Below are 72,089 nucleotides of genomic sequence, written 5' to 3'. Positions count from 1 at the left end.
CCTCATACCAATACAATCCAAACTATTCCACAAAGTTGAAACAGATGGTGAGCTACCAGATTCCTTCTAGGTAGCCACAATTACTCTTATACCTAAACCACACAAAGACTCAAATAAGAAAGAGAACTTCAGACCAGTTTCCCTTATGAATATTGACGCAAAAATACTCAATAAAATTCTTGCAAACTGAATCCAAGAACACATCAAAACAATCATCCATCATGATCAAGTAGGCTTCCTTCCTGATATGCATGGATGGTTTAATATATGGAAAACCATCAACGTAATGCACTATATAAAGAAACTGAAAGAACAAAATCACATGATCACTTCGTTAGATGATGAGAAAGCATTTGACAAAATTTAACATCCCTTCATAATAAAAGTCCTAGAAAGAACAGGAATTCAAGGCCCATACCTAAACATAGTAAAAGCCATATACAGCAAACCAGTGGCCAATATTAAACTAAATGGAGAGAAACTTGAAGCAATCCCACTAAAATAAGGGACTAGACAGGGCTGCCCAATTTTTCCCTATGTATTCAATATATTTCTCAAAGTCCTAGCCAGAGCAATCAGACAACAAAAGGAGATAAAGGGATACAGATTGGAAAGGAAGAAGTCAAAATATCACTATTTGCAGATGATATGATAGTATATTTAAGTATCCCAAAAGTTCCACCAGAGAACTACTAAAGCTGATAAACACCTTCAGCAAAGTGGCAGGGTATAAAATTAACTCAAACAAATCAGTAGCCTATCTTTACACAAAAGAGAAACAAGCCGAGAAATAAATTAGAGAAATGACACCTTTCATAATAGTCCCAAATAATATAAAATATCTCGGTGTGACTTTAACCAAGGAAGTAAAAGATCTGTATGATAAGAACTTCAAGCCTCTGAAGAAAGAAATTGAAGATCTCAGAAGATGGAAAGATCTCTTGTGCTCACTGATTGGCAGGATTAATATGGTAAAAATGGCCATTTTACCAAAAGCGATCTACAGATTCAATGCAGTCCCCAGCAAAATACCAATCCAATTCTTCAGAGAGTTAGACAGAACAATTTGCAAATTCATCTGGAATAACAAAAAACCCAGGATAGCTAAAACTATCCTCAACAATAAAATGACTTCCAGAGGAATCACTAGCCCTGAACTCAAGCAGTATTACAGAGCAATAGTGATAAAAACTGCATGGTATTGGTAAAGACACAGGCAGATAGAGCAGTGGAATAGAATTGAAGACCCAGAAATGAACCCACATACCTATGGTCACCTGATTTTTGACAAAGGAGCCAAAACCATCCAATGGAAAAAAGATAGCATTTTCAGCAAATGGTGCTGGTTCAACTGGAGGTCAGCATGTAGAAGAATGCAGATCGATCCATGCTTATCACCTTGTACAAAGCTTAAGTCCAAGTGTATCAAGGATCTCCACAAAATCCAGATACACTCAAACTAATAGAAGAAAAAGTGGGAAGCATCTCGAACACATGGGCACTGGAAAAAAATTCCTGAACAAAACACCAATGGCTTATGCTGTAAGATCAAGAATCTACAAATGGGATCTCATAAAACTGCAAAGCTTCTGTAAGGCAAAGGACACTGTTGTTAGGACAAAATGACAACCAACAGATTGGAAAAAGATCTTTACCAATCCTACAACAGATAGAGGCCTTATATCCAAAATATCAAAATGCTCAAGAAGTTAGACCACAGGGAGACAAATAGCCCTATTAAAAATGGGGTTCAGAGCTAAACAAAGAATTCACAGCTGAGGAATGCCGAATGGCTGAGAAACACCTAAAGAAATGTTCAACATCTTTAGTCATAAGGGAAATGCAAATCAAAACAACCCTGAGATTTCACCTCACACCAGTGAGATTATCTAAGATCAAAAACTGAGGTGACAGCAAATGCTGGCGAGGATGTGGAGAAAGAGGAACACTCCTCCATTTTTGGTGGGATTGCAGACTGGTACAACCATTCTGGAAATCAGTCTGGAGGTTCCTCAGAAAATTGGACATTGAACTACCTGAGGACCCAGCTATACCTCTCTTGGGCATATACCCAAAAGATGCCCCAACATATAACAAAGACACATGCTCCACTATGTTCATAACAGCCTTATTTATAATAACCAGAAGCTGGAAAGAACCCAGATGCCCTTCAACAGAGGAATGGATACAGAAAATGTGGTACATCTACACAATGGAACATTACCCAGCTATCAAAAACAATGACTTTATGAAATTTATAGGCAAATGGATGGAACTGGAAAATATCATCCTGTGTGAGGTAACCCAATCACAGAAAAACACACATGGTATGCACTCATTGATAAGTTGATATTAGCCCAAATGCTCGAATTACCCTAGATGCACAGAAGACATGAAACTCAAGAAGGATGACCAAAATGCGGATGCTTCACTCCGTTAAAAGAGGAACACAAGTACCCTTGGGAGGGGATAGGAAGGCAAAGTTTAGAACAGAGGCTGAAGGAACACCCATTCAGAGCCTGCCCCACATGTGGCCCATACTCATACAGCCACCAAACTATTTAAGATGGATGAAGCAAAGTGCAGGTTCACAGGGACTGGATGTAGATCTCTCCTGAGAGACACAACCAGAATACGGCAAATACATAGTTGAATGCCAGCAGCAACAACTAAACTGAGAACAGGACCCCCGTTGAAGGATTCAGAGAAAGGACTTAAAGAGCTTGAATGGGTTTTGGACCCCATATGATCAACAATGCCTACCTACCTGAGCTTCCCGGTACTAAGCCACTACCCAAAGACTATCCATGGACTGACCCTGGGCTCCGACTGCATAGGTAGCAATGAATAGCCTAGTAAGAGCACCAGTGAAAGGGGAAGCCATTGGTCCTGCCAAGGCTGAACCCTTAGTGAACAGGTTTCTTTGGAGGAGGGTGGTAATGGGAGGAGTTTTGGGAGGGAAACACCCACATAGAAGGGGAGGGTGAGGGGTTAGGGGATGTTGGCCTGGAAACTGGGAAAAGGAATAAGATTTGAAATGCAAATGAGAAATACCCAATTTAATAAAGATGGAAAAAACCCCCAAACCATCAATTGAAAAAAGGTGAGCCAGAAGTGGGGTGGGGGAAAGCTGCGAGGGATGGGAGTGAGACATTACGGTATAGGAGGAGAGTGTATCCAGCTTGCATTATATACACATATAGAATCATGAAAGGACTAAATTACTAAAAAGATCAAAAAATAAGATGACAGCAACAATATCTAAATTAATATGTGACCAAGTATAAACTGCATGTCTCTCTCTTATAATCCATGCCAAGGATACACTCATTCCTATGGTCAAAACAAATTGCAGACAGTGCTGTTATTGTTCACCAGACCAGTGAAGGAAAGGGTTAATTTCTCGAGAAATCTTAGAAGTGACATCTAAGACAATACCATTCTGGGATCTATGTTAGTTATGTAGAGGTACCCAAAAAGTAGCAATGATGGGAACCTTCATGTGCAAAGCCATACCATAGAGAGAAACATAATTAAAGAGCAGAGTTGGAGAATATAATCTGAGATTTGACTTCTATGAGTTAGTGTTTTGTTCAGCATTCTGCCATAGTCATCAGACTTTCACAAGAGTCTTTGCTTTCATTATACCACACTTCTGCATGGTGTGAGTCATGAGCACCACATCATTCAAGGACCAATGTTACTAGAGGCTTGGCCATGTTGGGATGGAGTCCAACACTTCTGCAGTCAGTACAAGGAGGGATAGATTGAAGATCTAATTAGGTACTGGGCCGTTTCACATCTAAAGTGATGTAATATTTGTGTTCATATGTGGGGCACGTAGTCTGTGCTACCAGAGGAACTGGCACAGAATTGGTAAGGTGGAGTATGTTTAAACTCTGGAGATCTCAAAACAGAAACTGGTAAAGTGCAACTAGCTCTCTCCCTGTTTCCATGCCTGCCTCACAGCACTTAACCTGAGACCTTAAACAAGGTGGTAACAGATAGTCAAGCAATCCAGCACCTGGAATTCTTCTCCATACAAATAGAGCATCACCAGAATCTCAATAGAATTCACTTACTTCTAAAATCCAATTCTATTCCTCAAGGTTCATATAATCCTTGGCCACATGGAATAAAGCACACAGGTTATTTCACCAAAGATTGAGACAAACTTTCTTCACAGAGCTGTAACACTTGGGGGAAGACTATCTCCAATGCACTCATCATTGGATCTTTGAACCCACCTTTCTGGCCAGGCTCCTGTCCCATGTAGAAGCTCACATCAGAGCAGCCTCCAACATATTCCCTCCACTGCAGCCACCAGGGATCCTTGCCCCACACAGCTGGAAACTTCATTCTTTTGCTAAGTTGCAACCCCATAAGAAGAAAACCAATATCAACCAACCAGACCCCCCACCCAAAGCTCCCAGGGACTAAACCACCAACCAAAGAGTACACATGGAGGGATATGCATATGTATCAGAGGATGGCCTTGTAGGGCATCAATGGGAGGAGAGGCCCTTGGCCCTGTGAAGGCTCCATGCCCCAGTGTAGGGGAATGCCAGGGCGGGGAGATGGAAAGCAGTGGGTGGATGGGTGGGGGAGCAACCTCATAGAAGCAGGGGGAGGGAGGGATGGCATAGGGGGTTTCCAGAGGAAAAAAACCGGGAAGGGGGATAACGTTTGAAATGTAAATAAAAAAATCCAATAAAAAGTTTGAAAAAAAAAAAGACATTTGACACTATTCTGGCATTTCCAGCTGGTCCCAAGTTCTGTGGACCCCATTTGCACAGAACTTCGCTTCAAACCCCTCAGCCTGTCATACCGTGGTGTTTGACACTCCAGAGGGAAGAGGTGGATTACAGGCCGCCCATTCCAGACTTCGCCCTGTCTTCTCTGAGTCAGTGTTTCAGTGGTGTGCAAACACTCTGAGAGGAAAGGTAAAGCTCAGAACCACACACATAGTCTCAGCCTAAGTTCACAGAAAGCCGAGTAATATGGCAATGGATCTCCCACAGTTTCTCTAATTGCAAGTAGTAATGAACTAGCTCACTTAATGAAAATAATAAAAATATATTACAAAGTAACGAGGGAGATCACAGCACCAAAGTGAAGACTAGAGAGCCAGCTGTGAGCAGAGGGGACTCAGCACCAGCACTGTAATGGATGGCCTATAGCTTTGCTGTGGTCCTCTGTGCTTCCAGTCAGGAGTCAAAGCTCCAGGGAGTACACGGGGGAGGAAAGGATGTGATGGCATGCATCAGTCTTTCTTCAGTTTGACATACTAAAAAGACAAGGCACCGGGATTTACAACCCTAAAACCACATCATGTACACTGAGTGGAGGAAGTAGTTACCTGGGAAGGAAATAAAGAAATTGAGGAAGTACATTGAGTGATCATTATGTCAATAATCTTTTTTTTTTTACCTTAGATAAGCCAAGAACTTCAGGAACCTTCTTATTTCTTAGTTTAATGCAAGGATATTAGGAGCCTGGGGAACCTTTCAGTAGACAATATACAATAAGAAGCTTCTCAAAGTTGGAAAACACTCCAGGACATTATGACTGTGTTCTGCGAGAGCTTGGAAACAACCACAGGAGAGATGTGAGACCTCTTCATGGCTTTTGTAAAATGCTCCCTCTGATGCTAGTTACGAATGTGTGATTGACTATCCAAACGCATGCCATTATGGAGTCAGGGTTTTTCCAAACTGCACTAGTTACTGTCTTCATCACTCTGTGACAAGACCCTTGATGAGGAGCAACCTGAGGAAGGGAGGTTTTTACCCTGATTTACAGTTGGAAGAGATACCATCTCTGCCAGGATGGCAGGTAGCTGGTCACATTACACCTTCAATCAAGAAGCAGAGACAACAAAAGGAGGTCAAGGGGATACAGATTGGAAAGGCAGAAGTCAAAATATCACTATTTGCAGATGATATGATGGTATATTTAAGTGTTCCCAAAAGTTCCACCAGAGAACTACTAAACCTGATAAACACTTTTAGCGATGTGGCTGGGTATAAAATTAACTCAAACAAATCAGTAGCCTTTCTCTACACTTAGAGAAAGAAATTAGGGAAATGACACCCTTCATAATAGTCCCAAACAACATAAAATATCTGGGTGTGACTTTAACCAAGGAAGTGAAAGATCTGTATGATAAGAACTTCAAGCATCTGAAGAAAGAAATTGAAGATCTCAGAAGATGGAAAAATTTCCCATGCTCATGGATTGGCAGGATTAATATAGTAAAAATGGCCATTTTACCAAAAGGGATCTACAGATTCAATGCAATCCCCAGCAAAATACCAATCCAATTCTTCAGAGAGTTAGACAGAACAATTTGCAAATTCATCTGGAATAACAAAAAACCCAGGATAGCTAAAACTATCCTCAACAATAAAAGGACTTCTGGTTGAATAACTATCCCTAAACTCAAGCATTATTACAGAGCAAACTGCATGGTATTGGTACAGAGACAGACAGATAGACCAATGGAACAGAATTGAAGACCCAGAAATGAACCCACACACCTATGGGCACTTGATTTTTGACAAAGGAGTCAAAACCATCCAATGGAAAAAAAGATAGCATTTTCAGCAAATGGTGCTGGTTCAACTGGAGGTCAGCATGTAGAAGAATGCAGATCGATCCATGCTTATCACCCTGTACAAAGCTTAAGTCCAAGTGTATCAAGGATCTCCACATCAAACCAGACACACTCAAACTAATAAGAAGAAAAACTAGGGAAGCATCTGGAACACATGGGCACTGGAAAAAATTTCCTGAACAAAACACCAATGGCTTATGCTGTAAGATCAAGAATCGACAAATGGGATCTCATAAAACTGCAAAGCTTCTGTAAGGCAAAGGACACTGTGGTTAGGACAAAACAGCAACCAACAGATTGGGAAAAGATCTTTACCAATCCTACAACAGATAGAGGCCTTATATCCAAACTATACAAAGAACTCAAGAAATTAGACCACAGGGAGACAAATAACCCTATTAAAAAATGGGGTTCAGAGCTAAACAAAGAATTCACAGCTGAGGAATGCCGAATGGCTGAGACATACCTAAGGAAATGTTCAACATCTTTAGTCATAAGGGAAACTCAAATCAAAACAACCCTGAGATTTCACCTCACACCAGTGAGAATGGCTAAGATCAAAGACTCAGGTGACAGCAAATGCTGGCGAGGATGTGGAGAAAGAGGAACACTCCTCCATTGCTGGTGGGATTGCAGACTGGTACAACCATTCTGGAAATCAGTCTGGAGGTTCCTCAGAAAATTGGACATTGAACTGCCTGAGGATCCAGCTATACCTCTCTTGGGCATATACCCAAAAGATGCCCCAACATATAAAAAAGACACGTGCTCCACTATGTTCATCGCAGCCTTATTTATAATAGCCAGAAAATGGAAAGAACCCAGATGCCCTTCAACAGAGGAATGGATACAGAAAATGTGGTATATCTACACAATGGAATATTACTCAACTATCAAAAACAATGCCCTTATGGATTCGTAGGCAAATGGATGGAACTGGAAAATATCATCCCGAGTGAGGTAACCCAATCACAGAAAACCACACATGGTATGCACTCATTGATAAGTGGCTATTAGCCCAAATGCATGAATTACCCTAGATCCCTAGAACACATGAAACTCAAGACGGATGATCAGAATGTGAATGCTTCACTCCTTCTTTAAAAGGGGGAACAAGAATACCCTTGGCAGGGAATAGAGAAGCAAAGATTAAAACAGAGACAAAAGGAACACCCATTCAGAGCCTACCCCACATATGGCCCATACATATACAGCCACCCAATTAGACAAGATGGATGAAGCAAAGAAGTGCAGGCTGACAGGAGCCAGATGTAGGTCTCTCCTGAGAGACACAGCCAGAATACAGCAAATACAGAGGCGAATGCCAGCAGCCAACCACAGAACTGAGAATAGGACCCTGTTGAAGGAATCAGAGAAAGAACTGGAAAGCTTGAAGGGGCTCGAGACCCCATATGAACAACAATGCCAACCAACCAGAGCTTCCAGGGACTAAGCCACTACCCAAAGACTATACATGGACTGACCCTGAACTCTGACCTCATGGTTAGCAATGAATATCCTAGTACGAGCACCAGTGGAAGGGGAAGCCCTGGGTCCTGCTAAGACTGAACCCCCAGTGAACGTGATTGTTAGGGGGAGGGTGGCAATGGGGGAGGATGGGGAGGGGAACACCCATAAAGAAGGGGAGGGGGAGGGGTTAGGGAGATGTTGGCCTGGAAACTGGGAAAGGGAATAACACTAGAAATGTAAATAAGAAATACTCAAGTTAATTAAGAAAAAAAGAAGCAGAGAGAGATGGATGCTAGCATTAAGCTTCATTTCATCCTTTCGATCAGTGAATTATCTCAGACCATGGCATGATACCTCGCACTTTCATCTTGGGTCTTCTCTCCTCCATCAAACTTGTTACAGAGACACCCTGAAATGTGTTTCCATAGTGATTATAAATCCTGCAAGGTTAAATTACGGAGGTTTAGCCATCACCCATCTGCTTTTTGTTGTTGCCTGTTTATTTGTCTTTCTGTCGGTCTCTCACAGAAACAGAGACACACAGACAGACACAGACACAGACACATACAGACAGGTCTCTCACAGAAACAGAGACACACAGACAGACACACAGACACAGACAGATACAGACAGGTCTCTCACAGAAATAGAGACACACAGACAGACACACAGACACAGACACATACAGACAGATACAGACACACAGACACAGACAGATACAGATACAGGCAGACAGACATGCATGCACACAAGCACGCATGCACGCATGCACACGCACACACACACCCTAAAACAGACACAGCAGACCACTGAAAGCCTATGAGGAAATGTAATTTATTTCTGTTGTAAGCTTTGCCATCCCAGGTCAAAGACAGAAACCAGTTCAGCTGAACCACTGTGGTTTGTCTTTTCTGTGGTTGGTCCTTCCAGAGGCCTCGAGTATAGTGCTTTTACTGTATTATGGTTTGAGTATGAAACGTCCACTATACGCTCATGTATTTGAATCCCTGGTCCCTCAGTTTTGGATTGTGAGACATTTCTGTCCTGAGATAATTGGCTTGCATAGGGCTGTTCAGTTGGAATCTCTAGGTAGGATTTTTTTCTAAAATTGCAACTTTTCTTTCCTATACTTTCAGTATTATTTCAGACATGTACTTTTTTAATGAGATCTAGCCAAAATAGAACACAGAAGACTTCTTCATCCTCAAATTATTTCACTCTATCCCAATTAACATACTAAATCTCCTTTCTAGTTCTAAAATTTAATTAAAATTTTATATAGTATAGTTTGATCATATTATTTTCATTCCTGCATGCTATAATCCTTTATAGTTTAATTTTAGGTGGTGTCAGTTCTTTTAAAAATTAATAATTATATTATTATTATTACTATCAGCATTGGCATGTTTCCTGAATATACATCTGTGTGAAGATGTAAGAATTCCTATAACTGGAATGACAGACAGTGGTGAGCTGCCATGTAGTTGCTGGGAAATGAACTCGGGTCCTCTGAAAACGCAGCCAGAGCTCTTAACCACAGAGCCATCTCTCCAGTCCCAAGTGTGGGTTCTTAAAATAAGAATTAACCCTACCTATTTATTTTTTCTTATTGTGTCTCTTTGAGAGGACTCCCATATTTTCAAATATTTTGATTAACAACACCGCTAATAGTTTACACGCATTAAGAGCATTCTCACACTTTTGATGAATTGATATTATGGTGTGGTGTAGAAACAGAACAGCCTCAGAGAATAAGGTAACTTATTCAAAGAACAGTGCTGGCAAAACTGGATATGCACATGCAGAAGAATAAACTTAAATTTATTAACTTTCCCCTTATACAAAAATAAATCCAAAATGCATCAAACATGTACATCACTCCCCCCAAACTGAAAGATGTAGTGGAGAACACAGGAAATACTCCCTAAGACATGGAGGTGCCAAGCACTTTCTGAATAGAAATCAATAACCGGGAGTCAGACCCAAGTCTCAACACACAGGACTACACGAAACTAAAATGTTTCTGCACAGCAAGACAAACTGACAGCAGAGGAACAGCAGCCCACAGGATGGGAGTAAATTGTCACTTGTTACATTTCAGATAAGGGGCTAACTGACAAACTACAAATTTACAAAGAATTGTGGAAATTAAATATCAGCAAAATAAAACTGCTAGTCAACAATAGCAGTAACAAAAAATGAAATTAAGAGAAATGAAGAGAAGAATACAAATGGTTGCAATTAGTACCAGGCGAAATGTGAATTGAAATCACCTTCATCAGAGTCACTTTCCTTAAGAAATCTGACAGTAAGTGTTGGAAAGAATTTCGGGGTGGGGTGGGATGGAGGAGAACTCTTATTCACTGCTGGTGAGAGTGTAAATAAATAGAGTCATCGCAGACGTCTGTTTGGATGTTTCTCAAAAACTCTGAAATAGACCTATCACGTGACCAAGTTATTCCACTCCTGGGCCTATATCCAGTGAACGCCATATCCTACAGTAGAGAAATCTGCACATTTATGTTTACCACTGCTCTTTTACAATAGCAAATGGAACCAGCCTAGATGCCTTTCAGCAGATGAATAAATAATAAAAAATTGGTGCATTCATAAGATGGAACATTTCTCAACTATAAAGAGTATAAAAATTTGCACTACAGTGATGGATTTAGAAAGTATAATATTAAGCAGGTGACCCAAACTCAGGAAGAAAAGAAGCCACATTTTCCCTTTATATGTAGAGATCCTCTAGCTTATAATGTTATTTCTTCATGGCCATCTAGTAAGAAGCTTGGACTGTTTCATAATTATATATATATATGTATATATATGTGTATATATATATATATATATATGTGTGTGTGTGTGTGTGTGTGTGTGTGTGTGTGTAACTACTATGCCTGCTATTATGCTTTATGATGTTAGCTTCAGAGCTCTCGAATGTGCATTCCCCACTGTATAGTCATGGGTGTCTCTTACACAACAGTGTATTCTAGGAAACAGATTTACACAGCTTAAAATGTTGGCTTTAACACTTTCATCATCTGCATTAGAAGACCTGAAGATCACCCCAGAAAAGGATGTGACGTTCATGCAGAACTTTGTACAAAAGTTTTATTTACAGAGCTCTCAAAACTTTAAACCATAATGTATCTTTATTATGTTTTCAGGACACTTTTATATTTTTCATAACAAATGATGTTCTTAATTCAGTAACGCACTGCAGCGTAAAACACAGCACTCCTGTGCCAATGTTATAAAAAAAAAACTTCTATCATAGGAAATTAATCAAAGTCTTGACCTAACTCCAGGAAATCATATTTCTCTCTTATATATGAACTCCTTAGAACATGAAAAGCCCTTAAAATTTTCCAATGAAAATGTAACTAGAGTTCTCAGCTCCTGGAGGCATTGTCTAGTTGTGTGGGAAGCCTTGACTTTCCTTGTTCTTCCACAAGAAAATGGTTTGATCATTGCTATTACCAAAAGATCTACCCAAGCCTTGCATCTCTGGTCATTTATAAATATGACTAATGATTTCAATATCTTTATGTTAAAAGAGAAAGCCATGCAAACTTACGTGATTTTCTTTTCTACAAAGTAGTAATACTAATGACTGTCTATGGAGTATAATTTCTAGCTTTTGTACTTTAGAAGGAAATATCTAAACAATTATCTGGGACTGAAAAGATGGCTTAATGGTTAAGTGCACTACCAAAGGGCTTAGATTCAATTCCAAGCACCCGGATGGTGGCTCACAGGCATCTCCGAACCTCTAGTTCCAAGGGTTAGGATGCCCTCTTCTGGCCGTTGAAGGCACTTCATGCACAAAATAAAGTGCACATAAAATACACTGTAGAAATAAAAAACAAAGACAGATGAATGCTAGAGAATAAAAGAAAAGCAATTATCCCAAGGATTTGATTTATTACACAGTAAAATGCCTTTTGAAATCTATCCATGAGTCAATTCAAACTGATTTTAATTTCAAGATATTTGTTCAAGAATTTTAACTATTCTGATATGAAATAGAACTTACTTTCAATAGTTGATATTGAAAAAAATGTGGACATTAAATGTCTTTTCTATAGTTTGCTAAGTTTTCAGGAGCAAGTTCCAACACAGCCCCAGATCCTGACTCAGAGTTGACTGTACTGTCCAGAAGCCAGGTTGCTGAAGCCATGTGAGCACGGATATAACCTTACATTATCCCAAAGATCACATGGAATAGAAACACAGTTTTGTTTTCCAAATTCCACAAGTCAAGAAAAGAATACTGAATGCTTTGAGACACTGCCGCAGCCGTGAGGAGGCACTTTCAATAGTTGCTTGTAGTAGTTAGTGAATGTTTACTGATGGGTTCTTGTTTGCATCTGTGTGACTTGGGCAAACCGTCACCTGTTTTTTCCCCTTAGTAAATGACTTTGATTCAACATTTTTAGACTTATTTTAAAGTAAATTTAAATAGAATTTAACTGTGTCTTGTCTACCTGCGAGAAGTAAAGGAATATAGGTATTTTGTACAATCAGTTTTAGTAGATAAGACATGAATTGAGTTAAAGTCCAGTAATTGTGTTTTGAAGTTGCATTTTGTTTTGTGTTTTAGAGTTAAACTTTATGTCAATCTAACACCATATGTACTTTTTTTTAAGGAGTAAAATACAAAAACAAAGCAACCACTTGACCCATATTTCTCCAACACTGATTCCTAAGTAATTAGTGTAATCATTCTTGATTCTTAGGGTTATTTCTTTTGGTGTTCATATTCTATTTCTGAAAGAATGGGCTTATGACTTTTGCATTGTATTATTTCTTCTCTTCATTCTTTGGATATAAGCTAGCATTCATAACCGTTTAGTTATATGCTCTTCAAGCCATATACATATCTCCTTCCCTCTGTTTTCTCTTTAAAAAGTTTAAATTGTCACATAAAGTAGTGTTTCCTGATGGCATTTTTATAGATTGGTTTTTTTGGAACCTCCTTTTCCCACCCACTCCTCTCTGCCTTATCCACAGATGAGACAATATAGAAACACAACAGACTCTTCAACTTCACTGAAATTAGGGACAGAATAATGTCAGACTGTCACAAAAGTGAACTTTGAAACTTCTCATATCAGAAACGTGTACTAGCAGAGTTTTCCCCTTAGAAGCTCCTATATCTTGTTCATAGACTGTGTTCTTATATACCTCCCACGTGCCCAAACCTTCTGTCCTTTTTTAAAAAGTTGTGTGTGTGTGTGTGTGTGTGTGTGTGTGTGTGTGTGAGAGAGAGAGAGAGAGAGAGAGAGAGAGAGAGAGAGAGAGAGATGGGGGGGAGGAGGGGGAGGGAAGGAGGGACGGGGAGGGAAGGAGGGAGGGGGAGGGAGGGAGGGAGAGAGAGAGAGAGAGAGAGAGAGAGAGAGAGAGAGAGAGAGAGAGAGAGAGAGACTATGCAGGTGTTTACAGAGGCCAGAGGCTTTGAACAGAGGCTTTTCATTTCTCTGTAGATGAATTTCCAAGTTGTTGTGAACCACCCAGCATGGATGCTGGGAATTTAACTCAGATTGTTGGCAAGAGTTTCAAATGCTTTTAAATCACTAACCAACTCTTCAATCTCCCTTTGTGGTTTTTAAAATATTGTTACTTTTGAGAATTTTGTAGATGAGTCTATGTGTATATTGTCCCATCTCTCTCTCTCTTTCCTCTAGCTCTTCCCATGTCCTCTTCTCACACGTAGGACCTCTTATTCTTTAGTTATTATTGTTACACTACTGTACACACACACACACACACACACACACACACACACGAGTTCCTTTGGTTTTGCTCAGTAGTGGTACTTGTATCCTGAAGGTGAACAAAATCATTTAATTAAATTTAAGGTTCATTCAATAGGAATGAAATCTTGCCTGGTATTGTGAACCCAGTCCACTACTCATGGCTGGTGAGTGTGTGAACCCTAGAAGGCAACCAACTACAGCCATTTCACCAAACCAATGAAACTTCTAATTGCATTCCATATACTATCTTTATACCTACAAATTAAGCGTAGTTCTCACTCCTGATCAAAGAATTATCTTTTTAAAGCAGAGACCATTCCAGTACCCTTCAAAATACCACAGTTTTATATATTTAAAATCTTCCCATTCTTCTGCTTGACTTAAAACCTTCTTTCTCTTAGATGTGGCCCCTCAGCATTCAAGACAGAAGTGCTACTTCTGTTCTAACTCCCTAGGATTCTTGCTGCCCAGCATTGTAGCCAAATGTGCCTAAGCCCTCTCTTTCCAAACTGAATGCTAATGTGAAGACCACATGTTCACAATTTTCCACTTTCAAGCATCAAGAGGTCATCTTTTCTCTCTTTTCAATTTTCCAACGAGGACACTAAGACCACAGGGGAGAGATGATTTTCCCAGGGTCAAAGCAGCTGTGCATTAAATGTCTCACTTATTCCCATATTTCTGTGAACTCCTGGGATATCAGTAGGTCATCTCTCATGGACACTGAATATGTGTCAAATGAATGAGAACATATTGGATAAACTCACAGGTAGGATGTGACTATTAGTTTCAGATACAGCTAGGTAAACAGACAGGCAGACAGACAGACAGACAAGGCAGAGAATGTCCTCAGGAGACATTGAGCTACTGGGAAATCATGTCCTCCAGATCCAGAAGGGCTCTTTGGCGAGGCAAGCGAGGAGCTCAGGATACTCAGCAGGCTTTGGAAGGAGGAGCTGAGACAATTTTGTTCTTGTGTTGGCTCCAGCAGGACAAAGTTCTGATACTAGCATTTCCAGTGTCACTGCGGAGTGAGAGGACTGCAAAGCTAAAGCTCATGATAAACAGCTTCACCCAGAACATAGAGATTCACTGCTCTGACATAGATTCTGCTGCCTTGGGAACTCTGCCTGGAGCTCCAGCCTCTCCTTCATCCATATTCTACCTCTAGGTGAGGCAGGACCACAGTGGTGGAGGTGGTGGGTCTTGGGAAATACTTCTAATCCTGTACTAAGAGACTGGCTCCTAGGTGGTCTCTCAGGAGCACTGACCTGCTCTCCTCACAACAGGGTCAGGAGAGTCTCCTCCCCAGGCAAGGTCACAGGCAAGTTTGCAGATTTAGAGATGTTGGGAAAATTCAGGAAGAGGAGGTCAGTGTCTCTTGTCTGTTGATCTTTACCCAGTCCTGTCCCTCTTAGGCCTTCTCTTTGAGGAGGAGGCAGGAAGGGATATCATAAGGCATTGAGCATGGGACCGGCACAGCCATTATCATGTCAAGGGGCATATATCTCAATTCTGGGCTCTCAGAAACCCTGATCACTTTTCCATTTCCATAGCAGTATAGGAGAGGGGACCATAAGCTGACTGAAGTCCAGAGTCCTGTTGGGAAAAAAGATTACAGAGGCTATAGTGCTCCCATAGTGTTTCCTAGATAATTAGTCAATTGGTGGTCCCCTTATCACTATCCAGCACATCATTCCTTCCACCTTTAGTTGTGGAAACAAAGCTGCCTCTCCAGGGCATACCTTCTGCAACAGCTCTGCTGCAAGCAAGCCAGTCTGTACTTTGCAGAGCTGAGCCCAGGCACACTCATGGGTGAACTGTTGGATAGGAAGGACTATGGTAGAAAGGTAAGGTGGATAAATTAAGCACCAGTGGGAGAAGAATACATAACTACATGAAAATGAATGGCAGACTGCATGTGAGTGACTGCAGGATTCAGAGTTTGTGTTTGGAATTTTGGCTGGTCCCTGGATTGCTGAATGACTTCAGGTGTATTGGAGCCCAGGCTTGGAGCATGGTATTGGGTAAGAAACCTAAAACACATTGCCCCTTGCCTAGTAACAAAACAGGAACAAACAACACACTTAGACTATGTCATGTTCAATTGTGAATATACTCCTTGCTTAGTGCACAAGTACCTGCCTGGCACAGAGTAGATACAATAGTTGAGACTGTTGAACAAAGCGTTGAGAAGAAATGAGTGAGGTATTGACAGAGCAAAAAGAAGAGAGACAGTTGTCCTTGGAATAGAAAGGTCTTATCTTTGAATAGAACTTAAAATTGCCATTAAAGAGAAAGCTTTCTAGTCTCTGCTGAAAGAACAGGATCTTCTCAGGAAGAAATTAGATTCAAGGAAGTAGACAGAAACACTCAAGCTGAGAGTTCTGGAGACACCATTTCTCCTCCTTGTGCTGATGTGGCAGACAGACTTGCAGACATAGAGAGCAAGGACAGAGTTGACAGGTCATGTGTGTCTAGTCATGGGCTGGGTCACACTGTGTGTGGAGAGCCCATTGAGATCTTCATGCTTCTGTCATTTCTTCCTGTGTTCAGATGCATGTGACACATATGACTATTTTCTGTAGTGCAAGGACTATGTCTATGTTTCTGTGTGAGTAGTTAATGCTTGTATCTCTGTGAGTGTGTCTGGTAGGTCTGTGTGTCTGGACATGTCAGGACATACCTGTGTCCTGTATGGGTATATGTTATCAAGCTCTGGGGCTTTGTGTAACTGAGGTGCTGGTGCATAGTTGATTCTACATGAGGTTTAGGGCAGCAAGTGCCTAGGAGAAAAAGTTACTGGTCCTATATCTATGTATCTCTGCTTCATTCTGATCTCTTAAATAAGTCCTTTCTATGTAGTATTGACATTACTCTGGGTACTGAAGGAGTCTCCAGTATCCTAGAACTCAGTCCCATGTCAGGTGTTTCAGGAGCAGACAGCATATCTCATTATCAAAAATAGCTATGAGCTGAGGGTGACATTTATTAAGCACCTGCTATTTGCTAAGTGTTTATGAGGTAGAATATATATATATATATATATATATATATATATATATATATATATATATATTGGTAGATGGAGTCTTACTGTGTTGCACAAGCTGGTTTCAATCTCCTGGACTCAGCGTGGTCCACCATTTCCAGCTCTTATTCATTTCACTTTAACAGAGAAGAAAAAAGCATTTCTAAGAGATCAAGTAATTTCCCCTTATAATTTCATATTAACAAAAATCTCTTCTACCCATGTCTATTTGGTTGAATGATTTCAAGTTGGCCCTGGTCAAATGCCACTACCTCTGTGGAGCCTTCTAAGACTTCCAAGAGATTTGGGTCAAAGTCCTGGCAAATTCAGATATGAAAAAAATCGAATGTGTTTAGAATGTTCATCTTCTAGGGGAAGAGAAACAGCACAGCAGAAAATATCACCAGCAACCGAGCTAGAAGAGAAGGAAGAGAGGAATCGAAGGGCACTCCAGAGGTCCAGAGAGGGTGTGGGCTTCTGGGAGAGAAGGGAAGGAAGCTAGGTTAGGGGTTGGAGTAGGGAAGGGATAGCATCTTAGGTAGGAAACAGGATGTTGGGAAAGCTTGTGAAAAAGATGTAAGAAGCAGTGAAAAGGCCAACCAGACTGCCTCCAGGAAAGGAGAAACTTCTGGAAGAAGCTGATGTGAAGCCTGGATCCGAATTCTGGGAGTTCTTTGGAAGGCTTTAGGCAGCATCCTGAGCTATCCACAACTATCTCCAGCCAGACTTGAGCTGGCTAGGCCGGAAAGCTGGGTGGAAGGGAGATCCAGGTCTCTTACTGCTGTGGGTTTTCCTCTCTCTACTCCACAGGAAACTCACTGACATCTTTGCAACTTCATCTCAGGATGGAAGGCAATGCATCTACCTCCATGACTGGGGACTTCTGGCCAAGAGGGAGACCATGTTCCATTAGTTTTGGACATTGTTGAGACTGGCGAGCAGCCTGCAGGTGAGAAAACCCAGCACGTTCCTGCTGCATTTTACCATCTGTCTTCCCTTCCTCCCACCTTACTGCTTCCCACTCTGCACAGTGTTTGTGAAAGGGGGCATGTCTGAGCTTCTACCCTCCCACAAATCATCTTTCTGTGCCTTTACATTCTACTTCCCTTCTTGGCAATGTTCTTCCCACTCCTGTGAGCCTGTGCTTGTAGTGGCTTATGCTTCCAAACTCAATCCCAACCTCAAATCTCCACTGGAATCTCCCTTAAATAAGCTGGGTAGAGGGGTGGCTCTCTTCTTGATACACCTATTTAAGGAGGGGTTAACTACATTTTGCATTGCTTGAGGTTAGGCCACTGGTTAACTCAGCTCTGTAGTCTCCTTGCTCAATCCAGTGCTTGACAAAGACAAATCACTAAGAAGTGGACGTGAACCATATGGTTGATCCATTACATTGCTCAGGCAAGTCCACACAGCCCCAGCTGCAACATTATCTGCTTCTGTTAAGAAAACGCCTCTCTTGAAAAAGAGTGTCTGGAATGAAAAGGTCATGGAACTTAGATTCTTTAAGACTGGATCTCAGGCACATGGGTTGAAGAAAGATGACTTAGCAGACATAGAACAGATTGCTTTCACTGCCAGGTAAAAAGCCAAAAAGAAAGCCAGTTTGGCATACACTAACCCCAGAGGCTAAATTGAGATTATTTTTAGTAGTTACATGAGAACCAGGTTCAATTCAATTGAAGAAACTAAATAACTGAGTAGGTATAGACCTCCATTGTCAGACTGATCTATCTCAAAAAGCCACCAGAAATCAGAGAGAAGCTATCAGGTAACCGGGAAAAAGGAGTGACCACCAGTTAGCATCTGCTCCTAGCTTAATCCTTGAAGTACACTGTCTCACTTAATGTTGACATCAAGCATCTAAGAGAGGAGTCAATATGCTCACGTTACAGGCCAGGAGAGTAGGAACTAAATGAAAGGGGTTCTGTGATTACAGACAACCAGGATAAAACTCCGGCATCTTTGACTTCAAAGTCATGCTTTTTCTGCAGCACCATATACACATCTAAGGGGGCAGTTAGGAAGAAAGGCCTGGCACAAACATAAAGGACAGAGTGTGGGGGTGCTAAGGTACAAAGTTGGTTTTCCTGTTCTTAGCAAGCAAGTTCCCCAGGATGGCTCATGGGTGATACTGACAGAGGAAGAAAAATGATCAGGAAATGCCTGAAACATTGTCCTGGCAGTTGATTGACTGGTCATCATTCAGTCTCCTCCACTGTCCTTCTCCCGGATATACTCACTGGTCTACAGAAAGCTTCACTCAAGACATCCTTATTGTGCACAGATCTCTGGATAGGGCAGTGTGGTGTGGCGTTTGCTCTGACAGTCACTTGCCCCATTGTCTTCTAGGACAACACAGAAACATGATCCCCTTTTCTTGGCAGATGGTGAGCAGGTCACCACAGCCATAGAAAGGTCTAGTAGCCTTAGAGCAATGTGGAAAGGGTATGGGGCTTTCAGGAAGATGTTGAATGGGGAAAATGAGAGCATTATTTCTGAGATCACAGAAATTTGGAAGTTTTCTTCCAACTGATTTTATGAACTGAGTTCAGAGCAAGCACAGGCTTTGTCTCAGTGTTATCTGTGGGCATTTCAGTTTTTTCTTTCTACACCAACAACACCACACATTCCCTCCTTATAGGGAGGCAGTCATTTTGTTTAATAAACTTCTACCCACTCCCAAGGACCCAATTCAGATAATTTCCCTTTGAACTCTTTCCAATCTCTTCAGGAAAAATGATATCCTACTCAGTTCATATGAGTAGGCTACGCAGGCATGCATGTGGTACAGAAAAATACGCAGACAAATAGATTTAAAATATTGCCTTAAAGATTGAAAGAGCTGAAGGAGCTTACAACCCCATAAGAACAACAATGCCAACAAACCAGAGATTCCAGGGACTAAACCACTACCCAAAGACTATACATGGACTGACCCACGGCTCCAAATGCATATGTAGCAGAGGATAGCTTTGTTGGGCACCAGTGGAAGGGGAAACCCTTGTTCCTGCTAAGGTTGGACCCCCAGTGCAGGAGAAAGTGGGGGAGTGGTAAGGGGGATGGATGGGGGGGGTAACACCCTTATGGGGGAGGGGAGGGGGGAGGGGGCTTATGGACAGGAAACTGGGAAAGGGAATAACATTTGAAATGTAAATAAAGAAATATATCCAATAAAAATAAATAAAAAGAAACTGACAGAGGAGCATCCTTCAAAAAAAATTGACATTAAGATTATATATGGTATGTGGAGGTCCAGGAAATCTACTTGGGGTCTCCAGAACTTAGGTTCCCTGTCCGATCTTTCTCTTCAGCATTCCCACAGGTGCCTGACCTCCATGGCTGTGACCAACCTCACATACCGACCACAGTTCCAGCTCCTCGGCTTGATGGATGGTGCAGATACCCACCCGCTTCTGTTTCTGCTTTTCCTTAGCATTTACTTGCTCAACGCCCTGGGCAATCTGAGCATGGTGGTGCTGGTGAGGTCTGATGGGGCTCTGTGCTCCCCCATGTATTATTTCCTGGGTCACCTGAGCCTTGTGGATGTCTGCTTTACCACTGTCACTGTCCCGAGACTGCTGGTTACCCTGCTCCATCCTGGTCAGGCCATGTCCTTCCAGGATTGCTTCGCCCAGATGTACTTCTTTGTAGCTCTGGGCATTACTGAGAGCTACCTCCTGGCAGCCATGTCCTATGATCGTGTGGTGGCCGTGTGCAGGCCGCTGCACTATGGTGTAGTCATGACACCCTGGCGCTGCTTTGTACTGGTGGCTGCATCGTGGACTGTGGCCCATCTGCACTCTCTGCTGCACACACTACTCATCTCTGCTCTCTCCTATCCTCGCTCCGCACCAGTGCACCACTTCTTCTGTGACATGACCGTGATGCTGAGCTTGGCAACTTCTGACACATCAACTGCAGAGACTGCCATCTTCTCAGAGGGCCTCGCAGTGGTTCTGACCCCTTTGATCCTCGTGTCCCTTTCCTATGCACGCATCCTTGTGGCAGTGCTTGGGATGCAGACCACAGGAGGCCGGCACCGTGTTTTCTCTACCTGCGGGGCCCACCTAGTGGTCGTGTCACTTTTCTTTGGCTCAGTCCTCTCCGTCTACTTTCGTCCATCATTTGGCTACTCAGCTCGCTATGATCGCATGGCCAGTGTGGTCTATGCGGTAGTCACACCGACCTTGAACCCTTTTATCTATAGTCTCCGTAACAAAGAGGTCAAGGGTGCCCTAAAAAGGGGTTTCAGATGGAGGGCAGCAGCCCAAGATGAGTAATGGAAGGTCCGGGTTAACTGGTATGTCTATAACAGTACCAACTCCCAAATCAATATAGTCTCATGTATTCTCTATTTCTCCAAAAATCAATATCTTCTCCTTTATTTCCCCTTCCTTCAAGTTCTGTTAGTTTTGTTCCTACACAGACTTAAGCCTTGTTAAGTAAGAATTAGATCCCAAGCAAATATGACCACGCATTATATAGTGGTATGTGACACAATGTTAAATGACAGCAAATTGGATGCCTTTGTATGTTGTCTGAATGCTCAAAAATAGTCTAGTGTTTGGAAATTCTAATTCTTGGGAATCCAAAAAAATAAAAAAGAGGGCAGAAGAAGGTAAGAAGAAGCTCATCTGGTTGTGCAATGGGAATGCGGAATGCAGGTAACACCGACAGGTGGATGGAGAAGCTGGAGAAGGAGGGTGCATGGGAATGTTTGTGCTGTAATGACAGCCATAGCCATGCAGGCTCTTCCTGGAATACTTCTGGATAATTTAAAGGTGATTTTAACGTAATGTTCTTCTTCACATATTGTACATCCTGTGTATGCATTGTGAACATTCAAAGAGACAAAATTCTCCTTTACCCACCCAAACCAACCTCCACTGCCATCCCACCTTCTCTGTATGTTATTCTGCAATTTCCCTTTATTTCTTGAAATTGTACGCCCAGAAGTTTATTGAGCCACTGCAAACCACTCTCCTAAGTTTGTGATGTGAATACTTAGCTACAATGTCTACTGCTTGTAGAAGCACAGTCCCTTGTCCACACTTTAACAATTTAAAATGTCTTCACAATTATAGGGTAGAATGGACATTTAGTGATGAATTGTTTGTGGCAAATGCTGTCCTAAGGACACCATGCACATGACTCTCACTGACTGGGAGTTCATGAGGAATTCACATTGTACAACACAGGAAACAGACTGAGTGAAGACTATCTCAAAGTCAGAAGCCTTGTGCAAGGAGTTCACATTCTGTGATGAACAGTAGTGTATTCTATCCACTTTCCACTTTATTGAATAACCTTTAGTTGCAAATGTAAAAACCCCTTGAATGTGTTTCTGTTTGCATTTGTTTTCTTTTATCATCATCATCATCATCATCATCATCATCATCATCATCATCATCATCATTTCATTATTTTACTATTTCCTTTGTGCTAGTTATGTATTTATTACCCTATTAGTGAGTTATAATATGCTAACTCCGTGTATGTGCACCACACACTTTGGTGGAATCTAGCTTCCCTCTACATATCCTCCTCCAGTCTCACTTTAGTCTTTAATGTTGCCTCTTTTCCTACTCATATGGCTTCTTTTTACTCAGGTTTCTTAATGCTTTTTCTGCTTTGTGTGGTTTTACTTGCCAAAGCTTATCTTCTGTACTAACCATCCCAAAGAATGGACATTTAGTTTTACTGACATTGACTCTATTGTTTCTTGACATTTAACTCCATTGATGCTTTTTGCTTCCACATTTATTAATTTCTACATCTTATTTTCAGTTAACTTTGTGTTTCTTTCCTAGATTCTTTAAGGCTTACATATCATCTTGAGTTTTGGAATGGGTGTCTCATAATCATTGTTGATGGGACTTGACATCTCTTCTGTTAGCATGAGCAGTCTATGGTTGTCCTTGGGGAATGGGGTTGGTGACCCTCTCAGATCTCAAGAGTCCTATCTATCTATCTATTGCACACAGCTGTGTCTTGCATTTGGCTTTGAGCTCCAGCCTTAACTGCTGCCACAGAGTCTGATCTCTTGCCATTACAGCTTTTGGAAACTGAGGCTCTCTACTGCTACTACTGTATGGGCTCCACAAGTGCATGTAAGATTTTTTTGTATCTTCATGATTTACAGTGATCAAGAGCATTCACATTTGTGACTGGAGTAGTTTAAGCACTGTTTTCTAGCTCACTGCTTCCAAGATATGGCTTTTCTAAAAACCCTCCTATGCTCAAGGAACCACTGGACACAAAGAGTGAGCTTGCCATCCCCTTTCAATGTTCCAAACTATCTGGAGGATTCTACTGTTCTTTCATCCTGGAGCCAGAGGATAGGAACATGCTCCATACTCACACATAAATTCTTGCTAGAAACACTAGTATTGTACATCTTTAAAATTACACGGAATGCATGTGGAGCCCAGAGGACAACTTGCAGGAACTGATTTCTTTTTTCTACCACCTAGTTCCTCAGGATACCACTCAGGCCACCATGCTTGTCAAGACCTCTCTGCCCACTAAGCCATCTTTCTAAGCCAACCATTATACCAGGTAGCCTATGGTTACATTGTTCTCAAAGTAATATTCCATGTGGTTAGAGAATGTAGTTATCAATTATGTATTCACCGTCATCAATATTTATGTTAGCTTTGACTGTGTTTCCAGTAGCCAGAACACTTAGTTGAAAATTTTTTTCAGATATTAGAAAACTTGGTAACATGGACTGCTCCACAATTGCCATACAGAGAAGTAACGTTTTATACAAAAATGTTTAAACAAAAAAGAGCTGTGAACTAATCTAAAATTATTAAAAATATCCAGGGAAGTAAAAGTAGAAATTATTATATAATTATTAAATGAAGTAATATATAGAATTCAACTGAGATAATTCAAATAGGTAGAAATATATTCTTCATCCTATTCTGTAGAGATAATAAACTTTGTTTAATAAATATATAATTTCATGTAACTACAACACAGCAAGATAATTACAATGTAATTTCTAAACAGTTTGTTATACAACTTAAGACTGTAAGCATATTTGAAAGAAGGCTATCTCAGAATACTTTGAAAGAGAATATATTTTTTATTTTTATTAAATGCTAAGTTTTTTGTTGTTTGTGAAAGTCATTATATTTAGGTGTCTTTTAGCTCCACTGAAGTATTTTTATTTTTTGACATTTTTTCAAATTAAAATAAAATTATATCATTTCCTTTCTCTCTCTTATCCTTCCATCCTGTCCTATTTCCTGTCTTCACTCCTTAAATTCATAGCCTCTTTTTATGTAATTATTATCATTATATACATATGCACATAAATATATAAATATTATGTGCTGAGTTCATTTAGTCCTGTTTGTGTGTGTATGATTTGAGTGTGACCACTTGGTATTAAATGACTAATTAGAGAGCACCTCCCTAGAGAAGACTAATGGATTTCCACACAGGCATTTCATCTTATTTAGTTTTGTTGAAAATAGCTTTTTATACAATTATTCTGTTTAGGGTTCCTCTTCCCCTAAGTACCCCCAGATGCTTTCCACTCACTCAAACCCACACCCTATTTTTTTATTAATCATTTTATTTGTTTATATTTCAAATGTTATTCCCTTTCCAGTCTCACTTCCATAAATCTCCACCCCTCTCCCTCCTCTTTGCCTGTAAGAGGGTGTCTTCCACCTACCTACCCACCCCAACTCCCCACTCTAACGCCCCCCTTCTCTGGGGCACCAATCCTCCACAGTACCAAGTGCCTCCTGTAGTGGTGAGTTATGGCTGTACAGCTTTGAGATCCCAGTGAGTGGCAGGTGCTCACCTGCCCAGGAGCTATCTTGGATCCACAGTTGAAACACACACACACACACACACACACACACACACACACACACACACACCATACACACACACACCATACACACACACACACACCATACACACACACACACACACACACACACACACACACACACACACACACACACACACAAGCTCCTTTTTAAACTGCCTTATTGACTCTGTGGCTGGGCTCTTCTAAGAATTCCCCAGCTATTGTGCTCTTACCTTTCTTTACTCCTAGCTCAACACCTCTAAATCTGCCCTCAACTGATATCTTAGACTTTCTAATGGTTCCAAAGTTACCCATACTCCACTGATACTTATTTATATTTGTTCTCCTGACCCTCTGGACTTCTCTCCTTTTCCCATACCTGGTCCTGAACCCCTCTTTTTCCTCCTCCTCCCCTCTTTCACCCAGGCTTTTCCATCACTCTGCCTCTTGTGATTATTTTATTTCCTCTTCTAAATGGGTTTGAAGCATCCACATTTTGGTCTTCCTTCTTTTTAAGCTTCATATGGTCTTTGAGTTGCATCGTGGGCATTCTGAGCTTTTGGACTAATATCAACTTATAAGTGAGTACATGTATGTCCTTTTGGGTCTTGGTTACCTCACTCAGGTTATTTTCTAGTTCCACCCATTGCCTACAAAGTTCAAAAAGTTGTCATTTCTAATAGCTGAGTACTATTCCATTGTATAAATGCACCACATTTTCTGTATCAATTCTTCAGCTGAGGGGCATCTGTGTTGTTTCCAGCTTCTGGCTATTATAAATAAGGCTGCTATGAACATCCTGGAGCATGTGTCCTTGTTATATGTTAAAAAAATCTTCTGTGTAGTGCCCAGGAGTGGAATAGCTGTGCTTTCAGAAAGAGATACTTCCAATTGTCTGAGGAACTGCCAGCTTGATTTCCAAAGTGGTTGGACCAGCTTGCAATCCCACCAACAATAGAGGAGTGTTCCTCTTTCTCCACATCCTTGCCACCATGTGCTGTCACCTGAGTTTTTGATCTTAACCACTCTGATTGGTGTAAGGTGGAATCTCAGGGTCATTTTGATTTACATTTCCCTGAATACTAAGGAAGTTGAACATTTTTTAGCTATTTGAGATTCCTCAGTTGAGAATTCTCTTTTTAGCTCTGTACCCCCTGTTTAGTTTTCTGGAGTCTAACATCTTGAATTGTTTGTATGTATTGGATATTAACCCTCTATGGGATGTAGGGTTGGTAAGGACCTTTTCCCAATGTGTAGGTTGCTGATTTGTTCTATTGATAATGTTCTTTACCTTAAAGAAGATTTTCAGTTTCATGACACCCAATTTTTTCAATTGTTGATCTTAGAACCCGAGAAATTGGTATTCTGTTCAGGAAAATTTCCTCTATGCTGACATGTTCAAGGCTCTTCTCAACTTTCTTTTCTGTTAGATTCATCATATCTTGATATATGTGGAGGTCCTTGATCCACTTGGATTCTTCTACATGCAGATCTGCAGTTAGACCAGCACCATTTGTTGAAAATGCTGTCTTTCTTCCTCTGTATGGTTTTGGCCTCTTTGTCAAGAATCAACTGATCATAGGTGTGTAGATTTATTTCTGGGTCTTTAATTCTATTATATTGATCTACCTGTCTGTTTCTGTATCAATACAATACAGTTTTTATCACAATTGCTCTTTAATACAGTTTGAGGTCAAGGATGGTGATTCCCTCAGAAGTTCTTATGAGAATTGTTTTCACTATCTTGTTTTTTGTTGTTGCTGTTATTACAGAAGTTCTGAATTGCTGTTTTTTTTCTCTGTGAAGAATTAAGTTGGCATTTTGATGGGGATTGCATTGAATCTGTATATTGGTTTTGGTAAGATGGTCATTATTACTATGTTAATTTTACCAATTCATGAGCATTGAAGATCTTTTCATCTTTTGAGGCCTTCTTCAATTTCTTTCTTCAGGGTCTGGTAGGTCTTGTCATAAAAAATCTTTCAATTGCTTGATTAGAGTTACCCCAAGATACTTTATATTATACGCAACTATTGTGAATGGTGTTGTTTCCTTAATTTCTAATAAAGTTCATTTATTCGTGGATACTAATCCAGGATCAGTATCCAGGATACTGATTTGTTACAGTTAATTTTATATCCATACACTCTGCTGAAGTTGTTTATCAGGTGTAGGGATTCTCTGGTTGAATTTTTGGGGTTGCATAAATATACTATCATAACATCTGCAAACAGTGATACCTTGATTTCTTCCTTACCAATTTGTATCCCTTTGATCTCCTTTTGATGTCTAATTGCTCTATCTAGAAATTTGAGTACTATTATTGAATAAATAGGGAGAGAGTGGACACCCTTGACTTGTCCCTGATTTTAGTGGGATTGCTTCAAGTTTTTCCCGCATTTAATTTGAATGTTGACTGTTGGTTTGGTGTATATTACTTTTATTATTTTTGTTATATACCTTGAATTCTTGATCTTTCTGAGACTTTTTTCCTCCATCTTTATTAAATTGGGTATTTCTTATTTACATTTCAATTGTTATTCCTTTTCCCGGTTTCCAGGCCAACATCCCCTAACCCCTAACCCTCCCCATCCTCCCCCCACTACCAACCTCCCCCAAACAATCCTGTTCACTAGGGGTTCAGTCTTGGCAGGATCAAGGGCTTCCCCTTCCACTGGTGCCCTTACTAGGCTATTCATTGTTACCTATGCAGTTGGAGCCCAGGGTCAGTCCATGTATAGTCTTTGGGTAGTGGCTTAGACTCTGGAAGCTCTGGTTGGTTGGCATTATTGTTCATATGGGATCTCAGGCCCATTCAAGCTCTTTCAGTTCTTTCTCTGATTCCTTAAATGGGGGTCCCATTCTCAGTTCAGTGGTTTGCCTCTGGCATTCACCTATGTATTTGCCATATTCTGGTTGTGTCCCTCAGGAGAGATCTACATCCAGTTCCTGTCAGCCTGCACTTCTTTGCTTCATCCACCTTATCTAGTTTGGTGGCTGTACATGTATGGGTCACATGTGGGGCAGGCTCTGAATGGGTGTTCCTTCAGCCTCTGTTCTAAACTTTGCCTCCCTGTTTCCTCCCAAGGGTATTCTGGTTCCCCTTTTAAAGAAGGAGTGAGGCATTCACATTTTGGTCATCCCTCTTGAGTTTCATGTGTTCCTTTGAGTTGGGAGTCTTCACTCTCTTCTATACCTATTATCCTTAGGTTTGATCTTCTCATTGAGTCCTGGATTTCCTGTATGTTTTGGACCAGTAGCTTTTTCCATTTTACATTATCTTTGACAGTTGGGTCGATGATTTCTTTGGAATCTTCTGCTCCTGAGATTCTCTCTTCTATCTCTTGTATTCTGTTGGTGATGCTTGTATCTACGGCTCCTTGTCTCTTCATTTGGTTTTCTATATCCAGTGTTGTCTCACTTTGTGCTTTCTTTATTGCTTCTATTTCAATTTTTAATTCCTTCACCTGTTTGATTGTGTTTTCCTATAATTCTTTCAGGGATTTTTTGTGATTCCTCTGTATAGGCTTCTAATTGTTTATTTATGTTTTCCTGCGTTTCTCTAAGGGAGTTCTTTATGTCTTTCTTGAAGTCCTCCATCATCATGATAAAATGTGATTTAAAATCAAGATCTTGCTTTTCTGGTGTGTGTGGATATTCAGTGTTTGCTTTGGTGCGAGAATTGGGCTCCGATGATGCCATGCAGTCTTGGTTTCTGTTGCTTGGGTTCCTGCGCTTGCCTCTCACCATCAGGTTGTCTCTGGTGTTACCTTGCTCTGCTATTTCTGACAGTGGCTAGACCATCCTATAAGCCTTTGTGTCAGGAGTGCTGTAGACCTGTTTTCCTGTTTTCTTTCCACCAGTTATGGGAACAGAGTGTTCTGCTTTCAGGTGTGTAGTCGTTCCTTACTACTGGTCTTCAACTGTTCCTGTGGGCGTGTGTCCTGAGTGCACCAGGCAGGTAACTTGGAGCAGAAAAGTTGGTCTTACCTCTGTTCTCAGAAGTCGCTCCTCAGGGTTCTGTTTCAGCCCTCTGTGAGGGCAGCAACCAGAAGGGCCTGCCTCGACTTCTCTTGGGTCCCTGTGCACAGGGGGGCCAGATGGCGCTAGGCATTTTCCTCTAGAATCAGAAATGTGAGCAGAGAGAAGTCTCCTCTGGCCTCTGAGGTATGTCTGCCCCTCTGAAGTTCTAGCTCTCCCTCCCACGGGATTTGGGTGCAGGGAGCTGTTTGACCAGGTCCCTTCACATCTGGGCACAGTCTGGACTGCAGGGCTCCTGCAGCTTGAGTGCCCCTATCTTCCTGTTCCCAGAGACCCTATACAGTTTCCTCTTGGGCCACGGATGTGGGCAAGGGTGGGCAGTACTGGCAGTCTCTCCTGCCCTCAGTCTTACGAGTGTCCACCTATCTGGGTGATGAGCTCTCTCTCCCATGGGTTTTTTCCCAATACTTTTAACATGAAGTATTGCATTTTTTGGAGGATGTTTCACCATCTAATGATATGATTGTGTGATTTTTTCTTTGAGTTTGTTTATATAGTGTATTTCATTGATGAATTTCCATATACTGAACCATCCCTGCGTCTCTGGGATGAAGCCTACTTGGTCTTGGTGACTGATGGTTTTGATGTGTTCTTATTTTCTGTCTGCAATAATTTTATTGATTGTATTTGCATTGATATTCATAAGTGAAATTGGTCTGAAGTTCTTTTTCTTTGTTGGTTCTTTGTGTGGCTTAGGTACCAGCATAACTGTGGCTTCATAGAGGGAATTAAGTTAGTATTCTGTCTGCTTAGTGGAAAGTTTGAGAAGTATTAGTAATGGGTCTTCTTTGAAAGTCTGATAGAATTCTGCACTAAACCACCTGGCCCTTAGCTTTTTCTTTTGTTGGGAGATTTTAATGACTGCTTCTATTTCTTTAGGGGATATGAGACAGTTTAGATAGTTTGTACATTCCTGATTTAACTTTGATATCTAGTATCTGTCTAGAAAATCTTCCATTTCATCTATATTTTCCAGTTTTGTTGCCTATAGGCTTTCTTAGTAGTAGCTGATGATTTTTTGAATTTCCTTAGTTTCTGATGTTAGGTCTCCCTTTTCCTTTCTAGTTTTGTTAAAATGCATACTGTTTCTGTGCCCTTTTGTTAGTTTGGCTAAGGGTTTATCTATCTTGTTGATTTTCTCAAACAGCCAGTTTTTAGCTTTGTTGATTTTTTTGTATAGTTCTCTTTGTTTCTAATTGGTTTATTTCAGCTCTGAGTTTGATTATTTCCTTTCATCTACTCCTCTTGGGCATGTTTCCTTTTTCTTCTAGAGCTTTCAGATGTGCTAGTGTAGGATCTCTCTAATGTGTTTACTCAGTGCTATTAATTTTTTTCTTAGCACTACTTTCATTGTGTCCTATTAGTTTTAGTATGTTGTGCCTTCATTTTCAGTAAATTATAGAAAGTCTTTAATTTCTTTCTTTATCTTTTCCCTGATCAAGTTATCATTAAATAGAGAGGTGTTTAATTTCTATGAAATGTGGGTTTTCTGTTGTTTTTGTTGTTATTAAAGACCAGCTTTAGTCTGTGATGATCTGATAGAATGCATGGAATTATTTTAATGGCCTTGTATCTATTTAGGCTTGTTTTGTATCTGATTATATGGTCAATTTTGGAGAAGGTACCTTGGGATGCTGAGAAGAAGTTATATTCTTTTGTTTTAGGGTGAAATAATCTGTAGATATCTGTTAACTCCATTTGGTTCATAACTTCTGTTAGTTTTAATGTTTGTTTAAGTTCTGTTTCCATGATCTGTGTGATGTTGAAATATCCCACTATTATGGTGTGAGGATCCATGTGTACATTGCGCTTAGTAATGTTTCTTTCAAGTTCATTGGCTTCTCTTTCTTTAGGTTAGTTAAGTTTTCTTCTATAATTTTGTTGAAGATATTTACTGGCCATTTAATTTGGGAATCTTCGCTTTCTTCTATACCTATTATCCTTAGGTTTAGTCTACTCATTATGTCCTAGATTTTCTGGATGTTTTGGGTTAGGAGCTTTTTGCATTTTGCATTTTCTTTGACTGTTGTATCAATGTTTTCTGTCTTCTGTACTTGAGGTTCTCTCTCTTATCTCTTGTATTTTGTTGGTGATTCCTGCATCTATGCCTCCTGATCTCTTTCTTAGGTTTTCTATATCAGGGTTGTCTCCCTTGGTGATTTCTTTATTGTTTCTATTTCCATTTTTAGACCCTGGACGGTTTTGTCCAATTCCTTCACCTGTTTGGTTGTTTTCCTGTAATTCTTTAAGGGATTTTTTTTGCATCTCTTCTTTGTGGGTTTCTACCTGTTTAGCTGTATTCTCCTGTATTTCTTTAAGGGAGTCATTTATATCCTTAAAATCCTCTATTATCCTCATGAGATGTGATTGTAAATCTGAATCTTGTTTTTTCAGTGTGTTGGGGGGTATCCAGGACTTTATGTGGTTGTAGAACTGGGTTCTGATGATGCCAAATAGCTTTGGTTTCTGTTGCTTAGGTTCTTGCACTTGCCTCTTGCCATCTGGTTTTCTCTGGTCTTAGTTGGTCTCCCCGTCTCTGACTGGAGCTTGTTCTTCTTGTGGGTTTGTGAGTTTGTGATCTTAGGTGTGTCAGCAGTCCTGGGAGGCCAACTTTCTTTGGGCAGGATTTGGGTATGGAGGGCTGTGGGACAGCCTTAGCTCCTGGGTGCAGATGGAGACTGGAAGAATCCAGTCTGGGCTAATCTACAGTTCCTGTGCCCTAGCAATATTTCTTTTACAAATGTTGGTGCCCTTGGATTATTTTTGTTGTTAGTAGTGGTATTATGATTGTGTGGTTCTCTTCTTTTTGTTGTGAGATGATTAATTTCTTGTTTGTTTTTTTTTTTGTGGGTGTAGTTCCCATGTTTTTGTTGGTGTTTTCCTTCCATTATCCTTTGTAGGGCTAGATTAGTCAAAAGATATCGTTTAAATTTGGTTTTGTCCTGGAATGTCTAGGTTTCTCCATCTAGGATGATTGAGTTTTGCTGGGTATAGCCGCCTAGTCTGACTTTGTTTTTTATGGTTTGTATGACATCCAAGGTCTTCTGACTTTTACAGTCTCTGTTGAGAAGTCTGCTGTAATTCTGATAAGTCTGCCTTTATATGTTACTTAGCCGTTGTCCCATACCACTTTCAACATCCTTTATTTGTTTTGTGCATTTAGTATTTTGATTATTATGTGATGGGTGGAAGTATTCTTTTCTGGTAGAATCTATTTTGGTGTTCTACAGGCTCCTTGTATATTTATGACCATCTCTTATTTGAGGTTAGGGAGGTTTTCTTCTGTGATTTTGTTGAAGATGTTTACTGGCCTATGATCTGGGAATATTCTATTCATGTTATTCTTAGATTTGGTCTTTCCTTGTGTCCTGAATTTCCTGGAGGCTTTGTGTTCAGAGCTTTTTTGCACTTTGTATTTTCTTTGACTGTTGTGTCAATATCTTCTATGGTATTTTCTATGTATGAGACTCTCTCTTCTCTTATATTCTGTTGGTGATGCTTGCATCTGTGACTCCTGATCTCTTTCCTAGGTTTTCCATCTCCAGGGTTGCCTCTCTTTGTGATTTCTTTATTGTTTATATTTCCAATTTTAGATCCTGGATGATATTGTTCAATTTCTTCATCTGTTTGATTGTGTTTGCCTGTTTTTCTTTAAGGGATTTATGTGTTTTCCTATATTTCTTTAAGGGAGTTATTTATGTCCTACTTAAGGTCCTCTATCATCTTCATGGGATGGGATTTTAAATAGAATTCTTGCTTTTCAGGTGTGTTATGGTATCCAGGGCTTGCTATTGTAGAAGACCTGGGTTCTGATTGTGGCAAGTGGCATTCATTTCTGTTGCATATATTCTTGTGTTTGTCTCTTGCATCTAGTTTTCTCAGGTGTTATTTGGCCTTGCTGTTTCTGACTGGATCCTGTCCCTCCTGTGAGCCTGTGAGCCTGGTTATGTCATATTACCTGGGAATCAAGCTGTCTCTGGGTTGAGAGGGGGTCTGGAGTGCCAGTACCAGGCAGAGTTGTGGGCCAGAAGGAAGATGACCACATCCTATCTTTTTCCCTCATTAGAAATCCAACTGGCATCTAAAATAAAATAAATGATATAAAAACTAGAATAGGATGAAACAAAGAAAAATGCCAAGAAAAAGCACAGAAACCACATATGGACTCAGAGAAATGCACACATTTGCACACAGAGAAACCTCATACAACCACAAAATTGGAAACCATGATATATAAGCAAGAGACCTGTGAGGTAGAGCAAAACAAGCAAAACACCTTCAAACATCCCCCCTTTGAGTTCGTTTTCTGTTGGTCATGCACTACTGGGATGGCAATCTGCCCTTAACCTGCACAGATATTTTAGATGTATGTTTACCAAAGTGTATCTTATGTGCTTGGACAGAAATATGATAACATCTGGAAATGCTAGAATAAGGAAACAAACTTGAGATAAACACCAGAACACAAAGATAGTATAAGATAGTGACATCTAATTCATTGGTGATGGAGAGAAGACAAAGAAGATAATTATACCTAAGCCAAATTTCAAGTGAATCAGAAATAGATATATAGAGACTAAGACTGTAGAGTGTGAAAATGATACTATTCAATATTTTAATACAAAACTCCTTTCCAAGGACTACTAAAGAAAAATGAGACAGGAAACTTTTTCTATCCCAAGTTTAAAATCTTTAGCAAGATAAAAGAAGACAAATAGCCAGTGGAGGGAAATGCCACCAATTGATTAAGTGGTAGCATCCTTACCAAGAAAATGAAAAGAAAACAATTGAAGACAAAGGTGTTGCCCAAATAACTCATGAAAAGAAAATTAGTTGACAAATTAAAAGTTGATGTCACCAATATACACAGCAGTTTATCTTAAAAACAATAAGATCTCACATTTTAGCTATGAGGGCAATAAACATCTGAAAGCAGAATTTCGAACACTGGTGACATTAAGAAGCAGTCATATCCTCTTTTTTTAGGCGGGGGGAGCTTAGCATAGAAGAAGAATGTCTTCAGCAATTTAGTAATTTCTACGCAATTATAAAATGTTCATATTCTTTTGAGCTAATGTACTTATTTCTGAGAATGTTTCCATAAGAAAATAGGACAATGTTGCAAAATATTGGGATTAAGACATAAAAGTGAAGCAGTATAATTTAAATCAAGGATAAACTGAAAACAACCAGTCCACCAAAAAGTAAGTTGCTGAAATACATTTTTCTAAAAGTGTCACAAGTCCTGTCAGATGTGGCATGCACTCTTAGTTTCAGCATGAAAAAGGCTGAGAAACAAGGATCACTGTAAATTAAAGGCCATCATGAGCAACGTAGAGAGATCTTGCATCGAAATAAAACAGAAAACAAAAAGCATTACAAGTCCTTATATGAAATGCTGAGTTCACAGTACATTTTAAGTGAAAGCAATTAAACAAGTCATTAGCTCTACTCTCTCTCTCTCTCTCTCTCTCTCTCTCTATATATATATATCTATATATATATATATATCTATATATATATATATCTATATATATATATATCTTAGGCTGTGTATAGACAATATATAGAATGACAATTTTAATTGCTTTTATAGAGAAGGAGATGGTAGACTTTTACATTTTGCTACCTAGATACCTTCAAGCAGGTATGTAGCATTTTAGTAGCCAAACCATTTTTGGAAAAGAAAATAGTGTCAACATAGGCATTATTAGGATGATTTCCTTTTAAGGCATAATTTATGAAGTATGACAATGCACTCAAGAAATCATCTAGAACAAATGAAAAAAAAAACAATGAACAGGGCTTTGTTTAGGAGACAGTAATCATCTCTCTTTAAGAGGTTTATACTTTGTTTTAGGAAATAAAGAGAGCATTACATTATTTCAACATAGAAGGGAGAAAGTAAAACTTACCTAGGAATAACAAATAGATTTTAGACCTATCACTGTTTACATTTCCTTAGACTATCCAATGGGCCACCACTTTACTATCTGTATGTAAATTAAGCAACATGTAATAGGAGTGTGTAGCTTATTCCAGATTACACAACTTTAATTAAAAAAAAACACCTAATATGAAGTCATAATCAATAGAATTAGCTCACTATTAGTGGACAAATTATTGATGCAATGAATTCCAAAAGAAATTATAGTTTTAGTATATGATCATTAAATGAGCTTTTAATCAACACATGAAAAGAAGTTATAAAATAATTTGAAAAATGACTCCACAGAACAAATGCATTGTTGGGGGCATGTATATATTAGGTTGGAAACAGTCCTCATAGAATAAGTATGTTTGTCAGAAGCAAAGTGCCAAAGTGACTAAGGAGATGAAGTTGCTTTCTGGGAACTTGAAAGATCTTTAGATCCTTTGAACACTAGACACCAACACCAGTATTTATTAAGACTTAGATGATAATCAAGGAGCCACTAGGGTATGTTAGGTCTTAAGTTATGTCATACCTGAAGTAGTGTGTAAAATTTAGGAGGCATAAGAAATTCTAACTACTGAAACTTAGAAAGCCCCTGCATATATTTGAAACTGGGCCTGGTATTTGAAAATATGTTTTAATCTTTAGAGTCACTGTCTCAGAGAAAGTTTAGCCATCTGCTTTGAAAACACCCTTTTAAAAGCTCCCTTTATATCCTGATTCCTGAAGCTGTAGATAAAGGGGTTCAGCATAGGGGTCACCACTGTGTACATCACAGCCATGACAGTCTCCTTAACGGTTGAGTTATTAGCTGATGGACATAAATATAGACCAATGATTGTACCATAGAAAAGAGATACCACAGAGAGGTGGGAACCACAAGTGGAGAAGGCCTTGCGGATGCTTCTAGAAGAGGGGACCTTGAGGATGGAGGACACTATTCGTGTATAGGATAAAAATATAAGCAGGAATGGAACAATAATGACAAGTCCTCCCAAGATAAATATCACCAAATTATTGATCTGAATGTCAGAGCAGGCTAACTTCAGAAGAGCTGACATATCACAGAAAAAGTGAGGGATCACATGATTAGCACAGAATGAGAGCCGAGCCATGAGTAGAGTATGTGACAAAGATATGAGTGTGGTCAGTAACCAAGACAGTGCAACCAGGAAGAGACAGAGCTTGGGGCTCATGATGCTAGTATAATGCAGGGGGAAGCAGATGGCCACATAACGATCATAGGCCATGGCCACAAGGAGGAAGCTCTCGAGATCTGCAAAAAGCAGGAAAAAGTACATTTGTGTGAGGCAGCCTGCATACGGGATGGATGGAACTTGCCTTCGCATGTTCTGCAGCAACTTGGGAATGGTCACAGAGGAAAAGCAGAAGTCAGAGAAGGACAAGTTACTAAGAAACAGGTACATAGGTGTGTGGAGATGGGAGTCCAAGTGAATGAGGACAATGATGAGGAGGTTCCCCAGGGTGGTAGTGAGGTACATGGCCAGGAACAGGGCATAGAACAGGTCTTGCTGGCGTGGTTCAATAGGCAAGCCCAGGAGGAGGAACTCTGAAACAACAGTTTGATTTCCTTTTTCCATCTTGACTTCTTAACCTTTTCAAACTTAAGAATGATTTGTATGAATATACAAACAATGCCAATGCTTTAGAAAGACATTTTCAAATCTAAATTTAACACTTGTGAATAATAAAAGATTACTTCCTTATTCCGTGGTTTTCTAAGTGTATAATAAATAGTTATGTAAAGCAAAGATATCAGAGCATAGAAATACTGAATTCTTGAAGAACGTTCTTCTGAAAGTACACCTGTTATCCCAGCCACTTGGAAAGCAGAAGGTGGAGGATCTGACGTCCAAGGCCTGCCTGGGCCATGTAGCAAGCTTGAGATCAGCCAGGCAACTTAATGATACCCATCTCAATGTAAAATTTAAAAGGACTTGGATTTAGAATTTCTAGTGCTGTGATAAAAACATCATGACCAAAAGCAACCTGGGGAAGAAAGGATTAGTTTTGGTTACTATTCCACATCACAGTTCATCAACCGAAGAAGTCAGTCCAGAAACTTAAGCAGGCAGGAACTGACGCAGAGGCTGTGGAGGAATTCTGCATACTGTGATTCTTCATCTGCTTCCTTGTAGTAGCTAGAATCACCACCCACAATGAGCTGTTACCTTCTGCATCAATCATCACTTTAAAAACAAGTTCTCTGGGCTTGCCTAGAACTCAGTTTGGTGGAGGCATCTTCTCAATTGGGGTTCCTTCTTTCCAAAGGAATCTGGCTGGTGTCAAGTTGTAGAATACTTGGTTAGCATATACAATACACTATGTTCAATCTTTAGCACTGGATTACAATAAGTTTTATAAGTGTGTCATGGATGGAATTGGATGAACAAATAGTTACAAATAACACACAAATTATAAAACTGTTCACCAAATTATTTAGGAGAGGGAATAAAGTCTTTCAAAACTACCATATTTAATAAGGCTGTAAATATGACAAATGTAATGAATTAATTTCCACAAAGAGAAAAAAAGCATGATACTAATACATATTGAAGAAACCAAGAGGGTAATCAATATTGCATGTATGTCTTTCACTGTGTCATGCCATAGGTAGCCAATGGGTACCACTCATTTTACATTCCAAATAATTAGAAATAAATGGAAGGGAAAATTATTTCTAATAAAAGTTCTTAGGTTACCCAGTATGGTGGTGCATGCCTTTAATTCCAGCACTTTAATCCCAGAGACAGGCAGATCTCTGGGTTCAGGGTCAGCCTGGTCTACAGAGCAAATTCTAGAACAGCCAGGACTGTTTCACAGAGAAACCTTGTCTCAAACAAATTGAAACATAAAAAGCTCTTAGGACAACAGTAAGTGTGTGAAGATATTGTCAATATCAGTGAACTGCAAATTGAAATCACTGGAAGATAATACTTATCTCACCATGAAAGCAGAAAAAAAGTTAAAAATAGTAAATCTTAGTGAGGATGTAAAACAACACTTCTATACCTGTAACATTTATTTATATGTGGCTGGAGAGATGGGTCAGTGGTTAGGATTGATCACTGACTATTCTTCAAAGGGAGCCCAGTTTAATTCCCAGTACTCATAGTAACTCCACTTCCAGGGGAATCTTGGCTTCTGCCTTTTGTGGCCACTGTATAAATATGGTATATTGACTCACACAGATGGAAAAATACCTATACACATAAGAACTAATTAAAAATTTAAATGTTTATTGCCTTATAATTACAATATACATTATGTAGTATTTATGGTGAGAAACTGAAATAGTAAACATGTAGAAATTAATTAAAATTTTAAATATACATTGCCTCATAATTATAAATATACATTCTATTTATTAGATCATTTATAGTGAGACTAATAAATAGTAAAGGCACTTTGTTACCTGTAGTTCTTAAAATCCAGCATCCAACCATCTCTGCAGTTTCCTGGTTGAGGACACTAATGAGATAAGTTGGCAACTGAGCACTGTGTGTCAAAGCAAAGGGGATTGAACAAGGTATTTGCAGTCACAAGACCTCTGACTCATAAATATAAAAATTATTTCATATTTTCCTGGTTCCTTGGTAAAGTCTAATAGCTGATCAATTCTGGCTAATTTAATAAGAAACAGCATTCTTACATTGGGTATCTCGGGCATCATCCATGGCATTGTATGAGAGTTTTTCAAACACATGATAGAAAAGCTTATCCTATAAATAATCAATATCACATGCATTAGTGCATTTTAAAAACTATTTAAAAGGAGATGGAGTGTAGCTCAATGGTAGAGAACCTGTGTAGGGTATGAGACTTGAACTTTACTCACCAGCATCATATACAAGATTATTTTCAATGGTATACATGAGTTGAATAGACATTGGAAGGTTTCAGTTAGGAGGAATGAGCCAGAGAAATTTACTATACAAAATATTGACTATTGATAACAATATACCTTCTTCAAAAATATTTTAAAATGGATATAAAATATTTTCATTACAAAATAATAACTATGTGAACTATTAGCAAGGCATATTACTAATTAGCTAGAGTTGACCATTCTGAAGTACATATAGCCTTCATATATTCCATGATAAACACATACATTTATAATTATTATTATAGCAATGAAATACATGCACCAAAACAGTTGGAAGTGATCATGATGGAAAGCACTAATTAAACAAGGATGGAACTGGCCATTAATGATATGGGAAAGCTACAAGTGTGAACCATATACAGAATTTCAATTTATCTTTAGAAATACAAACATTTTCTTTGGACTTTATAATTATTTTGTGAAATTCATCCATTTTGGGCATGCTTTTTATTATATGTTATTTTAATATATACTCTATAATATATTCGTTTATCATATTGATTTGTATTTAATTTTAATAAACATGTTTAAATAGAAAAATAACATTTTTATAAAACAACATTAACATTTTATTTAAGCCTATATGCCAAAACCATCCATTACAATCTATAGTCAATATTAACATGTTTCTCTTTCCTTTCATCAAAATCTAGTATGCACTGTACACTTATAGGACAACTTTTATTGAATTAGTCTCTTTTAAGTGATTAATCATAATATGTAGCTTATGGTTACTTTATAAGGATATGATCTGAGGTATAGCTTCTCTATGAGAATTTTATATATAATTAACATGATATATAACACTTTTTTAAGGATAGCAGTGCCAAAGCACTAAAAATTTGGCCTTGGCATGGTACATGCGTGGGAAAACTTTGAATGCTACAGAACAGGAGAAACTTAAGTCATAAGGATAACCAGCCCATACGACACAGAATGAAGAAGAGCCATGATGAAAACAAATGTCCTGTTTCCCCTAAAATCACTAAAAATGATCAGAAAACAAAAACTGAGTCAGGGTCTCTGTAAGTTAGAAATGACATTAAACAACTGAGTCTGAGGGCTGTAGTAGAGTCCTAGATATAGAGACATGGAACATTAAATCACAGTCCAAAAGTAGACTGTGCAAACTGGGGACTTGACTGAGTCAGGCAGTCAATGAAACTAATGGGGTCAGACCAAAACCAAAACAAACCAACCAACCAGACAACAAAAACAAAAACAACAACATCAAAATCTTTGGCAAAGGCCAGGCCACCATCAACAAATTAAAATAAAGTTCATTTGTACAACCTTACCCATACCACTTCCACTTTTTTCAATAGCTTCTATTTCTTTATACCCTCTCTGAAGGCTGAGGTGATGGTGGACCATGGAGCAGTTAATTGTAAAAATTTAAAGGTCAACAGACCCTTGGCCCCACGGCAGCTCTTCTGAGCTTCTTTACCAACTTCACCTTGGAGCAGGTAGCATACTACCACTACTAGCCTTCTTTGCTGATGGAGAGTAAGAAGACCCTATTTGTCTAAATGCCCCCACTCTCCTAATTCTTCAGCCACATATTGCAGAAGCTGGGAGGAAAGAAATGACTAGTCTACCTTAGTCCAAGGTCCACTTAGAACACAGGAGCTGCTTATATTGGCAGAAAGTCATGAAGTACTCTTTTGAGGACATATTAAGTAGGAGATCTCTCTTGCCATCTATAGATGCTAAACTTTTAACATCTTTGCAACCAATTCTCTATTAAGACAAATTTGTTTTTATTTTATATGTATAAATGCTTTGACTGCATATATTCCATGACCATATGCATGCTAGTGCCCATGGTGGACAAAAGGGAGCATTAGTTCTCTTTGAACTGGAATTGCAAATGGCTGTGAACTCCATGGTGGTGCTGGAAATCAAACCTAGGTCTAACTAGTTTCCTCAACTACTGTCAAATCCCTTCACCCATGTATTAAATTTTTGACAATGAAGCTGTTAGATGGCAACTACACTTCTTTTCCTCTTATGTATCACCAGGAAGGGATGAAAAGAGGATTCAGAGGGTAAAGTACTTGATACACAGGTATGAAGAACTGAGTTTGAATCACAAGCACAGGCATTAAAAGCATCGGTAACATCAGCTTATTGGGGTGGAGACCAGGGATCTCTGAGCTCAGTGGCTAGCTAGCTTAGCTGAAACAGAGAGCTTTGGTTTCAGTGGAGAGACTGAATCAGGAAATACCATGAAGAACAACTGAGGAAGACATCTTATAACAACCTCAACTCCTGCATACATACACTCCCATAAATATAAAAACTGAGGAAAACCTCTCATAGCAACCTCAACCCTGCATGCATACACTCCCATAAATAGGCACACCTACACATGAGCAGATACACTTCTGTATACCACACACAAAGACACTTGATCTTAGCCAAAAGGCTGAGAAACAATATCACACACAAATAAATACATAAAATCTACACATGAACAGGTACACTTCTGTCTACCACACACAAATAAATATACAAAACATGAACAAATATATAAAATTCAAGTCCAGGGAACATTAGAGGCATCAGAATTGAAGGGAATACAATGGAGAGAGAGATGTCCTAAGACAGCAAGGAGCATGCAGTGATATACACAGCACTTCAGTGGTGAGTTCTTTCAATTCACTTTGCACATACAAACATCATTATAATGGGACAATACAAAAACTTACCTCACAATGACATATTCTCTAGAGAGACACTGTGTTCTAACATTTGGAAGACTCAATGCTATCATCACTAGGTTCTATAACATTGATGGAGTACTTTTTCAAATGTATTTTGATCCATACCCACTGTATGATTCGCAAACCTTGGTTTTAGAGAAAAGATATGAGAATAAAACAACAGTTATCTCAAGTGAGATGTTGAGTTTATTTCTAAATGTACTAAAATTATGAGCACTTAATGGACAATGATGAAATGTAGCTTCTTGTAGGAGGATGGTCTCCTAGACCTCAATAAATGTTTTCAGAGACCCTTAGGAGTCATGAGCTACTGTCTATGATTCTGGCAAATTAAAGGCAAGTTACTGGCCTTATATTCAAATTTCAGTGACTTACAGATCATTTTTTGGAACTGTGTTTAGAATTATTAATTCAAAAAGTAAAAACTACTGAAAATATATCGCAGATTACTTTCTGTTAAGAGCTCTGGTTATCTCCAATTACAAAGAAATGACTTAGTGATGGTGATAGTAGAGACTAAGGGTGATGCTCCTATATTATCCTATAGAATTTTCCTTTAGAACTATCTGTGGAAGAGAATCTTCTGAATCCTATGTCAGCTAATCTAACTGATTGTGGCTCTATCCAGACCCCGCTCCTTGCCTCCTGCTTCCACACTGTGCATTTCCAAATGGAATCCCTATAATTGTCCTCTCACCCCTTTCTTCTGTGGGGCAACAACTCCCAGGATCCCTGAGTCCCAGAGAAGCTCATTAGTAACACACCTAGTATTTCCCCCTTTACATTACTGCCATGCTATTCTAAACCACATATCTAAATAAATTATGTTACCAGTGAGAATTCTGGGTTCACTCCGATTTTGACATTCTCAGAAATGTGTCATTTAACCTTCATGGCCTTTGCTGGTAATTATTTTCATTGACTTCTGCAGTAGAGGGACACACAGTAATTGAAAGCAATAATGACTTCCAAATCTTATGACCATATTGCACTAAAACCCACTGATATGTGTAAATTTTGTGATAGGTGAATTACTTGTCAATAAAGACTTTGTTTAAAAAGAGCTCACAGTATTAGGGCCAAACACTGCACTACATGATACATTGCCTTGTGTTATTCAGTGACTCTCTCTCTCTCTCTCTCTCTCTCTCTCTCTCTCTCTCTCTCTCTGTGTGTGTGTGTGTGTGTCTGTGTATGTATGTGTGTATGTGTGAATTCTATCTGTTTCTTTTGGCTAGACTTTAAGTTCTGTGATATGGAGTAATGTGTTAATTGATCCTCAAAGACCTTCTATTCATTGGTTGGTTATATCATTTCTGTGAGATAGTTACTATGTAACTGTTATATACAGTGCAGTGAGCCACATGCTATGGTGGGAAATAGCAGCCAAGGTAACATGATTTCTGGCCTTAGAAGTCTCTGATCTAGCTGTTATAGAGGACTATTCACCGACCTACTAATAAGTTATAGTTTCTTACCAGTAACTTAATAACTTAATTGCAATGAAATATGTGGCACAATATTATTAAGGGGGCTTAATTTTATTCACTGATTGAGGGAATATATCCCTGTTTTCTTATTATGTTCTAGCATTATTGAAATTATAATATTGTATATAATTTTTCTTGTTCCTTTTACTCTTTCCAAACCCTCCCATATAAACCACCTTGTTTTTTTCAAATTTAATGCATCCATTTTATTAATTGTTGATACATGGATATTTGGAACATATTTACATTTGAAAAAGCCCAGAGGTTATCAAAAAGTTAAGAAATGTTTACAAAGTAAGCAAAATTTGTGGTTGCTGAGGTGTACTGAGTAACCAGAACAGTGCCCAAGTGGGAAGAGAAAGCTCAGAGATACACCTGGGAAAGCTAACCATATTTAAGTGTGCAGGTACATACTTATTTACATTTTGTTAGCACATTCTCTATGACTCTTTATGGTGAATAGATGGAAGACATTTGAGACCAGAAGCAAGGAGCCTACTGGGAGCCAACCAGGGTAAAGTTGATAGTGGTGATAGTGGCTTGAACTTCTAAACTGGCAATGAAGACAATCTACTCTTGGTATTGATAACATACTACTTGATCAGCCTTAATACTGAAAATAAAAGAACTGATTGAGAACTTGTTAGGACTTAGTATTCAGAACTCAGTGATGATCTGCTTATAGAGGGAGAAGGAGAGGAAGGAGTTAGTACACCTGTGTTGATAGACTCCATCCACATCTATATTGTTCTGCGCTTACACGTCAGTCAAGTTCACTCATCCTGTGATCAAACTAATTGGAAGAGATCTTGACCTCTGCCTTGTGCTCTTGTCCTGTCACTTTTCTTCCAACATATCCACTCTATTGGTGGGGCTTTAAAAGAAAGTTCTCATTTGGCTTATTGAGTGCTTGTTTCTATTGTCATTTTAATTTGAAATTTCTTTAGTTATTCTACTTATTGAACTTTATTTTCACATCTGATATTATTTTCCTTATTTTTAATACTTCATTTCAATTTTAGGCATATTCATGTTTTCTTTGAGTTGTCATACTCAAAGAAAATATACTTATGATCATTCTTTTAATCTCTTTATTAAAACATTTATATAAAATTTTATATAAAAATAAGCCATTCTTAAACATTTTATACTAAAAAATGAAGCATCCTTTTCAATTCTTTTATATATATATGTCACACACAGACACACACACATGGGGGGGTCATATATAGCTGGATCATAAGGTAAATTTGAGGAGATTCCATTCTTATTTATATAGTAATTGTTTTATTTGTAGAAAATAAAATGTATTTTAATAATTTCCCCTTCCTCAAAAGCCTCTAATGTTCTCTCTCAAATACATGTGATTTTTTAAAAAAATATTATACCTAAATATTTAAATACAATCTGTTATCCACATATATGTACATAGACGATTTTATGACTGACCTTTAGGTATTAGGTCACATATTGGGGGTTTATTCCCTGGGGAAGACTATTTTACCCATTCTCAGTATTCTTTATGTACTTATAGTTCTTTTTATAGGGTTGAGTCCCCATGAGAGTTTCCCCCTTTCACATTAGCATGTCTGTTATCCTCGATCAGACCATGCTGATTAGAGTATGGGTGTAGCTTCTCTGACATTTCTAAGAGACGCAACCTCACTTCCTGTTCCTTTGGAACTTACAGTTTTGTATCCTTAAGTATAGGAGTTGTGTTGTAGATGTGTCAGTTGAGACTAAGTACTACAGTATCAAGTGTTCTCTGCATTTTGATTGGTTGTGTTTTTTCTAATTTCAGAATCAGGAATCAGAGAGTAGGAACTAGAAGTTAGATGAGGCTTTAAACACTTCAAGCCATCCCCCAGTGATATACTTTCTCTGGCAAGATTGCACCTTCCCTTACCCTCCAAAACAGTGAGTACCACCAATTGTGTACCAAGTTTTCAAATTCCTGAGCCTACAGTGGACATTTCCTACTAAAATCATTGTAAGCACCAACACTTACTTACCAAACCAGGATCTCCTACTATGATTGGTGGAAGTGAAAACCAGGCCAGATGGAGGAATCTCAGTAAGAATGAGACATGTTTATTCCAAGCAGTCTTTTTATACACTTATCAAAAGAGAATATAAAGGTGATTGCTATGATATAATGGTTGCAAGTTAGAAAAGGTATATAAGACTAGTGCCTAACACCATTTAGCCAAGTTCTACATACTTTGTTGACTTCTAGGGTGTACAGAGAACCACAGTCAGCCTAGATATTTCACTGTCTAAGGGAATACCTTGGCCTCTCAGGAACTGAAACTCACTGAAAAGATCCATGGAATCTAACATGATAAACTTATAACACATGTCTCCCAAGGAGGCTAGACTAGGTCAGTACAATGATTTCTTGCAAGTTATCACATTTCATTCACCATTCACCACAGGCTCATGGCTATATAATAATTCACAATGTAGTTAGTTCACCTTTAATAGTATCCATTGTCTTTTACAACATTCTTATTGCTTAAAAGCCAAAAGTGATTTCTGAGACTCAAAGTACTCTTACAAGTATAATCCCCTTTTAAGTAAAACAAAACAAAGTCCCACAGCTATATAAACAAACAAAAACAACAACAACAACAACAACAACAACAACAACAACAAAACCAGCAAGCAAGCAAACCAATCCCCCAAAACTCAAAACAGGAAAAATTACCTGCAATATATATTGGAATAGAGAGTTTATTAGCATTTCAACAGAGAGAAATGGGGACCTACTAAAGACATAATAAATATAACAATAGCAAAACCAAGAGAGGCCAAAATCCAAATTCAGTAGTTCCATGTCTGGTGTCTGGAGATTTGCTTTCAAAGGGTTTAGATGACTCTGCTTCTCCAGTTTTTATGCCTGCCGTGTACAGCTCTAGCATGGGCTGTTTCCACTCACTATGCAGAGCTGTTGTTGGCCAGTGTCTCATTGTTCTTGTATCTAGGGGTCTCTGCTAAAACCCAAGATTGTTTTATAGCTTCACCCAGTGATCTCATGCAATCTCTTGCACTCTTACAGCCTTCAAGCAGGGACTTCACTGCAATGTGCTACATGTCATAGGTGGCTCCTCGAAGCCATGAAGGAATAATCCATGATCCCTTCACTCTCAGATACTCCATGTTTCTAATGACAGCACTGATGGAACTACCAACTTCAGCTGTTGGATTGTGGTGGAGCCTGGCCTCTTTGAATCATTACCCGTATCCCCTTTCTTCCATGTTGAAAGCTGGGATGAGACTTTCCCTGGTGTTGCCCTTGGTCTGCTGATGGTTAAGTATCCTGGGACACAGAAACTCACAAATCACACAGCTTTGAGGGGAGCAGTTATCCAATGGAATAGTATCCTGAGTGATGGGCGCCAGGAACTACCCAGCTCTAAGGTCAGACAGTGTCCCATTCTAAGGCCATTCTGAGACATGGGTGCCCAGGAACCACACAGCTCTGTGGTGGGACAGTGTATCAAGGGAAGGGTGTCCTGAGTCATGGGATCCCAGAAACCACATCGCTCTGAGAGGAATCCTCCTCAGGAGATGTGTTAGAGGTCCCAGGGGAGGGTATCCCCGGCTGAGCTGAGAAGCCCATGAACCCTACCTCTGCTTCACTTCTTTGCTTATTTTTTTTGCTTTTAGGCTTTTCCCAGTGATAGAAGTACATTAGGCAGCAAGTATCATAAAATATTTATTGAGAGGGACAAATCCAAGGTTGGCTCTTTCTGCTCCTGGGAAGAGACAGCATGGAAATTAACAGTAGGCAGGGCTTATATAAAATTTCTTATAGGGTGAAGCTTTTCAGGGCAGAGATGTCCACTTTGAGCATTGGTGAGACTTCAAGTCCTGAGGTTGGAGAGCTCAGAAATTGGTGAATTTTTCTACTCAGGGATTGGTGGGTTTCTGTGGGAAGGTCAGGGATGAGTAAGTTTTTCTGTTCAGACTTCCCCTAAGATTAGCATAATCTGGGAAGGGTCATATTGAGGGGCTGGAGATGGGCTTTGTGACATTTAGAGGCTGGAAATGCTGTTATGATAATTAGAGAGATCTGGAGGAGGGGCCTAGTTGCTGGAGACCTTCAGACATGGGCCTCCTCACTTTCCTGTCTTGAGGGTTTGCAGAGTTTCCAAAGTATGCAAAGTTTTCAAAGGGAGTCCACAGGGGAGAGTAAAGCCTTGGGTTGGTGTGAATAGTCAATCTCTTCCTCTACTTGCTTTTATATAAGGAATAAAGTAAACGTAGGTATAAAGTTTTTAAATTCAAAGTTGCAAAACTGCAAATGAACACAAGAGCAGCGTCCTTAAAAACAACTTTTATAAGCTTCTAGATCTTGCTTTATTACTGGAGAAAAAAGTTTCACAGGACATGAATATGATAATTCATTGTAAAATATGAAATACAACCTGGTAGTGACAGTGTAATAAAAACTGATTTAGGGCCAGGGCATCTCATAAAAGATAACAAAGTTATAGGAGAATATTTATATATAAAGTTGTGGAATATTATGGGGAGTATTGGTACTAGCTCTTCTTTGAACGTCTGGTAGAATTCAGGACTAAAACCAACTGGCCCCAGGTCTTTTTTGGTTGGAAGGTTTTTATTGTCTGCTTCTATTTTTAAGGGATTATGGGACTTTTTAATTTACCTGATCTTGATTTAATTTTGATATGTGATATCTGTCTAGATAAACCATTCATTTCTTCTAGAGTTTCTAGTTTTGTTGAGTATAGGCTTTTGTAGTAAGATATGTCTTTTTTTGTATTTCCTCCATGTCTGTTGTTATGTCTCCTTTTTCATTTATGATTTTATTAATTTGGATACTGTCTTGTGCTCTTTAGTTAGTTTGTCTAAGGGTTTATCTATATTGTTGATTTTCTCAAAGAACCAACTCTTGGATTTGTTAATTCTTTGTATTATTCTCTTTGTTTCTAATTGGTTGAATTCAGTCCTCAGTTTTGCTATTTCCTGCTGTCTACTTCTCTTTGTTATGTTTGCTTTTCTGTTTTAGAGCTTTCAGGTGTGCTTTTAAGTTGCTAGTATGAGAGCCCTCCAATTTCTTTGTGAAGTCACTCTCTCAGAGGTGAAGGGGAGAGGAAATGGGGGAAGAATTCTGAAAGGGGGCAATGGGAAGGAGGGGAACATTTGGAATGTAATAGTAAATGTAAATAAATAAAACAATTAACAATAAAAATAAATCTGAAATATAGACAAAAATTCTGGTCGAAATGGCAAAATCTGAGGACATATTTCAATGATGTATGGAATGAAGATACCATTTAGCAATGATATCCAAGCTATAGTTTAAGAATTCTTATGCAGTAGTTTTCTAGTATCAAGAGGACATGAAGGCTGAGTAGAGTCCATAGTTAAAAGCACATTTTAAATATTGAATAATTGATAGAATGATCCCTCTATAAAATAGCCTAATTTTTAAAACAAAAGATCAGAATTGCTAATATTAATATCACTATATTTACTTGATTATGTTATAAAGACATCGGAAAGATGATTATCACAGTCAGAAGACAGCTTTCATTTGAAGCACTTGTTTTAGGGCTCCCTTCATGTCTTTGTTTCTTAGGCTGTAGATGAAGGGGTTCAGCATGGGAGTCACCACTGTGTACATTATAGACATTACAGTGTCCTTCAGAGTAGAGTCATTAGCAGATGGACATAAGTAGAGGCCAATAATTGTTCCATAGAACAGTGACACCACAGACAGATGGGAGCCGCAGGTGGAGAAGACCTTGTGGATGCCTCGAGTTGAAGGGACCTTAAGAATGGAGGAAATGATGCGTGTATAAGACACTATGAGGAGTAGAAATGGAAGTATAACAACAAGCCCTCCTATGATCAATATCATCAACTCATTAATGTGAATATCAGAGCAGGCCAGCTTTAGAAGAGCAGACAGATCACAGAAAAAAATGGGGGATCACACTGTTTTCACAGAAAGACAACCTAGTTAAGAGCAAAGTATGCAACATGGCATGGGACATGGTCAGCACCCAGGACAGCACCACCAGACTCACACAGAGCTTGGGGCTCATGATGCTGGAGTAATGAAGGGGGAAGCAGATGGCTACATAATGATCATAGGCCATGGCCACAAGGAGGAAGCTTTCAAGGTCTGCAAAAAACAGGAAAAAGTAGGTTTGTGCCAGGCAGGCTGCATAGGGGATGGATGAAACTTGGCTCTTCATGTTCTGCAGCAATTTGGGCACTGTGACAGAGGAAAAGCAGAGGTCAGAGAAGGACAAGTTGCTGAGAAAAAAGTACATGGTTGTGTGGAGATGAGAGTCCAATCTAATGACAATGATGATGACGAGGTTCCCCAGGACAGTGGTGAGGTACATCGTCAGGAACAGTGCATAGAACAGGTGCTGGTGCTCTGGGGGGATGGGCAAGCCCAGGAGGAAGAACTCAGAGATGATAGTCTGGTTGTTTCCAGTCCTGATCTTTCTGTATTATCTGTTAGAAAAGTAGTAGGACACCTCACAATTTTAAATAAAAATGAACATATATGAAAAAGTATTTTACAATAATTAATCTCACAGTCGTCATATTATCTCTATATTCTAAGTTGCTAGAATTTCTTTTGCAATAAATACCTTAATTCCTTGTTTTCTAATGCTTGTTTCAGTGTTCCATTCTTTAATTCCTACTCTTATCTAAGGTATAAAATATATTGGCTTTTCTCTTACTTGTCAGTTGGTTAGGTGGCCTCAGTGATTATGATTTGTTTCAACTTTGTGATTTTCTCACATCTCAGTGTTCTCTAGGCTTCTGTGAAGATTATTATTTTATGATTACATATCTATGCCGATGAGAACTTCATGTTCTTGAATGACTTAGATTACCATTTCAGTTTCAGGTTGGATTTCTATCTTATCCTAAAAAACTGATTTCTTAAAAATGAATGATTTTTTCCCTAAAATGTGCTGCAGGCATTACAAACACATCAAATTTCAAATAAAACTTGCACGTTTGCAAAGTTCAAATAAGACCCCCATCTTCAGCCTATTTTTCCTGTTTGCCATGCCACTTAGTCTCTTGTATCAGAAAGGAATCCACAATTGATTGAGAGATCTGAGAGTTTTATCTCTTTCTTTCATCTCCCTCATCACCTATTCCCTATTTTATATGCCCTATAAATATTGAACTTCGTTTTCATTAATTTTTGGCCTAAATATTACTACTCTAGAGAGGACTATCATCTCAATTCACCTCACTGATTCTGAACCTCCCAACTTTTCTCAGTTTCCTTTGATATTTATATGTAAAGATCCAGTTATCCATTCTTGTTAATGAGTTGTTTGTTGGATTCTCAGTGCTTGTCTGATAAAATCTAAATTTCTTTCAGGGGCACCCTTGACATTGATGTACCTAAACTTTCCCTATCTCCACAGTCACATTTGGTCATACAATATGTTTGAATTCCATTTTCCAGCTATTATGGATTTAAATGTATGTCTTTCTTTTTTAAAGACTAAAAGACAACATTTATTGAATCAAAATCAATACTTTCTTTTTTAATACCTACAAGTCAATAGTGAGCTCGCTTTATTCAAGAATGAACAGTGTACAAAAAAGCATGCTTAGATTATAAAAATACGTTCATCTTGTCTTTTGGTGCTGATCACAAGTCACTGAGCAGATCAAGCAACTGCTCTACACTAAAAGCTCCATTTAATGACCAAAGGGGAGTTAATATTCAAAAACTTTCCAGTCCTACTGGAGAAGGTGCACCCAGCACACTGCTGTAATCTGCTGTTTCTCTTGCTTACTAGTTGTTACCATGTATTTCAGAGAAGTAATAGCAATATAATAAATTCTGGGTACAAAATCCTATTAGCTCCAATTTAAAAATGAGATGTGTGAGTAGGGGGAACAAATGAGTTCCTAAGGTTTATGGTCCCATGGAGGGAGGGTTGTCTCCTCGCACCTTTGCTGGCTTCCTTAGGCCTCCACAAACAGCATGTACCAGGTTTATCTCTACACTCTCTCGACCTTACTGGAACCCTGCAGGGCAATGGGGTGGTGCACTGGGTACAGTGTCTCACTGTGCTGAGAGGTCAGAGGCTGCCAGGACCATCACGGGCTTTGGGAGCCTTTGGCTTATTAATGACTTGCCTTGGAGCAGCAGTGACTGGGAGGGGCAAGGACAATGGCTTTCTGTGCTGTCCCATTCATCAGTGCTGACAATGCCAAGAAACTTTGTCTGCTATACAGAAAGAGTCTGCACACAGCAGTGCCCTGGCAGGAACCTCACCCTGGCTAAGCAGAATGACAGACTCTAGAGTGCAGTGTCCATATGGTGAATGAAAGACAACAGTGAAGAAAACATTTCTCCTCGACAGAGAAATCCTCTGTGCTCAGGACTGACACCTAAGAATGGAAAGAATTATAAGATCAAAGAATCAGGTCATCCAGTGTTCCACAATACAGGTAAATTATGCTCTGAAGAAATACAGGAGAAATGCTTTTGGCTTTTCCTGTGTCAGCCTAGTGACTCTTCAGTCAGCATTCTCAGGACAGTGACAGGTGAAGGCAGAAAAGAAAAGATCACAGCTTCTTTAGACAAGGACCTACATGCTTTCAACACTCTAATCTCAGTTAAGAGCCATCTTCTGCACAAATGCTAATCAATCAATCAATCAATGGCAGTTAGAGGACCACACGGTCCAGCTACCTACACTCAGCAGGGAAGAGAAACAGTACAGGACCTGAGCAAAGGACTCTTACTAACTACAGAATGTTACTGTGAAGGCTGATCACTCTGAGTCACCTAGGCAGCAGGTTGCTGTTGGAAGTTGACACAGCCTCCACAGTAAGTGGAACACTGGAAGGTCAAGGACTCTGAAAGTCACAGCTAGTAGCAGAGGCCAGAATTTCAACAGACAGTGGAAACAATTTGACACCAAAATACCAAATAGAAAACAGAGCAACAAGTACACAAAGAAGAGCTAACAGGACAAAGATGCTGAGAAACTGAATGGGCTTCACAATATTCAAATCTAGACTATATCTGCTCATAATCACAAGTCCTTACTCTCAAACAGATACATTGAACATTTACAGCCAACCAACTGCCTCTGGAATGCAGGCTTTCCTGTCACTGCTCTAGTTAACCTAGAACTCACTTAGATTATCTGTAAAGAGCCTTCTCTGAGAGAGGAGCATCCTCAGGCTGCAGGAGCTCGGGGTGGATGTCTGGCTTCCCATGGAGTCCCCTCTGAGCAGCACCATGGAATGTGCAAATGCTCCAAGTTTCCAACTCATAGAAAGGACTATTGTGCTTGTGGGTATCATACCTTATAAATATACATAAATGGTGGCAGTAATTATAGGTCTCTGTTTACCAGAAAATCATAAGGCAGAGGGGCTGGAGGTGCATTGAAAAGGTTTAAAATAGAAAAATTACAATACAGTGCTAACATTCACAAAGAAAACCATGCTAAGATCTGATCCATGCCAATTAAACATTGAAAATTCAGCTACAATCCAAAAAATTCTGTCACAGTCCCAGGCATGCATGCCGCTGACAGCAAGGCAGATTGGCCTGATGCTGCCTTCCTTAGAGCAGGAACGTCTTTGTTGGGGATCATGGGGGTGAAAAGATTTCCGCCACACATTCCTTTTTATAATTAAAATGAAAGAAATCCAATCACAAGACAAAAATATTGTAGAACTGTGGACAGAGTGAATACAGGAATGATGGGTGGAGGGTCCAGTGCCTTCCTACCTTTGTGTCTGCACATCAGCAGGCATTCCACTTCCATAACCTCTCTTGGACTGCATTTGGTTCTGAATGGAGCTGACTGAGTTTGTTCCACTAAATAGGTCTCCAGATCCTATGTGAGCTATGTGCACAAAGTTGGTTAGCTCTTCCACCATACTTCAGTCAACCTATTGTTGCCTCTTAGACTGAAGCTTCTCTGCAATACAGCAGTTCAAACACAACCAGAATGTACTCATGTTCTCAATCTAAGGCCTGAGCAAGCACCACCAAAGGCTCCAAATCTTCAGATAGGAAGCTTCACAACGTGCACCCTCAAAGTGAGGAACTGTCATCAAAATAACTTTATTTCACCGTGCTTCTGTGCTTGGAGTCAAATATCTCGAGCTGATAGAAAGGGAAGTCTGATTGTTTCTTTTTTCTGCTTCCAGTTCTACAGAGACTAATTCTAAAACAGTGGGAAGGAAAGAACAGCTCTAGTCTAGAGACGGTAGCAGGTTGCTCATCAATGGTGCCATTCACTCAACTCTCTGAGTGGATACTATGATGAAAGACACACAGAGGTGACTCTGCAGACACATTATAGAAGTTGTTCCTTGAAGACTTCTCATTTGGTTTCCATGTTTCACTCAGCACTGGCCCTGTCATTGCCTTTGTCTTGGCCGCCTGCTCCAGCCACTTGGCTGAGTGCCGCTCTGAAGCTCCTAGGATCTCCACATGCCAGCAGCTGTGCTCCCAAAGGCTGCTTTTTAATGCTCTGAGTTGCTGACATGGAGTTTCATCTGCCTAACAAATTCTACTCATTACCCCTGCTTCCCTGTATTGCCTTTTATCCTTCAGGCACAGTACCTGTGGCTTTCTAAGATAAATCTCCCGAGACTATCTAGAGACCTGCTGCCATTTCCCCAATTTGTCTAGTACTCATCTTACAGTGCTTGATACCCTGATCAGATATTTATAATGGATTTTCCACAGACTGTAAGCTCAGTTCTGAAAAGGCACATCTGTCTCCATCCTGCAGTGGTGACACCCTCCTTGCTGACTGCATTTATGAACATGCCATTCGTATTATCAGCTGCCTTTTGCACTTGGAAATGCACCTGTGCACTTTGAAAGAGATCAATGTGCTATCAAATTAGAGTAACTACTGCTATCAATTCTTCCCTCAACAAGAATTCCTAGTCTTATCTCTTTACTCCTTGGTTTGACTTTCTGTTACAATCTTAAAGTATGTAAATTTGTAATCATGGATGATATTATAGAGCTTCATTTATGATACATATTTATGTTACCAACTCAAACAATAATTTAACCATCTTCATATGCCATTGGATGTGATTTCATTTGATATCACTATGCCCAGAAGAAGGTGAAAATTTTAGAAATCTTAATTTACTCTTTGTCCATCTCCCTCACTACTAATCCTTACCTCTATGCATATTTATATGTTTGTATGGTATGGCTTCTTTGGATTTATGAAATATTCTGATTTCAATAAGTATCAACATGCCTTCAATCTGACAAATGAAACAAAAGGCTTGCAAAACTGTTGAGGTATCCCACCTAAATTGTTTAATTCAACTTCATTAACAATTTTTATATTTTAAAGTTATCTGGTGATATTCAGGAGGGAAGTATCTACTGAAAACACACATACAGAGTTTGTCAGACATTTTATTCCCATAAAACTGTGAAGACCTCATCTTATGTGTTGAGTGTGAGTAGAAATCATAGATGAGAAGCTCACATACAAATGTTGCACTAAGAAGAAAACAGATTCATTTTTCTCAGATCCATGAAACTCCAAATTCCCTGGTTATAGTTAACATAAGATTCACCTAAGACTGTGCTTCTAAAACTCAATGTGAGAGAAAACTCACCAGTATATTTTATTAAAATTCTGATATTATATTTGGATTAAAATATTTTTTAATTCAAACCTGGATAAAGTTAGTTGCTGTGATAAATGGACTGAGTTACTTTTGAATTTATAGTTCATTAGTTCTTCAGAAGGATAGAAATGCATTCTTGAGGGAAGGCCCATGAAAAAGTTTGAACTCTCTTTTGATGGTTTTAAAATAAAACAAAGTTTAAGAATTACAGAGCTTTCATTATACTGAGGAGAGAGAGTCTGGTAAGAATATATGATGCAGTGATATTTAATAATATTATCAACAAACATACCTGGAAACCAGAAGGGAAAATGCTTGTAGACAGATAGGGAGTGTAGAAAGATAGAGAGATATAGAACAGAGAAATTATCACACTTAAAACTTAACAGTTTGGAACATCTTAAACCTGGGAAAACTACACTTTTCAGTTAGAAGGACATTAAATTCAGCTAGTCACCACTATTCCAATCTCACCTAGGATTTCTTCAAGTTAATCTATGAGGCCAGCCTGACATCTTATTCCCTTTATTAATTATAGACTTGTGAAGTAACACCTTTATGGTCATACTCTGTGTACATTCCCTGCTCATATCTGCCATTCTACTCATTACTGGGCCTAAGGGACCATGCTCCCAGAGGAATCCAACTCCTAGATTAACCCAGAACAGTAATTAATAAAAGTAACTAGCAACTTTTTAGGACCAATTAAGAGTTCTGTAATAGTGACTCATTAGAACACTGATCACACTTGGATATATTTAGGAGATGGCACAAAACTCACAGATGTATGTGTAGTCTTTGGTTCCCTTGGGATTGGCAGGAATTTCACATGACAAGAACCTATGTTTTAGAGAGTGAACATGTTGATGGGAGTAACTCAAACCAGTAGCCCTCCTTTATACAAATGATAAACATGATGAGAAAAAAATTAGGGAAACAACTCCCTTCATAACATCCACAAATAAATATAAAAATGTCTTGGGTTAACTAACAAACCAAGTGAAAGATCTGTATGACTATAACTTCAAGTCTCTCAAGAAAGAAATTGAAGAAGATCTCAGAAAGTGAAGTGAAAGATCTGTATGACTATAACTTCAAGTCTCTCAAGAAAGAAATTGAAGAAGATCTCAGAAAGTAAATTAATTAACACAGTAATTCTGCCATCCTACCAAAGGCAATCCACAGATTTAATGTAATCCCCATCAAAGTCCCAACACAATTCTTCAAGGACACGGGAAGAGTAATTCTCAAATTCATCTGGAAAGGCAAAAAACCCAGCATGGCGAAAACAATTCTTAATAATAAAAGAAATGCTAGGAAATCACCACTCCTGACCTCAAGCTATACTATAGAGCAATAGTGATTAAAAAATTGCATGGTATTGATACAGGGATGGACAGGTTGATCAATGGAATAGAATTGAAGACCCAGAAATAAAACCACACACTTTTGCACATTTGATCTTTGACAAAGAAGCCAAAAATATATAATAGAAAAAAGAAAGCAACTTAAATAAATAGTGCTGGCCTAACTGGCTATCTGTACACAGAAAAATGAAAATAGACTCATACTTTTCACCTTGCACAAAGTTCAAGTTCAGGTGGATCATGGACCTCAACATAAAACCAAATTCACTGAATCTAATGGAAGAGAAAATGGGAAAGAACCTTGAACTCACAGGCACAGAGAGAAATGTCCTAAACAGAACTCCAATAGCTCACACTCTAAGATCAGGAATTGATAAATGGGGCCTCATAAAACTGTAAAGGCAAAGGGCATATTCAATAAGACATATCAGCATCCTAGAGATTGGGAAAAAAATCATCACTAACCCCACATACAATAGAGGGCTGATATCCAAAATATATAAAGAACTCAAGAATCTTACTACAAAACAACAACAACAACAACAACAACAGCAACAACAACAACAACAAAACAAAAAACAAAAAACCAAACAACCCAATCAAAAATTGGAGTATAGAACTAAACAGAGAATTCACAATAGAGGAATCTCGAATATCTGAGAAGCACCTAAAGAAATGTTTAAAGTCCTTAGTGATCAGAGAAATGCAAATCAAAATGACCCTGATATTGCACCTTACACCAATCAGAATGGCTAAGATCAAAACCTCAGGTGACAGCACATGTTGATGAGGAGGCAAAGAAAGATAAACACTCCTCCATTGCTGGTGGAATTGCAAACTGATACAACCACTTTGGAAATCAATCTGGCGTTTCCTCAGAAAACTGGAAATTGATCTACCCGAAGACCCAGCTGTACCACTCTTGGTAATTTACCCAAAAGATGACACACCATATTACAGGGGGATGTGTTCCACTATGCTCATAGTGGCCTTGTTTGTGATAACCAGAAGCTGGAAAGAACTCAGATGTTCCATAACAGAAGAATGAATATAGAAAATGTGGTTCATTTACACAATGGAATGCTACTCAGCTATTAAGAATGAGGACATCCTGAGTTTTGCAGGCAAATTGATGGAACTAGAAAGTGTCATCCTGAGTGAGGTAACTAAGACCCAAAAGGACAAGCATGGTATGTACTCACTAATAAGTGACTATTATCCAAAAAGTATACAGAATACCCAAGAAACAGTCCACAGAACTCAGAAAGGTTAACAAGCTTAAGGGCACAACTGAGGACGCCTCAATCCCACTTGGGAGGAAGAAGAAAGCAATCAAAGGAGTCAGGAGGGCGGAAGGGACCTGGGTAGGAAAGGGGACAGTGAAGGGAAGAGTGGAACATTATCTGGTATTGGGTGGGGGGAAACGACTCAAGCTCTGAGGGACAGCAAAAAGAATGGAAACAGGCAACTCTGGAAGGTAGGAGGTGGGGGTCTCTCCAGAATGTACCAGAGACCTGGGATGTGAGAGACTCCTAGGACTCAGAGGGAGGGACCTTAGATGAAATGCCTTACAATGGGATAAGGAGACTTGTAGAACACACCTCCAGCAGAAAGAAAGGACATCAAGTGAGAGATGGGGTGACCATCCCATAGTCAAAAAATCTGACTCATAATTGTTCCTTTCTGAAAGAACTGCAGGGACAAAAATAGAGAAGAGCCTGAGGGAACAGGCCCAAATTGGGATCTAGCTCAAGGGATGATCCCAAGGCCTGACACTGTTATTGATGCTATGGTTTACTTACAAACAGGAGCCTATCCTGACTGCCCTCCAAAGGACCCAACAAGCAGCTGACAGAGTCAGATGTAGATATTTACAGCCAACCAATGGACTGAAACTGCTGACCCCTGTGGTTGAATTAGTGAAAAGATGTAAGAAGCTGAGGAGGAAGTCAACCCTGTAGGAGGACCAGCAGTGTCAATAAACCTGTACCCCTGAGATCTCCCAGTCACTGGACCACCAACCAAGCAGCATACATTAGCTGATATGAAGCCTCAACACATATACAGAAGAGGACTGCCAGGTCTGAGTTCAATCAGATAAGATGCACCTAACCCTCAAGAGACTAAAGGCCCCAGGGATGGAGAGGTCTGGTAGGATGGGGTAGGGAGATGGGGACATCCTCATGGAGAGGCAGGGAAGGAGTTATGGGATGGGAAACAGTCAGAGGGTGGATTGAGAGGGAGATAAAATCTGAAGTGTTAAAGATTAAATAAAATAATAAAAAACTATCAATTTTGTGACAGCATGCTACCATGAAAAGCACGTCCTTTGGAATGCTGTTCAGGTGACTACTCTCAACACAACACAAGTTGGTATAAACAGATCCTAGAGGAGACATACATGCTACTAACAAAGATCATGTGTATATGAATTAATTTTGTATATATGTCAATAAATTAAAAAACTCCCTCAAAATGTTAAATTATTTGTTATATAAATAATTCTTAAGAGCCTAGATCTCGATTCCCTTGCTGCTTTTGGCTCCTTACTTCTCGAGGCAAACCTCAACAACCTACTTCACTATCATAACATCTACCAATGTGCACAGAACCATAGATGACATTGTAACTTCTGCTTACAGTGCCGGTTCCTTGCACTTGGCTCTCACCAACTGATAGTTCTCTGGATCACAGAGAAATGTGTCATAGGAGATCTCCGTAAAATGCATGCAAATACTAAGTTCTGTTGTCCATCTTGATAGAATCATTTTAGACAGTGAGAGAGGTAGCCTGGAGTTCTTTTCTTGTATATTGGATTTTTGCATCGTTATTGGAAGAATTTAAGTATGCAGCAACAGTTTTAAGGAGCATCCAATAGTTTTGGCAATAGCCTGGGTTGTTTGTGGCTTTCAATGGTGCTCCTTTTGCCAATGACTTGAATAGATATTACATATTTAGAATACTGGAAGTTTCCCTACCAACTTATGGTAATGTTCTATTGCCAAAAATACATAAACATCTCATTAAACATGGTAATTAAGCTGGCAACTAACTTGGGCCTTTGCCCATTGACTGTGTTCATATTACTAGAAGATATTCTGTATATAAAAGAGAAACATAAATACCAATCCAACCATATACCCCTCAATTTACAATAGTGATGTACCTATTATAATAGTGGAACAACACTTGTATGGGTATAAGCCAGTATCTTATTGGATTTAAGGCCCAGTGAATGAAATGCAAACCAAAATTGACACTGCTCAGATGACTAAGAAACTAGAAGTATGTATGGCATGGATCTAAGAGAAAATGAAATACTATTGTTCTACTAAGAAATGTAGCAATTTAGTGACTTGTAACTAAATTCTGCTATACCCATATATCAATGTTTCACTCAGCCTTTGTCAGAGAAGCTTCTGCATGCAATATACAGAAACAAATGTGGAGACTCACAATTGTACAATGTACAGAGATTGACATGCTTTGGAACATTTAGTCCTAAATAGGTGTCTCCATTAAACTTCTTAGCATTCATGAAACTGTGCTAAAAAGAGGCAGAAAGAATGAGGAATTGGAGACACTAAGGTTGCAGAGCCTTTTAGACACAACAGAACTGGTGCACATGTGAAACCCCAGTGACAGGGGTGGCATGCCTAGGGCCTGCACAAGTCCAATCAGATGGCAGTCTCAGAGCTGCGAACATGATGCAGACATGATCTCCCATTCCTAACCCAGAAGCTATCTGCAATTGATTACCAGGCCCACAGGAAAATTCACTCCCTCCAATGGAGTCTTATTGCATATACAAACCACAGTCAAGGGCAGACTCCATGCCCAGGTCAAATATACTCAATGGTATTTTTGCAGTTTAAAAAAAATCTCATTATTGTTTGTTCAATGTTGCAACTTACTGGTTTTTTGTTGCTTAAATATTACAGTTACTGATTTTGTGATTTATAGGTTTTATTCATATGTGCTGATGTATGTATTTCTGCATGTTTATATGCTTCTTGTACTGTTTACTTTTTGTTTGTTTTCTAAAGAGACAAAGAAGGCATAGATTTGAATGAGTAGAGAGATAGGAGATGAGATTGGAGGACATTTTTTCATCTTTTCCTCTACTGTGTAATCTGTCTTTGGTGGTAAAGTGTATTTGTTAGAGATAACATAGGGTAGCTTCTGTTTCCTAATACAGTCTGTTGAACTATGTCTTTTTGGTTGGGGAAATCAAGAGCATTAATATACAGTTATTAATAAAATATTTTCCTTAGAACTAGCCATTTTGTTGATTGTTTTGTTATCTTAGACCTCTTTTGGATTAATTATAATGAATTTTTAATGACTTTGGTCACTTTGTTGTATTTATCCTTCTTTTCAATTTGAAGTTATCCTTCCAGTAGATCTGGCTTGGTGATCACAAAAATCAATTATGCTGTTTTCATAATGGAAATTTTCATTTCTCTTTCAAGTTTCATAGGTAGTTTTGATGGGTATAGTAACAAGAGCTGAGAGTTATGCTCTCTCAGGGTTTGCACACATCTTTACAGAACCTTATGTCTTTAGGTGTCTTGGTCCAGTAAACACATGTAATTCTTGTAGGAGTGTTTTCCCAAGTGACTTGATCTTTTATTCTGCATTTTTTAAAAATATTTAAACTTTTTACTATGTCATAGCATGTTTCCTTTCCGGTCCTGCATCCTTGAGGGTTCTGTAAATGCCTTTTGCATGGTTGAGCATATATTTCTCTGTTTGAAAATGTTTATTTCACAGTATATTCTATGTATTTTGCACAGCACTCTTTTCATTCTTTTCCCACAATTCAAAGGTTGTTCTTTCCTGGTATCCTAGATTTCTCCTATGTTTTACTCATATATATTAAACTCTCAGCTGGCCTTTATAGAGTAATTCACATTCTCTGCCATTTTGTTTGAGTCCTTACACTTCATTTCACACATTACCCACTCTGTTGATGAGTCTTCCAATGAGGATGTTATTTAGCTTATTGAATGGCTCATTTCCAGTGTTATTTCTATATGAATATTCTTCTGTCATTCTATTCATTCAATTTTATCTTCACATTTTTGATTTTCTTATTTCATTATTCTAATTTATGGTTGTACAGCATATTCTTATTCAAATTTTCTTTGAGTTGTTTTTTTTGTTGGATGTTTTTTTAAATTTAAATTTCAAATGTTATCCACTCTCTCCCTTCTTCTATGAGGGTGTCCCCACACCCATCCATGCAACCCTTCCTGCTTCCCTACCCTGACATTCCTCTACATCAGGGGATTGAGCATTGGCAGGATCAAGGGCTTTTCTTCCCTTTGGTGTCCAGCAATGCCATCCACAGCTACATATGCAGCTGGAGCCATGGGTCTGTCCATGTGTACTCTTTGGATGGTGGTTTATTCCCTGGGAGCTCTGGTTTGTTGGTATTATTTTTCTTCTGGGGATGCAAACCACTTCAGCTCCTTCAATGCTTTCTCTAACTCCTCCATTGTGAACCCCATTCTCAGTTCAATGGTTGACTGCCAGTATCTGCCTTAGTATTGGTCATGCTCTGGCAAAGCCTCTCAGGAGACAGCTATATGAGACTTCTGTCAGCATGCATTTCTTAGCATCACCAATATTGTCTGTGTTTGGTGGCTGTATGTATATGGGCTGGATGGCAGTTTCTGAATGGCAATTCATTCAGTGCTGCTACAAAATTTGTCTGCATATCTCCTCCTATGAATATTTTTGTTCCCCCTTCTAAGAAGGACTGAAGCATCCACACTTTGGTCATTCTTCTTGAGCTTCATGTGATCTGTAGATTGTATCTTGGGTAATATGAGCTTTGTGGCTAATATACACTTATCAGTGAGTACATACAATGTATGCTTCTTTGTGATTGGGTTACCTTACTCAGGATGATAGTTTCTAGTTCCATTCATTTGCCTATGAATTGCAAGAAGTCATTGCATTTAATAGCTGAGTAGTACTCCACTGTGTAAATGCACCATATTTTCTTTATGAATCCCTTGGTTGAAGGGAATCTGGGTTCATTCCAGCTTCTGGCTATTATAAATAGGGCTGCTATCAACATAGTGTCCTTATTATAGGTTGGAGCATATTTTGGGTATATGCCAAGGAGTGATATAGCTGGGTCCTTAGGTAGTAGTATGTCTAATTCTCTGAAGAAAATCCAGAATGATTTCCAGAGTGGTTGTACCAGCTTGTAATCTCACCAAAAATAGAGGAATGTTCCTCTTTCTCCACATCTTTGCCAGCATCTGCTGTTACCTGAGTTTTTTATCTCATCTATTCTGACTGCTGTGAGATGGACTTTCAGGGTTGTTTTGATTTGAATTTCTCTGAGTACTAAGTATGTCGGACATTTCTTTAGGTACTTCTCAGCCATTCGATATTTCTCAGGTGAGAATTCCTTGTTTAGCTCTGTACCCCGTTTTTAATAGGGTTATTTAATTCTCTGGGGTCTAACTTCTTGAATTCATTGTGTATATTAGATATTAGCTCTCTATTGGATGTAGGATTGGTAAAAATCTTTTTCCAAACTGTTGGTTGTCATTTTATCTTAATGACAATGTCATTTGCCGTACAGAAGCTTTCCAACTTTATGAAGTCCCATCTGTCGATTCCTGATCTTAGAGCATAAGCCATTGGTGTTCTGTTCAGGAAATTTTCCTCAGTGCACACGTGTTCCAGGCTCTTCTCCATTTTTTTTATTAGTTTGAGTGCATCTGGATGTCCTTAACTCACTTGGACTTGTGCTTTGTACAGGGTGATAAGAATGGATCGATTTGCATTCTTCTACATGCTGACCTCCAGTTGAACCACCACCATTTGTTGAAACTGCTATCTTTTTTCCATTGGAAGGTTTTAACTCCTTGGTCAAAGATCAAGTGATGATAGGTGTGTGGGTTCATTTCTGGGTCTTCAATTTTATTTCATTGATTTACCTGCTTGTCTGTACCGATACCATACAATTTTAAATCACAATTGCTTTGTAATACCAGCTTGAGATCACAGATGGTGATTCCCCTAGAAGTTCTTTTATTGTGGAGAAAAGTTTTCCCTATCCTGGGTTTTTTGTTATTCCAAGTGAACTTACAAATTGCTATTTTGAACTTTATGAAGAATTGAGTTGGAATTTTGATGGGGATTGCATTAAATCTCTAGATTGCTTTTGGCAAGATGGCCATTTTTACAATATTAATCCTGCCAAACCATGACCTTGGGAGATCTTTTCATCTTCTAAGATCTTCAATTTCTTTCTTCAGAGACCTGAAGTTCTTGTAATACAGATCTTTCACTTGCTTGGTTAGAGTCACACCAAGGTATTTTATGTCATTTGTGCCTATTTTGAAGGGTATTATGTACCTAATTTCTTTCTCAGCCTGTTAATCCTTTGAGTTGAGGAAGGCTACTGATTGAGTTAATTTTAAATCCAGCCACTTTGCTGAATTTATCAGGCTTAGGAGTTCTCTGATGGATCTTTTGGAGTCACTTAAATATACTATCATATAGTCTGCAAATAATGTTATTTGATTTCTTCCATTCCGATTTGTATCCCTTTGACCTCTTTTTGTTGTTTGAATGCTCTGGTAGGACTTCAAGTACTATATTGAATAGGTAGGGAGAGAGTGGACAATTCCTGATCTTTCCCAGTCTTTTAATATAAGGGGTGCTGAATTTTGTCAAATGCTTTCTCAACTTCTAATGAGATGATCATGTGGCTTTTTCTTTGATCTTTTTTATAGTGTATTAGGTTTATAGATTTCCATACATTGAAACATCCCTGCATCCCTGGGATAAAGCCTACTTGACCATGATGGTTAATTGTTTAGATGTGTTCTTGCATATGGTTTGCAAGAATTTTATTGATTATTTTTGTGTCAATATTCATAAGGGAATTTGGTCTGAAGTTCTCTTTCTTTGTTGGGCCTTTTGTGGTATCATCACAAGCATAATTGTGGCTTCATAGAAGTAATTGGGTAGTTATCCTTCTGGTTTCTATGTTGTAGAATATTTTGTACAGTATTGATGTTAGGTCTGATTGAATTCTACACTAACCTCATTTTGTCCTGGGCTCTTTTTTGTTGGGAGACTTTAATAACTACTTCTGTTTTTTTTAGGAGTTATGGGACTGTTTTCATGGTCTATCTCATCCTGATTTAACTTTGGTACCTGGTATCTGTCTAGAAAATTTTCCATTTCATCAAGATTTTCCAGTTTTGTTTAGTATAAGCTTTTGTCTTAGAATTTTTTGAATTTCCTCAAATTCTGTTGTTATGTCTCCTTTTTCATTTCTTATTTTGTTAATTTTGATACTCTCTCTGTGCCCTCTGGTTAGTCTGGCTAAGGGTTTATTTATCTTGTTTATTTTCTCAAAAAAAACCAGCTCCTAGTTTTGTTGATTCTTTGTTTGGTTGTTTTTGTTTCTACTTGGTTGATTTCAGCCTTGAGTTTGATTATTTCCTGCCTTCTATTCCTCTTGGGTGTATTCGCTTCTTTTTATTCTAGAGCTTTAAATGTGCTATCAAGCTGTTAGTGTATGCTCTCTCCAGTGTTTTTTGGAGGCAGTCAGAGCTATGAGTTTTCCTCTTAGCACTGCTTTCATTGTGTCACATAATTTTGAGTATGTTGTGCCTTCATTTTCATTAAATTATAAAACGTCTTTAATTCTTTTCTTTATTTCTTCCTTGACCAAGTTATAATTGAATAGAGCATTGTTCAACTTCCATGTGCTTTTGGGCTTTCTGTCATTTTTGTTGTTATTGAAGACCAGCCTTAGTCCATGGTGATTTGATAGGATGCATGGGATTATTTCAACCTTTTTGTATCTGTTGATGCCTGTTTTGTGACCAATTATGTGGTCAATTTTGGAGAAGGCACCATGGGGTGCTGAGAAGAAGGTTAAACCTTTTCTCGTAGAATAAAATGTTCTTCAGATATCTCTTAAATCTATTTGGTTCATAACTTCTGTTAGTTTCTCTGTGTCTCTGTTCAGTTTCTGTTTCCACGATCTGTCCATTGCTGAGAGGGGGTGCTGAATTCTTCCACTATTATTGTGTGAGTTGTAATGTGTGCTTTGAGCTTTAGTGAAGTTTCTTTTATTAATGTAGGTGCCCTTGCATTTGGAGCATAGATATTCAGGATTGAGAGTTCATCTTGGTTCTTCTTTCCTGTGATGAATATAAGGTATCATTTCTTTTCTTTTTTTGATAGTTTTTGGTTGAAAGTTGATTTTATTCTATATTAGAATGGCTACTCCAGGTTGTTTCTTGGTATCATTTTCTTCGCAATTGTTTTTCAGGCTTATACTCTGAGGTAGTGTCTGTCTTTGTCACTGAGGTGTGTTTTTGTGTCCATCAAAATGCTGGGTCCTCTTTCCAGATCCAGCTTATTAGTTTATGTTTTTTTTTAAATTGGGGAATTGAGTCCATTGATGTTAAAAGATATTAAGGAGTAGTGATTGTTGTTTCCTGTTATTTTTGTTATATTTGGAATTATGTTTGTATGACTCTCTTTTTTTGGTTTTCTTGCAAATATTTCCTTTAGTTTTTAATTTCTTGTCAAATCTTTGAAAGTTATGTAAAATTAACAATTCTTTTTTTTCTTTTCTCCATCTTTATTAAATTGGGTATTTCTTATTTACATTTCAATTGTTATTCCCTTTACCGGTTTCCGGGCCAACATCCCACTAACCCCTCCACATCCCCTTTTATTTCTTTTACTTTTTGTTTTCATCTTTATTAACTTGAGTATTTCTTATTTACATTTCAATTGTTATTCCCCTTCAAGGTTTCCTGGCCAATCCCCCTAACCCCTAACCCTCCCCTTCTCTATGGGTGTTCCCCTCCCCATGCTCCCCCTATTACCGCCCTCCCACCAACAATCACATTCACTGGGGGTTCAGTCTTGGCAGGACCAAGGGCTTCCCCTTCTACTGGCTATTCATTGCTACCTATGCAGTTGGAGCGCAGGGTGAGTCCATGTATAGTCCCTTGGGTAGGGGTTTAATCCCTAGAAGCTCTGGTTGCTTGGCATTGTTGTTCATATGGGGTCTCAAGTCCCTTCAAGCTCTTTCAGTCCTTTCTCTGATTACTTCAAGAGGGGTCGCATTCTCAGTTCAGCGGTTTGCTGTTGGCATTCGCCTATGTATTTGCTATATTCTGGATGTGTCTCTCAGAAGAGATCTATATCCGGTTCCTGTCAGCTTGCACTTCTTTGCTTCATCCATCTTATCTAGTTTGGTGGCTGTAAATATATGGGCCACATGTGGGGCAGGTTCTGAATGGGCGTTCCTTCATCCTCTGTTCTAAACTTTGCCTCCCTATTCCCTACCAAGGGTATTCTTGTTCCCCTTTTAAAGGACTGAAGCATTCACATTTTGGTCATCCTTCTTGAGTTTCACGTGTTCTGTACATCTAGGATAATTCGAGCATTTGGGCTAATATCCACTTATCAATGAGTGCAAACCATGTATGTTTTTCTGTGATTGGGTTACCTCACTCAGGTTGATATTTTCCAGTTCCATCCATTTGCCTATGAATTTCATAAACGCATTGTTTTTGATAGCTGAATAGTGCTCCATTGTATAGATGTGCCATATTTTCTGTATCCATTCCTCTGTTGAAGGGCATCTGGGTTCTTTCCAGCTTCTGTCTATTATAAATAAGGCTGCTATGAACATAGTGGAGCATATGTCTTTGTTATATGTTGGAGCATCTTTTGAGTATATGCCCAAGAGAGGTATAGCTGGGTCCTAGGGTAGTTCAATGTCCAATTTTCTGAGGAACCTCCAGACTGATTTCCAGAATGGTTGTACCAGTCTGCAATCTCACCAACAATGGAGGAGTGTTCTTCTTTCTCCATATCCTCGCCAGCATCTGTTGTCTCTGGAGTTTTTGATTTTAGCCATTCTGAATGATGTGAGGTGCAATCTCAGGGTTGTTTTGATTTGCATTTCCCTTATGACTAAAGATGTTGAACATTTCTTTAGGTGTGTCTCAGCCATTCGGCATTCCTCAGCTGTGAATTCTTTGTTTAGCTCTGAACCCCATTTTTAAATAGGGATATTTGTCTCCCTGCCGTCTAACTTCATGAGTTCTTTGTATATTTTGAATATGAGCCCTCTATAAGTTGTAGGACTGGTAAAGATCTTTTCCAAATCTGTTGGTTGCCGTTTTGTCCTAACAACAGTGTCCTTTGTCTTACAGAAGCTTTATAGTTTTATGAGATCCCATTTGTCGATTCTTGATCTTAGAGTATAAGCCATTGGTGTTTTGTTCAGGAAATTTTCCCCAGTGTCCATGTGTTTGAGACTCTTCCCCACTTTTTCTTCTATTAGTTTGAGTGTATCTGGTTTGATGTGGAAGTCCTTGATCCACTTGGACTTAAGCTTTGTACAGAGTGATAAGAATGGTTCGATCTGCATTCTTCTACACGCTGACCTCCAGTTGAACCAGCACCATTTGCTGAAAATGTTATCTTTTTTTTCCATTCAATGGTTTTGGCTCCTTTGTCAAAAATCAAGTGACCATAGGTGTGTGGGTTCATTTCTGGGTCTTCAGTTCTATTCCACTGGTCAACCTTCCTGTCCCTGTACAAATACCATATAGTTTTTATCACTATTGCTCTGTAATACTGCTTGAGTTCAGGGATAGTGATTCCCCCTGAAGTCCTTTTATTGTTGAGGACAGTTTTAGGTATCCTAGGTTTTTTGTTATTCCAGATGAATTTGCAAATTGTCCTGTCTAACTCTCTGAAGAATTGGGTTGGTATTTTGATGGGGATTGCATAGAATCTGCAGATCGCTTTTGGTAAAATGGCCATTTTTACTGCATAAATCCTGCAAATCCATGAGCCTGGGAGATCTTTCCATCTTCTGAGATCTTCAATTTTTTTCTTCAGAGTCTTGACGCTCTTATCATACAGATTTTTCACTTTCTTGGTTAAAGTCACAACGAGGTATTTTATATTATTTGGGACTGTTATGAAGGGTGTCATTTCCCTAATTTCTTTCTTGGCTTGTTTCTCCTTTGTGTATAGGAAGGCTACTGATTTATTTGAGTTAATTTTATACCCAGCCACTTTGCTGAAAGTGTTTATCAGGTTTAGTCATTCTCTGTTGGAACTTTTGGGATCACTTAAACATATTATCATATCATCTGCAAATAGTGATATTTTCACATCTTCCTTTCCATTCTGTATCCCTTTGACCTCCTTTTGTTGTCTGATTGTCAGGCTAGAACTTCAAAAACTATATTGAATAAGTAGGGAGAGGCAGCCTTGTCTGGTCCGTTATTTTAGTGGAATTGCTTCAAGTTTCTCTCCAGTTAGTTTAATATTACCTATGGGTTTGCTGTATATGGCTTTTACTATGTTTAAGTATGGGCCTTGAATTCCTATTCTTTCCATGACTTTTATCATGAAGGGGTGTTGAATTTTGTCAAATGCTTTCTCAGCATCTAATGAAATGATCATGTGGTTTTGTTCTTTCAGTTTGTTTATATAGTGGATCACATTGATGGTTTTCCGTATATTAAACCATCCCAGCATGCCTTGGATGAAGCCTACTTGATCATGGTGGATGATTGTTTGATGTGCTCTTGGATTTGGTTTGCCAGAATTTTGTTGAGTATTTTTGCATTGATATGCATAAGGGAAATTGGTCTGATGTTCTCTTTCTTTATTGGGTTTTTGTGTAGTCTAGGTATAAGAGTAATTGTCGCTTCATAGAAGGAATTCGGTAGTGCTCCATCTGTTTCAATTTTGTGGAATACTTTGGATAGTATTGGTATGAGGTCTTCTGTGAAGGTTTGATAGAATTCTGCACTAAACCTGTCTCAACCTCTGCTCTTTATGGTTGGGAGACCTTTAATGACTGCTTCTATTTCGTTAGGAGTTATGGGGTTGTTTCACTGGTTTATCTGTTCCTGATTTAACTTCAGTACCTGGTATCTGTCTAGGAAATTGTCCATTTCCTGCAGATTTTCAAGTTTTGTTGAATATAGGCTTTTGTAGTAGGATCTGATGAATTTTTTGAATTTCCTCTGATTCTGTAGTTATGTCTCCCTTTTCATTTCTGATTTTTTTAATTTGGACACACTCTCTGTGTCCTCTTGTTAGTCTGGTTAAGGGTTTATCTATCTTGTTGATTTTCTCAAAGAACCAACCTTTGGTTCTCTTGATTCTTTCTATGGTCCTTTTTGTTTCTACTTGGTGTCTTGGGAGCAGGGGACCTGTAGCTCAAGTGCCCCTATCTACCGTTTCCCAGAGGCTGTATATAGTTTCCTCTTGGGCCAGGGATGTGGGCAGGGGTGGGCAGTATTGGTGGTCTCTTCCACTCTGCAGTCTCAGGAGTGCCCACCTTTCTGGGGGGTGAGCTCTCTCTCACACAGGGTTTGGGAGCAGTGAGCTCCAGGAGGGGATCAGCAAGGTTGGGAATCCAGCTCCAAACTGTTCTTTTAATATAAATCCTATATAAGTGTTATTGATAATAATCATTTACCAACTCAACATTATGGATTATTTTTCTTAGAAAGGAATTAGTCCATCATTACTCTCAGCTACATTATGAGGACAAGGGCCAAAGTTGGCCAGATTTTCTGCTAAAACACCATGCAATTCGTCCCTAGACCAGTTGTTAATATTGTTCCCTTCTGACATGTATTGATCTGTTGCTCCATAGTCTGCATTACTTTCAGCATGATTGTCTTCCACGGTCCTACTTGAATGATTCTTTAAGGTCTACTTACAGCATTTAACCTCTTTCATAGTCTAAATTTACAAACTCTTCCACACCACAACCAACCAACTAATCCGTCAGTAAATCAATCCATCAATCAATCAATCAATCAATCAATCAATCAATCAATCACTTACTCACTCAATCAAAAACAACTTGGTCCAGCTCTTCAAAGCCACAACTCACTCTGAAACCAACTTACATATTATTTACTTTTCTGTTGTGGTGATAATGTGCCATGTCTGAGAAAATTTTCATAAGAAGTTTATGTATGTAGAGATGTAGTTGCTCAGGTAACTGGATAGGAAGTGACCTTATAAATCAAGACATAATAAAAGACAAAGACTTGGGGAGCACATAAATAGTTCAAGGTTCTTCATATTTGACTTTATTGCCACAGAACCCCACCTGGGTTTGTCTTTTGGGCAATTAAGAACAACAGCAGGGAGTCCTGCAAAAAGTTCTAGGATACTAATGGATATATAGGGGCAAATAAAAGGATATAAATGACAAAATGGGGTAGGTTGGTTGCCATAAGAAGAGGCAACAGAAGAAATAAATCCAACATAAATGGAAGCCCAATCCATGTCATCCAGATGCTAATATTTTAAAAAGAATAATGGATCTCTTCTTTCAGGTGTGGGAGAAAATGGAGAGATGCTGTAGCAACAACAACAACAACAACAACAACAACAACAACACAACAATAACAATAATAATCACATAGTCTTGCCTCAAATATGGATTCAAATCTTTAAATTGTCTGGTATGGGAGGTTGTTGAGCTCTATTTTCTAGGTGCTAAACAAATCAGGTTAACTCCTCTACTTGATTTTATATGAAAAATACAAATACATATCTCTAAAGTTTTTAAATACAAATTTAAAAATCCAGATGAACACAAGAATAGCATCCTTAAAAACTAAACTGTTCGCCTCTAGCTTGTTACCTCATTAGTGGAACAAAATTACAGCCCTTGGGCATAAGATAATTTCCAGGAAATACAAAATTCAATGCTGTAGTGACAGTTTTACAAAAGTTGATTTAGGGCAAGGCCATCTCAGAAAAGATTAAATAGACATGAAAAAATAAAAATGAGGAGAACATGTAGATGCAAGCTTGTGTGCAGTTTTCTATAGGATGTTATATGTGAGAGACATTATTATGTATCATAGATTGTGAGATTTCTGTCTCTTGTGAATGTTGAAATCAGAGCATGAAGCATATTTAAAAAATGAAACAACAGACATTCTGAACACAATAAGACCCAGGACATATATTAATGAGGTATGGAATGGAGATGTTATTTCAAAAAAATATAGCATTAGAGTTTTTGTGGCCAGGTTTGTAGCCATTTATGAGTTCATATTTATACATTCTGTCTCTTCCCTTCTTTTTTCCACCTTCTTCTGCCACTTTATTCTTTCCTTTTTTAATTGAATAGTTTATTTATTTATATTTCAAATGTTATCCCCTTCCCTGGAATCCCCTCCAGTAACCCCTTATCCTCTTCTCCCTCCCGGTATTTCTATGAGGGTGCTCCACAACCCACTCACCTACATACTTACTCCTGTCTCCCACCCTGGCATTTCCCTATACTGGAGCATTGAGCGTACACAGGACTAAGGACCTCTCCTCCCACTGATGTTCAACAAGGCCACCCTCTGCTGCATATGTAGCTGGAGCCATGGGTCCCTTCATGTGTACTCTTTGGTTGGTGGTTTACCCCTGGAGCTCTAGAGGGGGCTTGTTTGATATTGCTGTTCTTCTTATAGGGGTTGGAAACGCCTTTAGTTCCTTCAGTCCTTTCTCTAATTCCTCCATTGTGGACCCTGGGATCAGTCCAACAGTTAGCTGTGAAGATCCACCTGCTGTATTTGTCAGGCTCTGGCAGAGACAACTAGCTCAAAAGACAGTTGTATCAGGCTCCTATTAACCATCACTTGGTATCCACAATAGTGTCTGGGTTTAATGTCAGAGTCCAGAGAACACAATCACTCTATTAAAAATTGGGTACTGATCTAAACAAAGAAATCTCAACTGAGGAATATTGAATGGCCAAGAAGCACCTAAATAAATGTTCAACATCCTTAGTTATCAGAAAAATGCAAATCAAAACGACCCTGAGATTCCACCTCATGACAGTCAGAATAGCTAAGATCAAAAACTCAGGTTACAGAAGATGGTGGTGAGGATGTGGAGAAGGTGGAATACTCCTCCACTGTTGGTGAGATTGCAAGCTGGTACAACCACTCTGGAAATCAGTCTGATGGTTCCTCAGAAAATTGGACATAGTACTACCTGAGGACCTGGATATACTATTCCTGAGAATATACCCAAAAGATGCTCCAACATATAATAAGGACACATGCTCCACTTTGTTCATAGCAGTCCTCATAATAGCTAGAAGATGGAAGGAACCCAGATGTCCTTCTACAGAGGAATGGATACAGAAAATGTGGTACATTTACACAATGGAGTACTACTCAGC

The 72,089-nt window shown here is 39.0% G+C and overlaps 3 protein-coding genes across 3 annotated transcripts; 1 reads left to right on the top strand and 2 right to left on the bottom strand.

Annotated features, from left to right (window-relative positions):
• The first annotated feature begins 20,217 nt into the window (after positions 1-20,217).
• Or1r1 (olfactory receptor family 1 subfamily R member 1) lies at positions 20,218-21,162 on the top strand. Its single transcript, NM_001000033.1, is given in 1 exon segment — positions 20,218-21,162. A coding segment is annotated over 1 exon segment (945 nt).
• A 14,180-nt stretch (positions 21,163-35,342) lies between these two features.
• Or1e1fl1 (olfactory receptor family 1 subfamily E member 1F like 1) lies at positions 35,343-36,293 on the bottom strand. The gene has a single exon (XM_087575117.1). The coding sequence runs from the start codon at positions 36,291-36,293 to the stop codon at positions 35,343-35,345; it is 951 nt and encodes a 316-aa protein (XP_087431243.1).
• A 12,033-nt stretch (positions 36,294-48,326) lies between these two features.
• Positions 48,327-52,742, bottom strand: Or1e1d (olfactory receptor family 1 subfamily E member 1D). Its single transcript, XM_087575146.1, is given in 4 exon segments — positions 48,327-48,378; positions 48,380-48,771; positions 48,773-49,307; positions 52,591-52,742. Coding segments are annotated over 4 exon segments (1,131 nt in total).
• Positions 52,743-72,089: the final 19,347 nt, after the last annotated feature.

Source organism: Rattus norvegicus, chromosome 10, assembly GCF_021556685.1.
Source record: "Rattus norvegicus strain SHRSP/BbbUtx chromosome 10, alternate assembly SHRSP_T2T, whole genome shotgun sequence".
NCBI classification, from domain to species: domain Eukaryota; kingdom Metazoa; phylum Chordata; class Mammalia; order Rodentia; family Muridae; genus Rattus; species Rattus norvegicus.
This window is presented reverse-complemented; position numbering and strand designations above follow the sequence as displayed.

Bases quoted from the DNA above. Each gene is read 5' to 3' on its own strand.
- Or1e1fl1 (XM_087575117.1), bottom strand. From the start codon at position 36,293: ATGGAAAAAGGAAATCAAACTGTTGTTTCAGAGTTCCTCCTCCTGGGC.